Source organism: Prunus avium, chromosome 7, assembly GCF_965620075.1.
Source record: "Prunus avium chromosome 7, drPruAviu1.hap1.1, whole genome shotgun sequence".
Lineage (NCBI taxonomy): Eukaryota > Viridiplantae > Streptophyta > Magnoliopsida > Rosales > Rosaceae > Prunus > Prunus avium.
In genome coordinates this window covers 14,612,278-14,684,366 of record NC_142290.1, presented here as the reverse complement: position 1 = coordinate 14,684,366, position 72,089 = coordinate 14,612,278, and the positions used below count along the sequence as shown (strand labels likewise).

General features: G+C 41.4%; 1 non-coding gene across 1 annotated transcript; it reads right to left on the bottom strand.

Moving 5' to 3' along the window:
- Positions 1–30,644: 30,644 nt before the first annotated feature.
- Positions 30,645–30,751, bottom strand: LOC148293025 (small nucleolar RNA R71). Its single transcript, XR_015825890.1, has one exon. It is a non-coding gene; the product is annotated as a small nucleolar RNA R71 (small nucleolar RNA).
- Positions 30,752–72,089: the final 41,338 nt, after the last annotated feature.

Here is a 72,089-nt window from a genome sequence, read left to right as displayed (position 1 = left end):
GCAGTTCGTTCCTAATTGGAGTGGTTGGTATATTCCATACGTCTAGCTTTTGGATTTCACTCAAACCTCACCAAATGACTCCTCCCACCATATTATGATGTTGCCCAAGTTTTGGGCTCGATCCGAAATCAATAGGTGTGAGAAATTGGACAATTCAAGTTCAACGGCAGTTCGTTCCTAATTGGAGTGGTTGGTGTATTCCATACTTCTAGCGATTGGATTTCACTCAAAACTCCTCCCACCTTATTATGATGTTGCCCATGTTTTGGGCTCTATCTGAAATCAATAGGTGTTGCAAATTCGACAATTCAAGTTCAACGGCAGTTCGTTCCAAATTGGAGTGGTTGGTGTATTCCATACTTCTAGCGATTGGATTTCACTGAAAACTCACCAAATGACTCCTGCCACCATATTATGATGTTGCCCAAGTTTGGCGCTCGATCCGAAATCAATAGGTGTGAGAAATTGGACAATTCAAGTTCAACGGCAGTTCGTTCCAAATTGGAGTGGTTGGTGTATTCCATACTTCTAGCAATTGGATTTCACTCAAAACTCACCAAATGACTCCTCCCACCATATTATGATGTTGCCCAAGTTTTGGTCTCGATCCGAAATCAATAGGTGTTCGAAATTGGACAATTCAAGTTCAACGGCAGTTCGTTCCTAATTGGAGTGGTTGGTGTATTCCATACTTCTAGCGAATGGATTTCACTCAAAACTCACCAACGGACTCCTCCCACCATATTATGATGTTGCCCAAGTTTGGGGCTCGATCCGAAATCAATAGGTGTTCGAAATTGGACAATTCAATTTCAACGGCAGTTCGTTCCTAATTGGAGTGGTTGGTGTATTCCATACTTCTAGCGATTGGATTTCACTCAAAACTCACCAAACGACTCCTCCCACCATATTATGATGTTGCCCAAGTTTGGGGCTCGATCCGAAATCTATAGGTGTGAGAAATTGGACAATTCAAGTTCAACGGCAGTTCGTTCCTAATTGGAGTGGTTGCTGTATTCCATAATTCTAGCGATTGGATGACACTCAAAACTCACAAATGACACCGCCCACCATATTATGATGTTGCCCCAATTTTGGGCTCGATTCGAAATCAATAGGTGTGAGAAATTGGACAATTCAAGTTCAACGGCAGTTCGTTCCTAATTGGAATGGTTGGTGTATTCCACACTTCTAGCGATTGGATTTCACTCAAAACTCACCAAATGACTCCTCCCACCATATTATGATGTTGCCCAAGTTTTGGGCTCGATCCGAAATCAATAGGTGTTAGAAATTGGACAATTCAAATTCAACGGCAGTTCGTTCCTAATTGGAGTGGTTGGTGTATTCCATACTTCTACCGATTGGATTTCACTCAAAACTCCTCCCACCTTATTATGATGTTGCCCATGTTTTGGGCTCGATCTGAAATCAATAGGTGAGGGAAATTGGACAAACCAAGTTCAACGGCAGTTCGTTCCTAATTGGAGTGGTTGGTGTATTCCACACTTCTAGGGATTGGATTTCTCTCAAAACTCACCAAATGACTCCTCCCACCATATTATGATGTTGCCCAAGTTTTGGGCTCGATCCGAAATCAATACGTGTGAGAAATTGGACAATTCAAGTTCAACGGCAGTTCGTTCCTAATCGTAGTGGTTGGTGTATTCTATACTTCTAGCGATTGGATTTCACACAAAACTCACCAAATGACTCCTCCCACCATATAATGATGTTGCCTAGTTTGGGGCTCGATCCGAAATCAATAAGTGTTCCAAATTGGACAATTCAAGTTCAACGGCAGTTCGTTCCTAATTGGAGTGGTTGGTGTATTCTATACTTCTAGCGATTGGATTGCACTTCAAACTAAACAAATGACTCCTCCCACCATATTATGATGTTGCCCAAGTTTTGGGCTCGATCCGAAATCAATAGGTGTGAGAAATTGGACAATTCAAGTTCAACAGCAGTTCGTTCCTAATTGGAGTGGTTGGTGTATTCCACACTTCTAGCGATTGGATTTCACTCAAAACTCACCAAATGACTCCTCCCACCAAATTATGATGTTGCCCAAGTTTTGGGCTCGATCCGAAATCAATAGGTGTCAGAAATTGGACAATTCAAGTTCAACGGCAGTTCGTTCCTAATTGGAGTGGTTGGTGTATTCCATACTTCTAGCGATTGGATTTCCCTCAAAACTCACCACATGAATCCTCCCACCATATTATGATGTTGCCCAAGTTTGGGGCTCGATCCGAAATCAATAGGTGTGAGAAATTGGACAATTCAAGTTCAACGGTAGTTCGTTCCTAATTGGAGTGGTTGGTGTATTCCACACTTCTAGCTATTGGATTTCACTCAAAACTCACCAAATGACTCCTCCCACCATATTATGTTGTTGCCCAAGTTTTGGGCTCGATCCGAAATCAATAGGTGTGAGAAATTGGACAATTCAAGTTCTACGGCAGTTCGTTCCAAATTGGAGTGGTTGGTGTATTCCATACTTCTAGCGATTGGATTTCACTCAAAACTCACCAAATGACTCCTCCCACCATATTATAATGTTGCCCAAGTTTGGGGCTCGATCCGAAATCAATAGGTGTGAGAAATTGGACAATTCAAGTTCAACGGCTGTTCGTTCCTAATTGGAGTGGTTGGTGTATTCCATACTTCTAGCGATTGGATTTCACTCAAAACTCACCAAATGACTCCTCCCACCATATTATGATGTTGCCCAAGTTTTGGGCTCGATCCGAAATCAATAGGTGTTCCAAATTGGACAATTCAAGTTCAACGGCAGTTCGTTCCTAATTGGAGTGGTTGGTGTATTCCATACTTCTACCGATTGGATTTCACTCAAAATTCACCAAATGACTCCTCTCACCATATTATGATGTTGCCCAAGTTTTGGGCTCGATCCGAAATCAATCGGTGTGAGAAATTGGACAATTCAAGTTCAACGGCAGTTCGTTCCTAATTGGAGTGGTTGGTGTATTCCATACTTCTAGCGATTGGATTTCACTCAAAACTCACCAAATGACTCCTCCCACCATATTATGATGTTGCCCAAGTTTTGGGCTTGATCCGAAATCAATAGGTGTGAGAAATTGGACAATTCAAGTTCAATGGCAGTTCGTTCCTAATTGGAGTGGTTGGTGTATTCCACACTTATAGCGATTGGATTTCACTCAAAACTCACCAAATGACTCCTCCCACCATATTATGATGTTGCCCAAGTTTTGGGCTCTATCCGAAACCAATAGGTCTTCCAAATTTGACAGTTAGAGTTCAACGGCAGTTCGTTCCTAATTGGACTGGTTGGTGTATTCCATACTTCTAGCGATTGGATTTCACTCAAAACTAACCAAATGACTCCTCCCACCATATTATGATGATGCCCAAGTTTTGGTCTCGATCCGAAATAATAGGTGTGAGAAATTGGACAATTCAAGTTCAACGGCAGTTCGTTCCAAATTGGAGTGGTTGGTGTATTCCATACTTCTAGCGATTGGATTTCACTGAAAACACACCAAATGACTCCTCCCACCATATTATGATGTTGCCCAAGTTTGGGGCTCGATCCGAAATCAATAGGTGTGAGAAATTGGACAATTCAAGTTCAAAGGCTGTTCGTTCCTAATTGGAGTGGTTGGTGTATTCCATACTTCTAGCGATTGGATTTCACTCAAAACTCACCAAATGACTCCTCCCACCATATTATGATGTTGCCCAAGTTTGGGGGTCGATCCGAAATCAATAGGTGTTCCAAATTGGACAATTCAAGTTCAACGGCAGTTCGTTCCTAATTGGAGTGGTTGGTGTATTCCATACTTCTAGCGAATGGATTTCACTCAAAACTCACCAAAGGACTCCTCCCACCATATTATGATGTTGCCCAAGTTTGGGGCTCGATCCGAAATCAATAGGTGTTCGAAATTGGACAATTCAATTTCAACGGCAGTTCGTTCCTAATTGGAGTGGTTGGTGTATTCCATACTTCTAGCGATTGGATTTCACTCAAAACTCACCAAATGACTCCTCCCACCATATTATGTTGTTCCCCAAGTTTGGGGCTCGATCCGAAATCTATAGGTGTGAGAAATTGGACAATTCAAGTTCAACGGCAGTTCGTTCCTAATTGGAGTGGTTGCTGTATTCCACAATTCTAGCTATTGGATTACACTCAAAACTCACAAATGACACCTCCCACCATATTATGATGTTGCCCAAGTTTTGGGTTCGATTCGAAATCAATAGTTGTGAGAAATTGGACAATTCAAGTTCAACGGCAGTTCGTTCCTAATTGGAGTGGTTGGTGTATTCCATACTTCTAGCGATTGGATTTCACTCAAAACTCACCAAATGACTCCTCCGACCATATTATGATGTTGCCCAAGTTTGGGGTTCGATCCGAAATCAATAGGTGTTCCAAGTTGGACAATTAAAGTTAAACGGCAGTTCATTCCTAATTGGAGTGGTTGGTGTATTCCATACTTCTGGCGATTGGATTTCACTCAAAACAACACTCCCACCATATTATGATGTTGCCCAAGTTTTGGGGTCGATCCAAAATCAATAGGTGTTAGAAATTGGACAATTCAAGTTCAACAGCAGTTCGTTCCTAATTGGAGTGGTTGGTGTATTCCACACTTCTAGCGATTGGATTTCACTCAAAACTCACCCAATGACTCCTCCCAACATATTATGCTGTTGCTAAAGTTTTGGGCTCGATCCGAAATCAATAGGTGTTCCAAATTGGACAATTCAAGTTCAACGGCAGTTCGTTCCTAATTGGAGTGGTTGGTGTATTCCACACTTCTAGCGATTGGATTTCACTCAAAACTAACCAAATGACTCCTCCCACCATATTATGATGTTGCCCAAGTTTTGGGCTGGATCCGAAATCAATAGGTGTGAGAAATTGGACAGTTCAAGTTCAACGACAGTTCGTTCCTAATTGGAGTGGTTGGTGTATTCCACACTTCTAGCGATTGGATTTCTCTCAAAAGTCACCAAATGACTCCTCCCACCATATTATGATGTTGCCCAAGTTTTGGGCTCGATCCGAAATAATAGGTGTGAGAAATTGGACAATTCAAGTTCAACGGCAGTTCGTTCCTAATTGGAGTGGTTGCTGTATTCCATACTTCTAGCTATTGGATTTCACTCAAAACTCACCAATTGACTCCTCCCACCATATTATGATGTTGCCCATGTTTTGGGCTCGATCCGAAATCAATAGGTGTCATAAATTGGACAATTCAAGTTCAACGGCAGTTCGTTCCTAATCGTAGTGGTTGGTGTATTCCATACTTCTAACGATTGGATTTCACTCAAAACTCACCAAATGACTCCTCCCACCATATTATGGTGTTGCCCTAGTTTGGGGCTCGATCCGAAATCAATAGGTGTTCCAAATTGGACAATTCAAGTTCAACGGCAGTTCGTTCCTAATTGGAGTGGTTGGTGTATTCCATACTTCTAGCGATTGGATTTCACTCAAAACTAAACAAATGACTCCTCCCACCATATTATGATGTTGCCCAAGTTTTGGGCTTGATCCGAAATCAATAGGTGTGAGAAATTGGACAATTCAAGTTCAACGGTAGTTTGTTCCTAATTGGAGTGGTTGGTGTATTCCACACTTCTAGCGATTGGATTTCACTCAAAACTCACCAAATGACTCCTCCCACCATGTTATGTTGTTCCCCAAGTTTTGGGCTCGATCCGAAATCAATAGGTGTGAGAAATTGGACAATTCAAGTTCAACGGCAGTTCGTTCCTAATTGGAGTGGTTGGTGTATTCCATACTTCTATCGATTGGATTTCACTCAAAACTCACCAAATGACTCCTCCCACCATATTATGAGGTTTCCCAAGTTTGGGGCTCGATCCGAAATCAATAGGTGTGAGAAATTAGACAGTTCAAGTTCAACGGCTGTTCGTTCCTAATTGGAGTGGTTGGTGTATTCCATACTTCTAGCGATTGGATTTCACTCAAAACTCACCAAACGACTCCTCCCACCATATTATGATGTTGCCCAAGTTTTGGGCTCGATCCGAAATCAATAGGTGTTCCAAATTGGACAATTCAAGTTCAACGGCAGTTAGTTCCTAATTGGAGTGGTTGGTGTATTCCATACTTCTAGCGAATGGATTTCACTCAAAACTTACCAAAGGACTCCTCCCACCATATTATGATGTTGCCCAAGTTTGGGGCTCGATCCGAAATCAATAGGTGTTCGAAATTGGACAATTCAATTTCAACGGCAGATCGTTCCTAATTGGAGTGGTTAGTGTATTCCATACTTCTAGCGATTGGATTTCACTCAAAACTAACCAAATGACTCCTCCCACCATATTATGATGTTGCCCAAGTTTTGGGCTCGATCCGAAATCAATAGGTGTGAGAAATTGGACAATTCAAGTTCAACGGTAGTTTGTTCCTAATTGGAGTGGTTGGTGTATTCCACACTTCTAGCGATTGGATTTCACTCAAAACTCACCAAATGACTCCTCCCACCATGTTATGTTGTTCCCCAAGTTTTGGGCTCGATCCGAAATGAATAGGTGTGAGAAATTGGACAATTCAAGTTCAACGGCAGTTCGTTCCTAATTGGAGTGGTTGCTGTATTCCATACTTCTAGCTATTGGATTTCACTCAAAACTCACCAATTGACTCCTCCCACCATATTATGATGTTGCCCATGTTTTGGGCTCGATTCGAAATCAATAGGTGTCATAAATTGGACAATTCAAGTTCAACGGCAGTTCGTTCCTAATCGTAGTGGCTGGTGTATTCCATACTTCTAACGATTGGATTTCACTCAAAACTCACCAAATGACTCCTCCCACCATATTATGGTGTTGCCCTAGTTTGGGGCTCGATCCGAAATCAATAGGTGTTCCAAATTGGACAATTCAAGTTCAACGGCTGTTCGTTCCTAATTGGAGTGGTTGGTGTATTCCATACTTCTAGCGATTGGATTTCACTCAAAACTAAACAAATGACTCCTCCCACCATATTATGATGTTGCCCAAGTTTTGGGCTCGATCCGAAATCAATAGGTGTGAGAAATTGGACAATTCAAGTTCAACGGTAGTTTGTTCCTAATTGGAGTGGTTGGTGTATTCCACACTTCTAGCGATTGGATTTCACTCAAAACTCACCAAATGACTCCTCCCACCATGTTATGTTGTTCCCCAAGTTTTGGGCTCGATCCGAAATGAATAGGTGTGAGAAATTGGACAATTCAAGTTCAACGGCAGTTCGTTCCTAATTGGAGTGGTTGGTGTATTCCATACTTCTAGCGATTGGATTTCACTCAAAACTCACCAAATGACTCCTCCCACCATATTATGAGGTTTCCCAAGTTTGGGGCTCGATCCGAAATCAATAGGTGTGAGAAATTAGACAATTCAAGTTCAACGGCTGTTCGTTCCTAATTGGAGTGGTTGGTGTATTCCATACTTCTAGCGATTGGATTTCACTCAAAACTCACCAAATGACTCCTCCCACCATATTATGATGTTGCCCAAGTTTTGGGCTCGATCCGAAATCAATAGGTGTTCCAAATTGGACAATTCAAGTTCAACGGCAGTTAGTTCCTAATTGGAGTGGTTGGTGTATTCCATACTTCTAGCGAATGGATTTCACTCAAAACTTACCAAAGGACTCCTCCCACCATATTATGATGTTGCCCAAGTTTGGGGCTCGATCCGAAATCAATAGGTGTTCGAAATTGGACAATTCAATTTCAACGGCAGATCGTTCCTAATTGGAGTGGTTAGTGTATTCCATACTTCTAGCGATTGGATTTCACTCAAAACTAACCAAATGATTCCTCCCACCATATTATGATGTTGCCCAAGTTTTGGGCTCGATCCGAAATCAATAGGTGTGAGAAATTGGACAATTCAAGTTCAACGGTAGTTTGTTCCTAATTGGAGTGGTTGGTGTATTCCACACTTCTAGCGATTGGATTTCACTCAAAACTCATCAAATGACTCCTCCCACCATGTTATGTTGTTCCCCAAGTTTTGGGCTCGATCCGAAATCAATAGGTGTGAGAAATTGGACAATTCAAGTTCAACGGCAGTTCGTTCCTAATTGGAGTGGTTGGTGTATTCCATACGTCTAGCGATTGGATTTCACTCAAAACTCACCAAATGACTCCTCCCACCATATTATGATGTTGCCCAAGTTTTGGGCTCGATCCGAAATCAATAGGTGTGAGAAATTGGACAATTCAAGTTCAACGGCAGTTCGTTCCTAATTGGAGTGGTTGGTGTATTCCATACGTCTAGCGATTGGATTTCACTCAAAACTCACCAAATCACTCCTCCCACCATATTATGATGTTGCCCAAGTTTTGGGCTCGATCCGAAATCAATAGGTGTTCCAAATTGGACAATTCAAGTTCAACGGCAATTCGTTCCAAATTGGAGTGGTTGGTGTATTCCATACTTCTAGCGATTGGATTTCACTCAAAACTAACCAAATGACTCCTCCCACCATGTTATGATGTTCCCAAGTTTTGGGCTCGATCCGAAATCAATAGGTGTGAGAAATTGGGCAATTCAAGTTCAACGGCAGTTCGTTCCTAATTGGAGTGGTTGCTGTATTCCATACTTCTAGCGATTGGATTTCACTCAAAACTCACCAAATGACTCCTCCCACCATATTATGATGTTGCCCAAGTTTGGGGCTCGATCCGAAATCAATAGGTGTTTCAAATTGGACAATTCAAGTTCAACGGCAATACGTTCCAAATTGGAGTGGTTGGTGTATTCCATACTTCTAGCGATTGGATTTCACTCAAAACTAACCAAATGACTCCTCCCACCATGTTATGATGTTGCCCAAGTTTTGGGCTCGATCCGAAATCAATAGGTGTGAGAAATTGGGCAATTCAAGTTCAACGGCAGTTCGTTCCTAATTGGAGTAGTTGCTGTATTCCATACTTCTAGCGATTGGATTTCACTCAAAACTCACCAAATGACTCCTCCCACCATATTATGATGTTGCCCAAGTTTGGGGCTGGATCCGAAATCAGTAGGTGTTCCAAATTGGACAATTAAAGTTCAACGGCAGTTCATTCCTAATTGGAGTGGTTGGTGTATTCCACACTTCTAGCGATTGGATTTCTCTCAAAACTCACCAAATGACTCCTCCCACCATATTATGATGTTGCCCAAGTTTTGGGCTCGATCCGAAATCAATAGGGGTTCTAAATTGGACAATTCAAGTTCAACGGCAGTTTGTTCCTAATTGGAGTGGTTGGTGTATTCCATACTTCTAGCGTTTGGATTTCACTCAAAACTCACCAAATGACTCCTCCCACCGTATTATGATATTGCCCAAGTTTTGGGCTCGATCCGAAATCAATAGGTGTTCCAAATTGGACAATTCAAGTTCAACGGCAGTTCGTTCCTAATTGGAGTGGTTGGTGTATTCCATACTTCTAGCGATTGGATTTCACTCAAAACTAAACAAATGACTCCTCCCACCATATTATGATGTTGCCCAAGTTTTGGGCTCGATCCGAAATCAATAGGTGTTCCAAATTGGACAATTCAATTCAGCGACAGTTCGTTCCTAATTGGAGTGGTTAGTGTATTCCATACTTCTAGCGATTGGATTTCCCTCAAAACTCACCAAATGACTCCTCCCACCATATTATGATAGTTTTGGGCACGATCCGAAATCAATAGGTGTGAGAAATTGGACAATTCAAGTTCAATGGCAGTTCGTTCCTAATTGGAATGGTTGGTTTATTCCATACTTCTAGCGATTGGATTTCACTCAAAACTCACCAAATGACTCCTCCCACCATATTATGATGTTGCCCAAGTTTTGGGCTCGATCCGAAATCAATAGGTGTTCCAAATTGGACAATTCAAGTTCAACGGCAGTTCGTTCCTAATTGCAGTGGTTGGTGTATTCCATACTTCTAGCGATTGGATTTCACTCAAAAGTCACCAAATGACTCCTCCCACCATATTATGATGTTGCCCAAGTTTTGGGCTCGATCCGAAATCAATAGGTCTTCTAAATTTGACAATTAGAGTTCAACGACAGTTCGTTCCTAATTGGAGTGGTTGGTGTATTCCATACTTCTAGCGATTGGATTTCACTCAAAACTAACCAAATGACTCCTCCCACCACATTATGATGTGGCCCAAGTTTTGGGCTCGATCCGAAATAATAGGTGTGAGAAATTGGACAATTCAAGTTCAACGGCAGTTCGTTCCAAATTGGAGTGGTTGCTGTATTCCATACTTCTAGCAATTGGATTTCACTAAAAACTCACCAATTGACTCCTCCCACCATATTAGGATGTTGCCCAAGTTTTGGGCTCGACGCGAAATCAATAGGTGTCAGAAATTGGACAATTCACGTTCAACGGCAGTTCATTCCTAATTGGAGTGGTTGGTGTATTCCATACTTCTAGCGATTGGATTTCACTCAAAACTCACCAAATGATTCCTCCCACCATATTACGATGTTGCCCAAGTTTGGGGCTCGATCCGAAATCAATAGGTGTTTCAAATTGGACAATTCAAGTTCAATGGCAGTTCGTTCCTAGTTGGAGTGGTTGGTGTATTCCATACTTCTAGCGATTGGATTTCACTCAAAACTCACCAAATGACTCCTCCCACCATATTATGATGTTGCCCAAGTTTTTGGCTCGATCCGAAATCAATAGGTGTTCCAAATTGGACAATTCAAGTTCAATGGCAGTTCTTTCCTAATTGGAGTGGTTGGTGTATTCCACACTTCTAGCGATTGGATTTCACTCAAAACTCACCAAATGACTCCTCCCACCATATTATGATGTTGCCCAAGTTTTGGGCTCGATCCGAAATCAATAGGTGTTCCAAATTGGATAATTCAAGTTCAACGGCCGTTCATTCCTAATTGGAGTGGTTGGTGTATTCCATACTTCTAGCGATTGGATTTCACTCAAAACTCACCAAATGACTCCCCCAACCATATTATGATGTTGCCCAAGTTTTGGGCTCGATCCGAAAGCAATAGGTCTTCCAAATTGGACAATTCAAGTTCAACGGCAGTTCGTTCCTAATTGCAGTGGTTGGTGTATTCCATACTTCTAGCGATTGGATTTCACTCAAAACTCACCAAATGACTCCTCCCACCATATTATGATGTTGCCCAAGTTTTGGGCTCGATCCGAAATCAATAGGTCTTCTAAATTTGACAACTAGAGTTCAACGGCAGTTCGTTCCTAATTGGACTGGTTGGTGTATTCCATACTTCTAGCGATTGGATTTCACTCAAAACTCACCAATTGACTCCTCCCACCGTATTATTATGTTGCCCAAGTTTTGGGCTCGATGCGAAATCAATAGGTGTGAGAAATTGCACAATTGATGTTCAACGGCAGTTCGTTCCGAATTGGAGTGGTTGGTGTATTCCATACTTCTAGCGATTGGATTTCACTCAAAACTCACCAAATGACTCCCCCAACCATATTATGATGTTGCCCAAGTTTTGGGCTCGATCCGAAGGCAATAGGTCTTCCAAATTGGACAATTCAAATTCAACAGAAGTTCGTTCCTAATTGGAGTGGTTGGTGTATTCAATACTTCTAGCGATTGGATTTCACTCAAAACTCACCAAATGACTCCTCCCACCATATTATGATGTTGCCCAAGTTTTGGGCTCGATCCGAAATGAATAGGTGTTCCAAATTGGAAAATTCAAGTATAACGGCAGTTCGTTCCTAACTGGAGTGGTTGGTGTATTCCATACTTCTAGCGATTGGATTTCACTCAAAACTCACCAAATGACACCTCCCACCACATTATGATGTTGCCCAAGTTTTAGGCTCGATCCGAAATCAATATGTGTGAGAAATTGGACAATTCAAGTTCAACGGCAGTTCGTCCCTAATTGGAGTGGTTGGTGTATTCCATACTTCTAGCGAATGGATTTCACTCAAAACTCACCAAATGACTCCTCCCACCAAATTATGATGTTGCCCATGTTTTAGGCTCGATCCGAAATCAATAGGTGTGATAAATTGGACAATTCAAGTTCAATGGCAGTTCGTCCCTAATTGGAGTGGTTGGTGTATTCCATACTTCTTGCGAATGGATTTCACTCAAAACTCACCAAATGACTCCTCCCACCATATTATGAAGTTGCCCAAGTTTTGGGATCGATCCGAAATCAATAGGTGTGAGAAATTGGACAATTCAAGTTCAACGGCAGATCGTTCCTAATTGGTGTGGTTGGTGTATTCCACACTTCCAGCGACTGGATTTCACTCAAAACTCACCAAATGACTCCTCCCACCATATTATGATATTGCCCAAGTTTTGGGCTTGATCTGAAAACAATCGGGGTTTCAAATTGGACAATTCAAGTTCAACGGCAGTTCGTTCCTAATTGGAGTGGTTGGTGTATTCCGTACTTCTAGGGATTGGATTTCACTCAAAACTTACCAAATGACTCCTCCCACAATATTATGATGTATCCCAAGTTTGGGGCTCGTTCCGAAATCAATAGGTGTTCCAAATTGGACAATTCAAGTTCAACGGCAGTTCGTTCCTAATTGGAGTGGTTGGTGTATTCCACACTTCTAGCGATTGGATTTCACTCAAAACTCACCAAATGACTCCTCCCACCATATTATGATGTTGCCCAAGTTTGGGGCTCGGTCCGAAATCAATAGGTGTGAGAAATTGGACAGTTCGAGTTCAACGGCAGTTCGTTCCTAATTGGAGTGGTTGGTGTATTCCATACTTCTAGCGATTGGATTTCACTCAAAACTCACCAAATGACTCCTCCCACAATATTATGATGTAGCCCAAGTTTGGGGCTCGGTCACAAAAATCAATAGGTGTTCCAAATTGGACAATTCAAGTTCAACGGCAGTTCATTCCTAATTGGAGTGGTTGGTGTATTACACACTTCTAGCGATTGGATTTCACTCAAAACTCACCAAATGACTCCTCCCACCATATTATGATGTTGCCCAAGTTTGGGGCTCGGTCCGAAATCAATATTTGTTCCAAATTGGACAATTCAAGTTCAACGGCAGTTCGTTCCTAATTGGAGTGGTTGGTGTATTCCATACTTCTAGCGATTGGATTTCACTCAAAACTCACCAAATGACTCCTGCCACAGTATTATGATGTAGCCCAAGTTTGGGGCTCGGTCCGAAATCAATAGGTGTGAGAAATTGGACAATTCAAGTTCAACGGCAGTTCGTTCCTAATTGGAGTGGTTGGTGTACTCCATACTTCTAGCGATTGGATTTCACTCAAAACTCACCAAATGACTCCTCCCACCATATTATGATGTTGCCCAAGTTTTGGGCTCGATCCGAAATCAATAGGTGTTCCAAATTGGACAATCCAAGTTCAACGGCAGTTCGTTCCTAATTGGAGTGGTTGGTGTATTACATACTTCTAGCGATTGGATTTCCCTCAAAACTCACCAAATGACTCCTCCCACCATATTATGATAGTTTTGGGCACGATCTGAAATCAATAGGTGTGAGAAAGTGGACAATTCAAGTTCAATGGCAGTTCGTTACTAATTGGAGTGGTTGGTGTATTCCATACTTCTAGCGATTGGATTTCACTCAAAACTCACCAAATGACTCCTCCCACCATATTATGACGTTGCCCAAGTTTTGGGCTCGATCCGAAATCAATAGGTGTTCCAAATTGGACAATTCAAGTTCAACGGCAGTTCGTTCCTAATTGGAGTGGTTGGTGTATTCCACACTTCTGGCGATTGGATTTCACTCAAAACTCACCAAATGACTCCTCCCACCATGTTATGATGTTGCCCAAGTTTGGGGCTCGGTCCGAAATCAATAGGTGTTCCAAATGGGACAATTCAAGTTCAACGGCAGTTCGTTCCTAATTGGAGTGGTTGGTGTATTCCACACTTCTAGCGATTGGATTTCACTCAAAACTCACCAAATGACTCCTCCCACCATATTATGACGTTGCCCAAGTTTTGGGCTCGATCCGAAATCAATAGGTGTTCCAAATTGGACAATTCAAGTTCAACGGCAGTTCGTTCCTAATTGGAGTGGTTGGTGTATTCCACACTTCTGGCGATTGGATTTCACTCAAAACTTACCAAATGACTCCTCCCACAATATTATGATGTATCCCAAGTTTGGGGCTCGTTCCGAAATCAATAGGTGTTCCAAATTGGACAATTCAAGTTCAACGGCAGTTCATTCCTAATTGGAGTGGTTGGTGTATTACACACTTCTAGCGATTGGATTTCACTCAAAACTCACCAAATGACTCCTCCCACCATATTATGATGTTGCCCAAGTTTGGGGCTCGGTCCGAAATCAATATTTGTTCCAAATTGGACAATTCAAGTTCAACGGCAGTTCGTTCCTAATTGGAGTGGTTGGTGTATTCCATACTTCTAGCGATTGGATTTCACTCAAAACTCACCAAATGACTCCTGCCACAGTATTATGATGTAGCCCAAGTTTGGGGCTCGGTCCGAAATCAATACGTGTGAGAAATTGGTCAATTCAATTTCAACGGCAGTTCGTTCCAAATTGGAGTGGTTGGTGTATTCCATACTTCTAGCGATTGGATTTAACTCAAAACTCACCAAATGACTCATCGCACCATATTACGATGTTGCCCAAGTTTTGGGCCCAATCCGAAATCAATAGGTGTTCCAAATTGGACAATTCAAGTTCAACGACAGTTCGTACCTAATTGGAGTGGTTGGTGTATTCCATACTTCTAACGATTGGATTTCACTCAAAACTCACCAAATGACTCCTCCCACCATATTATGGTGTTGCCCAAGTTTTGGGCTCGATCCGAAATCAATAGGTGTGAGAAATTGGACAATTCAAGTTCAACGGCACTTCATTCCTAATTGGAGTGGTTGGTGTATTCCATACTTCTAGCGATTGGATTTCACTCAAAACTCACCAAAGGACTCCTCCCACCATATTATGATGTTGCCCAAGTTTTGGGCTCGATTCGAAATGAATAGGTGTTAGAAATTGGACAATTCAAGTTCAACGGCAGTTCGTTCCTAATTGGAGTGGTTGGTGTATTCCATACTTCTAGCGATTGGATTTCACTCAAAACTCACCAAATGACTCCTCTCACGATATTATGATCTTGCCCAAGTTTTGGGCTCGATCCAAAATCAATAGGTGTTCCAAATTGGAAAACTCAAGTATAACGGCAATTCGTTCCTAATTGGAGTGGTCGGTGTATTCCATACTTCTAGCGATTGGATTACACTCAAAACTCACCAAATGACTCCTCCCACCATATTATGACGTTGCCCAAGTTTTGGGCTCGATCCGAAATCAATAGGTGTTCCAAATTGGACAATTCAAGTTCAACGGCAGTTCGTTCCTAATTGGAGTGGTTGGTGTATTCCATACTTCTAGCGATTGGATTTCACTCAAAACTAACCAAATGACTCCTCCCACCATATTATGATGTTGCCCAAGTTTTGGGCTCAATCCGAAATCAATAGGTGTCAGAAATTGGACAATTCAAGTTCAACGGCAGTTCGTTCCTAATGGGAGTGGTTGGTGTATTCCACACTTTTAGCGATTGGATTTCACTCAAAACTCACCAAATGACTCCTCCCACCATTTTATGATGTTGCCCAAGTTTTGGGCTCGATCCGAAATCAATAGGTGTGAGAAATTGGACAATTCAAGTTCAACGGCAGTTCGTTCCTAATTGGAGTGGTTGGTGTATTCCATACTTCTAGGGATTGGATTTCACTCAAAACTCACCAAATGACTCCTCCCACCATATTATGATGTTGCCCAAGTTTTGGGCTCGATCCGAAATCAATAGGTGTGAGAAATTGGACAATTCAAGTTCAACGGCAGTTCGTTCCTAATGGGAGTGGTTGGTGTATTCCATACTTCTAGCGATTGGATTTCACTCAAACCTCACCAAATGACTCATCCCACCATATTATGATGTTGCCCAAGTTTTGGGCTCGATCCGAAATCACTAGGTGTTCCAAATCGGACAATTCAAGTTCGACGGCAGTTCGTTCCTAATTGGAGTGGTTGGTGTATTCCATACTTCTAGCCATTGGATTTCACTCAAAACTCACCAAATGGCTCCTCCCACCATATTATGATGTTGCCCAAGTTTTGGGCTCGATCCGAAACCAATAGGTGTCCGAAATTGGACAATTCAAGTTCAACGGCATTTCGTTCCTCATTGGAGTGGTTGGTGTATTCCATACTTCTAGCGATTGGATTTCACTCAAAACTCACCAAATGACTCCTCCCACCATATTATGATGTTGCCCAAGTTTGGGGCTCGGTCCGAAATCAATAGGTGTGAGAAATTGGATAATTCAAGTTCAACGGCAGTTCGTTCCTAATTGGAGTGGTTGGGGTATTCCATACTTCTAGCGATTGGATTTCACTCCAAACTAACCAAATTACTCCTCCCACCATATTATGATGTTGCCCAAGTTTGGGGCTCGGTCCGAAATCAATAGGTGTGAGAAATTGGACAATTCAAGTTCAACGGCTGTTCGTTCCTAATTGTAGTGGTTGGTGTATTCCATACTTCTAGCGATTGGATTTCACTCAAACCTCACCAAATGACTCCTCCCACCATATTATGATGTTGCCCAGGTTTTGGGCTCGATCCGAAATCAATAGGTGTTCCAAATTGGACAATTCAAGTTCGACGGCATTTCGTTCCTAATTGGAGTGGTTGGTGTATTCCATACTTCTAGCCATTGGATTTCACTCAAAACTCACCAAATGTCTCCTCCCACCATATTATGATGTTGCCCAAGTTTTGGGCTCGATCCGAAATCAATAGGTGTTCGAAATTGGACAATTCAAGTTCAACAGCAGTTCGTTCCTCATTGGAGTGGTTGGTGTATTCCATACTTTTAGCGATTGGATATCACTGAAAACTCACAAAAGGACTCCTCCCACCATATTATGACGTTGCCCAAGTTTTGGGCTTGATCCGAAATCAATAGGTGTTCCAAATTGGACAATTCAAGTTCAACGGCAGTTCGTTCCTAATTGGAGTGGTTGGTGTATTCCACACTTCTAGGGATTGGATTTCACTCAAAACTCACCAAATGACTCCTCCCACCATATTATGATGTTGCCCAAGTTTGGGGCTCGATCCGAAATCAATAGGTGTGAGAAATTGGACAATTCAAGTTCAACGGCAGTTCGTTCCTAATTGGAGTGGTTGGTGTATTCCATACTTCTAGCGATTGGATTTCACTCAAAACTCACAAATGAATCCTCTCACCATATTAGGATGTTGCCCAAGTTTTGGGCTCGATCCGAAATCAATAGGTGTTCCAAATTGGACAATTCAAGTTCAACGACAATTCGTTCCTGATTGGAGTGGTTGGTGTATTCCATATTTCTAGCGATTGGATTTCACTCAAAACTCACCAAACGACTCCTCCCACCGTATTATGACGTTGCCCAAATTTTGGGCTCGATCCGAAATCAATAGGTGTTCCAAATTGGACAATTCAAGTTCAACGGCAGTTCGTTCCTAATTGGAGTGGTTGGTGTATTCCATACTTCTAGCGATTGGATTTCACTCAAAAGTCACCAAATGACTCCTCCCACCATATTTTGATGTTGCCAAAGTTTTGGGCTCGATCCGAAATCAGTTGGTGTTCGAAATTGGACAATTCAAGTTCAACGGAAGTTCGTTCCTAATTGGAGTGGTCGGTGTATTCCATACTTCTAGCGATTGGATTTCACTCAAAACTCACCAAATGACTCCTCGCACCATATTATGACGTTGCAAAAGTTTTGGGCTCGAGGCGAAGTCAATAGGTGTGGGAAATTGGACAATTCAAGTTCAACGGCAGTTCGTTCCTAATTGGAGTGGTTGGTGTATTCCATACTTCTAGCGATTGGATTTCACTCAAAACCCCCCAAATGACTCCTCCCACCATATTATGACATTGCAAAAGTTTTTGGCTCGAGCCGAAATCAAAAGGTGTGAGAAATTGGACAATTCAAGTTCAACGGAAGTTCGTTCCTAATTGGAGTGGTTGGTGTATTCCATACTTCTAGCGATTGGATTTCACTCAAAACACACCAAATGACTCCTCCCACCATATTATGACGTTGCCCAAGTTTTGGGCTCTATTCGAAATCAATAGGTGTTCCAAATTGGACAATTCAAGTTCAACGGCAGTTCGTTCCTAATTCTAGTGGTTGGTGTATTCAATACTTCTAGCGATTGGATTTCACTCAAAACTCACCAAATGACTCCTCCCACCATATTATGATGTTGCCCAAGTTTTGGGCTCAATCCGAAATCAATAGGTGTTCCAAATTGGACAATTCAAGTTCAACGGCAGTTCGTTCCTAATTGGAGTGGTTGGTGTATTCCATACTTCTTCCGATTGGATTTCACTCAAAACACACCAAATGACTCCTCCCACCATATTATGATGTTGCCCAAGTTTGGGGCTCGATCCGAAATCAATAGGTGTGAGAAATTGGACAATTCAAGTTCAACGGCAGTTCGTACCTAATTGGAGTGGTTTGTGTATTGCATACTTCTAGCGATTGGATTTCACTCAAAACTCACCAAATGACTCCTCCCACCATATTATGATGTTGCCCAAGTTTTGGGCTCGATCCGAAATCGATAGGTGTTCCAAATTGGAAAATTCAAGTATAACGGCAGTTCGTTCCTAACTGGAGTGGTTCGTGTATTCCATACTTCTAGCGATTGGATTTCACTCAAAACTCACCAAATGACTCCTCCCACCATAACATGATGTTGCCGAAATGTTTTGGGCTCGATCCGACATCAATAGGTGTTCCAAATTGGACAATTCAAGTTCAACGGCACTTCGTTCCTAAGTGGAGTGGTTGGTGTATCCCATACTTCTAGCGATTGGATTTCACTCAAAACTCACCAAATGACTACCCCCACCATATTATGATGTTGCCCAAGTTTTGGGCTCGATCAGAAATCAATACGTGTGAGAAATTGGACAATTCAATTTCAACAGCAGTTCGTACCTAATTGGAGTGGTTGGTGTATTCCATACTTCTAGCGATTGGATTTCACTCAAAACTCACCAAATGACTCCTCCCACCATATTATGATGTTGCCCAAGTTTTGGGCTCGATCCGAAATCAATAGGTGTTCCAAATTTGAAAATTCAAGTATAACGGCAGTTCGTTCCTAACTGGAGTGGTTCGTGTATTCCACACTTCTAGCGACTGGATTTCACTCAAAACTCACCAAATGACTACTCCCATCATATTATGATGTTGCCCAAGGTTTGGGCTCGATCCGAAATCAATAGTTGTGAGAAATTGGTCAATTCAATTTCAACGAAAGTTCGTTCCTAATTGGAGTGGTTGGTGTATTACGTCGTTCTAGCGATTGGATTTCACTCAAGACTCACCAAATGACTCCTCCCACCATATTATGATGTTGCCCAAGTTTTGGGCTCGATGCGAAATCAATAGGTGTGAGAAATTGGACAATTCAAGTTCAACGGCAGTTCGTTCCTAATTGGAGTGGTTTGTGTATTCCATACTTCTAGCGATTGGATTTCACTCAAAACTCACCAAATGACTCCTCCCACCATAACATGATGTTGCAGAAATGTTTTGGGCTCGATCCGAAATCAATAGGTGTTCCAAATTGGACAATTCAAGTTCAACGGCACTTCGTTCCTAAGTGGAGTGGTTGGTGTATCCCATACTTCTAGCGATTGGATTTCACTCAAAACTCACCAAATGACTACCCCCACCATATTATGATGTTGCCCAAGTTTTGGGCTCGATCAGAAATCAATACGTGTGAGAAATTGGACAATTCAATTTCAACAGCAGTTCGTACCTAATTGGAGTGGTTGGTGTATTCCATACTTCTAGCGATTGGATTTCACTCAAAACTCACCAAATGACTCCTCCCACCATATTATGATGTTGCCCAAGTTTTGGGCTCGATCCGAAATCAATAGGTGTTCCAAATGTGAAAATTCAAGTATAACGGCAGTTCGTTCCTAACTGGAGTGGTTCGTGTATTCCACACTTCTAGCGACTGGATTTCACTCAAAACTCACCAAATGACTACTCCCATCATATTATGATGTTGCCCAAGGTTTGGGCTCGATCCGAAATCAATAGTTGTGAGAAATTGGTCAATTCAATTTCAACGAAAGTTCGTTCCTAATTGGAGTGGTTGGTGTATTACGTCGTTCTAGCGATTGGATTTCACTCAAGACTCACCAAATGACTCCTCCCACCATATTATGATGTTGCCCAAGTTTTGGGCTCGATCCGAAATCAATAGGTGTGAGAAATTGGACAATTCAAGTTCAACGGCAGTTCGTTCCTAATTGGAGTGGTTTGTGTATTCCATACTTCTAGCGATTGGATTTCACTCAAAACCCGCGAAATGACTCCTCCCACCATATTATGTTGTTGCCCAAGTTTTGGGCTCGATCCGAAATCAATAGGTGTTCCAAATTGGACAATTCAAGTTCAACGGCAGTTCGTTCCTAATTGGAGTGGTTGGTGTATTCCATACTTCTAGCGATTGGATTTCACTCAAAACTCACCAAATGACACCTCCCACCATATTATGATGTTGCCCAAGTTTTGGGCTCGATCCGAAATCAGTAGGTCTGAGAAATTGGTCAATTCAATTTGAACGACAGTTCGTTCCTAATTGGAGTGGTTGGTGTATTCCATACGTCCAGCGATTGGATTTCACTCAAAACTCACCAAATGACTCCTCCCACCATGTTATGATGTTGCCCAAGTTTTGGGCTCGATCCGAAATCAGTAGGTGTTCCAAATTGGACAATTCAAGTCCAACGGCAGCTCGTTCCAAATTGGAGTGGTTGGTGTATTCCATACTTCTAGCGATTGGATTTCACTCAAAACTCACCAAATGACTCCGCCCACCATGTTATGATGTTGTCCAAGTTTTGGGCTCGATCCGAAGTCAATAGGTGTGATAACTTGGACAATTCAATTCCAACGGCAGCTCGTTCCTAATTGGAGTGGTTGGTGTATTCCATACTTCTAGCGATTAGATTTCACTCAAAACTCACCAAATGACTCCTCCCACCATATTATGATGTTGCCCAAGTTTTGGGCTCGATCCGAAGTCAATAGGTGTGATAAATTGGACAATTCAAGTTCGACGGCAGTTCGTTCCTAATTCGAGTGGTTGGTGTATTCCATACTTCTAGCGATTGGATTTCACTCAAAACACACCAAATGACTCCTCCCATCATATTACGATGTTGGCCAAGTTTTTGGCTCGATCCGAAATCAATAGGTGTTCCAAATTGGACAATTCAAGTTCAACGGCAGTTCGTTCCTAATTGGAGTGGTTGGTGTATTCCATACTGTTGCGTCGATTCAGCTGCACCAAAATGGATTCAGCTGCATCCTCAACTTGTGATACTCGCAAGTGCACGAGCCGTTCGGTAGTATAGCATATGTAAGTGCGAGGTCGATCCCTCGAGGATTGGTGATTGAATGATCCAATTTGTTTCCCCTACACAAAATAGATTTGAAAAAGAAAATATATAAAACAAGAAAAAAAAGAAATAACTCAAGCAAATAAGTTCCCAAGTTCAATTAGATTAACGGATTGATTCTAGCTAAAGTATGATTAAGCCATGGTGTTTGGTCATAACCTTGTGTTCCTAATTCCCTAATTTGATCATTTGTTGTCTAACCTAAAACTAAGCATTAGGAACCCATTAAGTATAGAAGAACAATGTAAACAACCAAGCATGTATCTAATCTCTGTTGTCGAATGTCCATACATACTCTTCCTATTCATAGTTCAATTCGAATTAAAGCATGGTGTCTACTCTTAATTCAAACCAAGATAGCTAACATGCAAGCCTAAATGGTGATCAATCATTCAAACTAGCATATTAACTTATAAGCATAATGAATAAGAACAAAAATCATAATTGAAACTTGGAAACTAATTAAACTTGAATACTTAAGAAAGAATGTACATTACAAATAAAAGTAAAGTGGAACTAAGAAAACTTGAAGGAAAATTTAGTAAACTCATTTTGTTACAACAATTGACAACTTGAAAGGAAACTAAGAGAATTTGAGGGAGAGAAGGGAAGGGAGCTCTAGAGAAGTGTTTGAGAGCTCCCCCCCTTGGGGTGTGTTTTGAAGCTTGAAGGCTTCTCTATTTATAGGGCTAAGAGGGAGGAACAACATGATGAATTCCCACACCATCCTTCATCTTTTGCTGCACCTCAAGCTTTCATCACATGGGTTCAAAGGTGGTCAGATGTGGCTGCCCTTTGCTGCCAACCCATGTGGTTGCCTTTTGGTTGCTGAAAAACGAGTTTTCTGAACCAGTCTTGGTGTAGGAAGGCCAGAGGTTTCCAAACGTATCCAATGGGGCTCAAATTTGGGTATGTTATACTAGACACCCATTGGAACAACTTCTATGAAGAAAGTATTTCTATCCGACCAGTAGAAGTGTGTGTGTTTTGGCCCTTGCAAGTTGGCAGCCGAACAGAGACTGGAATTGACTTCATTTCATCTTTTGTTTCCTTTTTGATTCACATGCATGCACATGCTTCCTCTTTCAATTAAAACCTGATTTCCAGCTCCAAAGTGATCTGCCAATTCAATTCCCATGTTCAAAGACTGAAGCAAAATGCCTCTCATCATTCCTCATTCTTCCCTCTCTCCTTTCTCTTTGCTTCCCATGCATGCACATGCTTTCTCAATAATAGCTCCAGCATGTACCAACTTGCTCCTTTAGAATTTCATAGCTGGAATGCCTCCCCACTTCACTCATTATGCTGGGTGCAAAGTCAGTTATAGCTGGGGTGAGGCACATGGCTAAAAGGAGGCACATGGAGGCACATGACAAAGCTGGCAGCTGCAAATCCTCCTGAGCAGGGTTCAGTGTTGGATGGGCTGAGGACTCCAGTTATGTTCAATTTAGATATGTTGTAGTAGACACCCATTGGAACAAGTTTCATGAAGATCTTCACCTCATCCGAGCCCCAGAGAATGCTGATCCAAGGCCAAGAAGTTGACCTACAAAACTGGGCTGGAAATGGGCTGTAGCCAAAATTAGTTTGTCTTTAAGACCTTCTTCCATTCACCCAAATCAGGCCCTATCATGCATGGATTGCATCATTTCCTATCCAAAGCCATCATTGTTACCTAAAACTCAATGAACTGAAAGATAAACACAAGAAAGATTAAAAGCAAAAGTTTAACTAAAAAACATAACCAATTCATAAGCTAGAAGGGTACAAAATGATATACAATTATGAACCGATCACATACTTCTAGCGATTGGATTTCACTCAAAACTCACCAAATGACTCCTCCCACCATATTATGATGTTGCACAAGTTTGGGGTTTGATCCGAAATCAATAGGTGTGAGAAATTGGACAATTCAAGTTCAACGGCAATTCGTTCCTAATGGGAGTGGTTGGTGTATTCCATACTTCTAGCGATTGGATCTCAGTCAAAACTCACCAAATGACTCCTCCCACCATATTATGATTTTGCCCAAGTTTTGGGTTTGATCCGAAATCAATAGGTGTGAGAAATTGGACAATTCAAATTCAACGGCAGTTCGTTCCTAATGGGAGTGGTTGGTGTATTCCATACTTCTAGCGATTGGATTTCACTCAAAACTCACCAAATGACTCCTCCCACCATATTATGATATTGCCCCAAGTTTGGGGCTCGGTCCGAAATCAATAGGTGTGAGAAATTGGACAATTCAAGTTCAACGGCAGTTCGTTCCTAATGGGAGTGGTTGGTGTATTCCATTCTTCTAGCGATTGGATTTCACTCAAAACTCACCAAATGACTCCTCCCACCATATTATGATGTTGCCCAAGTTTGGGACTCGGTCCGAAATCAATAGGTGTGAGAAATAGGACAATTCAAGTTCAACGGCAGTTCGTTCCTAATGGGAGTGGTTGGTGTATTCCATACTTCTAGCGATTGGATTTCACTCAAAACTCACCAAATGACTCCTCCCACCATATAATAATGTTGCCCAAGTTTGGGGCTCGATCCGAAATCAATAGGTGTGAGAAATTGGACAATTCAAGTTCAATGGCAGTTCGTTCCTAATTGGAGTGGTTTCTGTATTCCATACTTCTAGCGATTGGATTTCACTCAAAACTCACCAAATGACTCCTCCCACCATATTATGATGTTGCCCAAGTTTTGGGCTCGATCCGAAATCAATAGGTGTTCCAAATTGGACAATTCAAGTTCAACGGCAGTTCGTTCCTAATTGGAGTGGTTGGTGTATTCCATACTTCTAGCGATTGGATTTCACTAAAAACTCACCAAATGACTCCTCCCACCATATTATGATGTTGCCCAAGTTTTGGGCTTGATCCGAAATCAATAGGTGTGAGAAATTGGTCAATTCAATTTCAATGACAGTTCGTTCCTAATCGGAGTAGTTGTTGTATTCCACACTTCTAGCGATTGGATTTCACTCAAAACACACCAAATGACTCCTCCCACCATATTATGATGTTGCCCAAGTTTTGGGCTCGATCCGAAATCAATAGGTGTTCGAAATTGGACAATTCAAGTTCAACGACAGTTCGTTCCTAATGGGAGTGGTTGGTGTATTCCATACTTCTAGCGATTGGATTCCACTCAAAACTAACCAAATGACTCCTCCCACCATATTATGATGTTGCCCAAGTTTGGGGCTCGGTCCGAAATCAATAGGTGTGAGAAATTGGACAATTCAAGTTCAACGGCAGTTCGTTCCTAATGGGAGTGGTTGGTGTATTCCATACTTCTAGCCATTGGATTTCACTCAAAACTCACCAAATGACTCCTCCCACCATATTATAATGTTGCCCAAGTTTGGGGCTCGATCCGAAATCGATAGGTGTGAGAAATTGGACAATTCAAGTTCAACGACAGTTCGTTCCTAATTGGAGTGGTTGCTCTATTCCATACTTCTAGCGATTGGATTTCACTCAAAACTCCCCAAATGACTCCTGCCACCATATTATGATGTTTCCCCAAGTTTGCGGCCCGGTCCTAAATCCATAGGTGTGAGAAATTGGACAATTCAAGTTCAACGGCAGTTCGTTCCTAATTGGAGTGGTTGGTGTATTCCATACTTCTAGCGATTGGATTTCACTCAAAACTCACCAAATGACTCCTCCCACCATATTATGATGTTGCCCAAGTTTTGGGTTTGATCCGAAATCGATAGGTGTGAGAAATTGGACAATTCAAGTTCGACGGCAGTTCGTTCCTAATTGGAGTGGTTGGTGTATTCCATACTTCTAGCGATTTGATTTCACTCAAAACACACCAAATGACTCCTCCCACCATATTATGATGTTGCCCAAGTTTTGGGCTCGATCCGAAATCAATAGGTGTGAGAAATTGGTCAATTCAATTTCAATGACAGTTCGTTCCTAATCGGAGTAGTTGTTGTATTCCATACTTCTAGCGATTGGATTTCACTCAAAGCTCACCAAATGACTCCTCCCACCATATTATGATGTTGCCCAAGTTTTGGGCTCGATCCGAAATCAATAGGTGTTCCAAATTGGACAATTCAAGTTCAACGGCAGTTCGTTCCTAATTGGAGTGGTTGGGGTATTCCATACTTCTAGCGATTGGATTTCACTCAAAACTCCCCAAATGACTCCTGCCACCATATTATGATGTTTCCCCAAGTTTGCGGCCCGGTCCTAAATCCATAGGTGTGAGAAATTGGACAATTCAAGTTCAACGGCAGTTCGTTCCTAATTGGAGTGGTTGGTGTATTCCATACTTCTAGCGATTGGATTTCACTCAAAACTCACCAAATGACTCCTCCCACCATATTATGATGTTGCCCAAGTTTTGGGTTTGATCCGAAATCGATAGGTGTGAGAAATTGGACAATTCAAGTTCAACGGCAGTTCGTTCCTAATGGGAGTGGTTGGTGTATTCCATACTTCTAGCCATTGGATTTCACTCAAAACTCACCAAATGACTCCTCCCACCATATTATAATGTTGCCCAAGTTTGGGGCTCGATCCGAAATCGATAGGTGTGAGAAATTGGACAATTCAAGTTCAACGACAGTTCGTTCCTAATTGGAGTGGTTGCTCTATTCCATACTTCTAGCGATTGGATTTCACTCAAAACTCCCCAAATGACTCCTGCCACCATATTATGATGTTTCCCCAAGTTTGCGGCCCGGTCCTAAATCCATAGGTGTGAGAAATTGGACAATTCAAGTTCAACGGCAGTTCGTTCCTAATTGGAGTGGTTGGTGTATTCCATACTTCTAGCGATTGGATTTCACTCAAAACTCACCAAATGACTCCTCCCACCATATAATAATGTTGCCCAAGTTTGGGGCTCGATCCGAAATCAATAGGTGTGAGAAATTGGACAATTCAAGTTCGACGGCAGTTCGTTCCTAATTGGAGTGGTTGGTGTATTCCATACTTCTAGCGATTTGATTTCACTCAAAACACACCAAATGACTCCTCCCACCATATTATGATGTTGCCCAAGTTTTGGGCTCGATCCGAAATCAATAGGTGTGAGAAATTGGTCAATTCAATTTCAATGACAGTTCGTTCCTAATCGGAGTAGTTGTTGTATTCCATACTTCTAGCGATTGGATTTCACTCAAAGCTCACCAAATGACTCCTCCCACCATATTATGATGTTGCCCAAGTTTTGCGCTCGATCCGAAATCAGTAGGTGTTCCAAATTGGACAATTCAAGTTCGACGGCAATTCGTTCCTAATGGGAGTGGTTGGTGTATTCCATACTTCTAGCGATTGGATTTCACTCAAAACTCACCAAATGACTCCTCCCACCATATTATGAGGTTGCCCCAAGTTTGGGGCTCGGTCCGAAATCAATAGGTGTGAGAAATTGGAAAATTCAAGTTCAACGGCAGTTCGTTCCTAATGGGAGTGGTTGGTGTATTCCATACTTCTAGCGATTGGATTTCACTCAAAACACACCAAATGACTCCTCCCACCATATTATGATGTTGACCAAATTTGGGGCACGATCCAAAATCAATAGGAGTGAGAAATTGGCCAATTCAAGTTCAACGACAGTTCGTTCCTAATTGGAGTGGTTGGTGTATTCCATACTTCTAGCTATTGGATTTCACTCAAAACTCACCAAAAGACTCCTCCCACCATATTATGATGTTGCCCAAGTTTTGGGCTCAATCCGAAATCAATAGGTGTGAGAAATTGGTCAATTCAATTTCAATGACAGTTCGTTCCTAATCGGAGTAGTTGTTGTATTCCATACTTCTAGTGATTGGATTTCACTCAAAACACACCAACTGACTCCTCCCACCATATTATGATGTTGCCCAAGTTTTGGGCTCGATCCGAAAACAATAGGTGTTCCAAATTGTACAATTTAAGTTCAACGGCAGTTCGTTCCTAATGGGAGTGGTTGGTGTATTCCATACTTCTAGCGATTGGATTTCACTCAAAACTAACCAAATGACTCCTCCCACCATATTATGATGTTGCCCAAGTTTTGGGTTCGATCCGAAATCAATAGGTGTTCCAAATTGGACAATTCAAGTTCAACGGCAGATTGTTCCTAATGGGAGTGGTTGGTATATTCCATACTTCTAGCGATTGGATTTCACTCAAAACTCACCAAATGACTCCTCCCACCATATTATGTTGTTGCCTAAGTTTTGGGCTCGATCCGAAATCAATAGGTCTGAGAAATTGGACTATTCAAGTTCAACGGCAGTTCGTTCCTAATTGGAGTGGTTGGTGTATTCCATACTTCAAGCGATTGGATTTCACTCAAAACTCACCAAATGACTCCTGCCACCATATTATGATGTTGCCCCAAGTTTGGGGCTCGGTCCGAAATCAATAGGTGTGAGAAATTGGACAATTCAAGTTCAACGTCAGTTCGTTCCTAGTTGGAGTGGTTGGTGTATTCTACACTTCTAGCGATTGGATTTCACTCAAAACTCACCAAATGACTCCTCCCACCATATTATGATGTTGCCCCAAGTTTGGGGCTCGGTCCGAATTCAATAGGTGTGAGAAATTGGACAATTCAAGTTCAACGGCAGTTCGTTCCTAATTGGAGTGGTTGATGTATTCCATACTTCTAGCGAGTGGATTTCACTCAAAAGTCACCAAATGACTCCTCCCACCATATTATGATGTTGCACAAGTTTGGGGCTCGGTCCGAAATCAATAGGTGTGAGAAATTGGACAATTCAAGTTCAACGGCAGTTCGTTCCTAATGGGAGTGGTTGCTGTATTCCATACTTCTAGCGATCGGATTTCACACAAAACTCACCAAATGACTCCTCCCACAATATTATGATGTTGCACAAGTTTGGGGTTCGATCCGAAATCAATAGGTGTGAGAAATTGGACAATTCAAGTTCAACGACAGTTCGTTCCTAATGGGAGTGGTTGGTGTATTCTGTTAAGCTCATAATTTCATACATATACATGCCCAATTTACTTACTTCTTTTGCTTAGTTCCTATAATTCTAAGTTATTTCCCTCCCTTTGTGTGTTTTGTAGGCCAATAGAGCAAGAGAGCATAATTCATGCAATTCAAGCATGTTAAGGCCTAATTTGGATGAATGGAAGAAGAGCTTAAAAGACAAACTCATTTTGGCTACAGCCCCCTGCCAGTCCAGTTCCGTAGGTCATATTGCAAGCTTTGTTTCAGCAACCTACACAGCTCGGATGAGGCAGCATTCTTCATGAAAGTTGTTCCAATGGGTATGTACTACAACAAATCCTGATATTCACAACCCCCACAATTCACTCCAACCATCCTCAAACACTCTCAAAATCCCAAACACTCCAACAATCACCAAAACAACTCCAGCAAACCTCTCTTCCATTTCCCTACGAATTTCATCTTCCTTAGCCATCACCACTCACTCAAACTCATCCCAAATCACCTCCATATCCTTCATACATCTTTCTAGAAGTGGGGAAGCTCTTGGAGAAGCATTAGAAGTGGAGAAGCACTTGGAGAAGCCTTGGACACCACAAGAACTTCAGAAAAAGGGTTTTTCTACTCTTATTGTATTCATTATGTTTTCTCATTTCTGTTCAAGTCTCTTTTCCTTTATGAGTAGCTAAATCCATAACTAGGGCTTCGATGTAACCTAACATGAATATTCTGGGTTTATAAGTTTGGAGTTTCAAGTTTGATTCATGATTCATGTTCTTATTCATTATGCTTATAAGTTAACATGCTTGTTTGAATGATTGATCACCATTAGAACTTGTTTGTTAACTATCTTGGTTTGAATTAAGAGTATACACCATGCTTTAATTCGAATTGAACTATGAATAGGAAGAGTATGTATGGACATTCGACAACAGGGATTAGATACATACTTGGTTGTTTAAAATGTTCTTCTATGCTTAATGGGTTCCTAATGCTTAATTTTAGGTTAGACAACAAATGATCAAATTAGGGAATTAGGAACACAAGGTTAGGACCAAACACCATGGCCTAATCATACTTTAGCTAGAATCAATCTTTGAATCTGAATTAGACTTGTTACTTGAATCTTTATAACCCAGAATTGAATTGTTATGGTGATTCGAATGCCCTAGTCTCAAAATCTGTTTTCCAACTCTTAAAACCACACTTTGTTACATTTGTTTACTTGTTTTTGTTTGCAATTTCATTTTGCTTCTTTTGTTCAACAATCACAACCACTCTTGTTTTAAATTCTGTTTTAGACATAACCTCCTACTTTCTTGAATTTGGTAATCTAAGTACATAACTAGTTTTAACTTCTCAGTCTTCGTGGGTACGACCTCGTACTTGTCTTGCTATACTACTAATTGCCCCGTACAATTGCGAGTTAACATAATATTAACAACAAATTTTGGCGCCGTTGCCGGGGACTGAACGAAAGTTCTTCCCTGGTTATGTGCCCAAGGTTACCCTATTCTTTTTAGTGTTTCTAATTAATCTAATTTTCTGTTTCAGGTAGTTTATGTCTAAAAATCCATTACTTGAACAAGTGAGGTCTTCGTTCCAACGTTCTAGATCTTTGAACGCAGGACCATCATTGCAACCCAGACGAGTGACCTCTGAAATTCAGAATCGTCTAGAAAGGGAGTTGTCAACTGCAAAAGAGCAAGCTCTTGCTACATTTACAAGTCTTGCTCTCCACACTGAACTTCCCGGTTCTTCACTTTCAAATTCGGAAGCAAGTTCAGACCAAGAAGAAGAAGAAATGATGGCTGCCATTGAGTTCATGGGAGAACTTGATATCCCAACAATTCCAGCATCTCCTTCAAGCATTTTGCTGCCCACTGTAGCTCGAAATTATGAGCTTAAATCTTCTCATCTTAATATGCTGCCTTCCTTTTATGGTTTACCTAATGAAGATCCATTGACTCATATAAAGGATATTTTTAATGTTGTGAGTTCTTTTCCCTTGACAGGTGTGACAGAAGATCAACTTCGAATGAGAGTGTTTCCATACACTTTAAAGGATAAGGCGAAGTATTGGTTGAATTCTTTGAAGCCTGGTTCACTCACTACATGGTCTGCCATTCAAAAGAAGTTCCTGGAAAAATACTTCTCCACGCAAAAGACCGACATGCTTAGGGACAAGATCTTGTTATTTGCACAGCAAGATGATGAATCGTTTTGTGAAGCATGGGAGAAATTCAATGGGTTGCTCAACCAATGTCCTCATCATGGGATTCCATTGAAGCTTCAAATGCGTATGTTTTATAAAGGACTAACCCCTTCTAGTCATAATATAGTCACCAATTTTGCAGGTGGTTCTTTTAAAACCAAAACTCCAGAAGAAACGTACGAACTCTTTGAGGAGATAGCAATGGAGACCCAACATACGGATACAAGAGGTAAACGTGTTATTAGTGGTTCTAATGATGCTTCTAGTGTGCAGATTTCAAAACTGGAACAAAAGCTAGATGCTCTTCTTGCATTAAACTCAAGAAGCCCTCCGAAGGAAGTGTGTAGCATTTGTGAATCTCATGACCATGCTACCACAGCTTGTCCACTTGGGGCTGGATATCCAGAATTTGTGCAAGAGCAAGCTAAGTTGGTAAATTCCTACAACCAAGGTCCAAGAAATGATCCATACTCTCAAAGTTATAATCCAGGTTGGAGGAATCATCCAAACTTTTCATGGAGAAATACCCAGAATCAAGCAAATCCCCCTTCATTCCAAAGGCCACAACAATCATCATCATCATTGGAAGATATAGTGAAGCAGATGGCAATCAACCAATCCAATTTTCAGCAAACTACACAAGCTGCCATCTCCAAATTGGAAGTCCAATTAGGCCAAATAGCTGCTGAAATAACTCAAAGAGTGCCTGGGAAATGGCCAAGCCAAACTGAGATCAATCCAAAGAACCCAGAAGCCAAGGCCATTCATGTGCTCAGATCAGGTAAGATCATTGATAATAAAGATGATTCTAATCTTTCAAATGATGTTGTGATTGTAGAAAATGAAGAGGAGGAGACCATGGCCACGGAAGGAGAACAACTCAAAACTTCTCAATCTGCTCCTAAGGCCAAATCAGATTCTCAGAAATCCGATCAATTCCAATTGCATAAAAGGGATGACAAATTTGTGCCACCACATCTTCAAGAAGATAGATACGTGCCACCCGCTCCATATGTTCCACAGATTCCATTTCCAGGCCGTCTTAAGAAAGCAAAGCAAGATAAGGCTTTTAAAGAGATTTATGATATTTTGAGTAAAGTTAATATCAATTTGCCTTTGCTTGATCTTATTGAACAGATTCCTGCATATGGAAAATTCATCAAGGACTTGAAAACTCACAAGCTCAATTTCGCTCCAAATGAAGGAGTAAAGCTCGACCAGAATGTAAGTGCTGTATTGCAAAGGAAGCTTCCACCAAAACTAGATGATCCTGGCAGCTTTGACATTCCCATTAACATTGGAGGCAAGAAGGTTGGAAGAGCCATGTTGGACTTGGGAGCAAGCATCAATGTTTTGCCATATTCAGTTTATCAAGAGCTTGGCTTAGAAGGGATGAAGAAGACTTCAATGCGACTTGAACTAGCTGATCATTCTATAAAATATCCAAAAGGTATTGTAGAAGATATTCTAGTTCAAGTTAATACACTAATTCTCCCTGCTGATTTTGTAGTGATGGACATGGAAGACAATCCAAATGGAGATCGTGTTGATCCCATTCTCCTAGGCAGGCCATTCATGGCCACTGCAGACACAATCATCAAAGTGAAAGATAGCACTCTCTCCATGACTGTTTTGGGTGAAACTGTTGAATTTAAAATGCTTAATGCTCTATCTCAACCTTCTATCTCTCTTGATTCTTGCTTTTCAATTGATGTTGTGGATCATGAGGTTTCTTCCAAAATTTTGCAGAGAAAGTCTAATGATGCTCTAGAAGCTGTCTTAACACAAGAAGAGGAAGATCTTTGTGAACCGGAGTTCCAAGAAGTGGTGGCTGCCTTAGAAGTGTTTCCGCCATACCCACCATCCTTTAGGCCACCAATCGAGCCTCTTGGACCATCATCCACGAAATTGGAGCCATCCATTGTCATCCCACCAAAGCTAGAACTTAAACCTCTTCCCAATAATCTTAAATATACATATTTGGGTGCTAACGAAACTCTCCCTGTTATAATTGCTGCAGGTCTCTCCTCACATGAAGAAGAGAGCTTAATTAAAGTTCTAAAAGAGCATAAAACAGCCATTGGGTGGACCATAGCAGACATCAAAGGAATTAGTCCAAGCATGTGCATGCACCGGATTTTAATGGAAGAAGACAGCAAACCATCTCGTGATGCCCAAAGGAGGCTAAATCCCAACATGAAAGAGGTGGTTAGAGCTGAAGTTTTAAAGCTACTCGATGTAGGAATCATCTACCCAATTTCAGATTCTAAGTGGGTGAGCCCTGTGCAAGTTGTTCCAAAGAAGTCCGGAATCACCGTTGTGAAGAATGAGAAGAATGAGCTAGTTCCTACACGAACTGTCACTGGTTGGAGAGTTTGCATTGATTACAGGAAGTTGAACACATCCACTAGAAAAGATCATTTCCCCTTACCTTTTATTGATCAAATGCTTGAACGTTTATCTGGCCATGCTTACTATTGTTTTCTTGATGGTTTTTCAGGTTATAATCAAATTCCCATTGCTCCGGAAGACCAAGAGAAAACCACATTCACATGCCCATTTGGTACGTTTGCTTATAGAAGGATGCCATTCGGTTTATGCAATGCCCCAGCAACTTTCCAAAGATGCATGATGTCAATCTTTTCAGATATGGTGGAACGATTCATTGAGGTATTTATGGATGATTTTTCAGTTTTTGGTTCCTCTTTTGATAATTGTCTTCACCACTTGTCTCTAGTGCTTAAAAGATGCCAGGAAACAAATCTGATTTTGAATTGGGAGAAGTGTCACTTCATGGTGAGACAAGGCATTGTACTAGGCCATGTGATTTCAAGCAAGGGAATCGAAGTGGATAAAGCCAAGATCGACCTCATCTCAAATCTTCCACCCCCTACCTCTGTTAAAGGAATTAGAAGCTTTCTAGGTCATGCTGGATTCTATAGAAGGTTCATCAAAAATTTCTCAAGCATTACAAGGCCATTGTGTAATCTCCTTGCTAAGGATGCTGTTTTTGAGTTTAATGAAGCTTGCATGGAAGCTTTTTCTACCTTGAAGAGGGAGCTAACTTCAGCCCCTATTATCATAGCTCCGGATTGGTCTTTACCATTTGAAATAATGTGTGATGCCTCTGACTTTGCTATTGGTGCAGTTTTAGGTCAAAAGAAGAACAAGCTGCCCCATGTGATTCATTATGCTAGCCGGACCTTGAATGATGCTCAAATCAACTACTCCACAACAGAGAAGGAGTTGCTTGCTGTGGTTTTTGCTTTAGAAAAATTTCGTTCTTACCTTGTTGGTTCTAAAGTAATTGTTTATTCTGACCATGCAGCCCTTAGATACTTGCTCACTAAGAAGGATGCCAAACCACGCTTGATTAGATGGATTCTCTTGCTGCAAGAATTCGATTTGGAGATTCGAGATAAGAAGGGATGTGAGAATGTGGTAGCTGATCATTTGAGCAGAATTGTGGTTGAAGAAAAAGGAGGAGCTGTGCTACCCTTGAATGAGACTTTCCCTGATGAACAACTATATGCTGCCCAAGTCAAAGAGCCATGGTATGCTGATTTTGTTAATTATCTTGCTTGTGGTGTTCTTAGAAATGATCTAACTTCTCAGGATAAGAAGAAGTTCTTTTCCATGGTGAAACATTATGTATGGGATGAACCTTTCTTATTCAAGCATTGCCCGGATCAACTCATCAGAAGATGTGTTCCAGAAGAAGAGCAAGAAAGCATACTTAGGCATAGCCACGAATTGGCCTGTGGAGGTCACTTTGGAGCTAAGAAAACAGCACTTAAAATTCTGCAATCTGGTTTCTTTTGGCCCACTCTATTTAAAGATGCATTTAATTTTTGTGTTAAGTGTGATAGGTGCCAAAGGATGGGGAACATAAGTCGCAGGAATGAAATGCCATTGAATAACATACTTGTTGTGGAGCTCTTCGATGTGTGGGGTATTGATTTCATGGGACCATTCCCATCTTCCTTTGGTTATACTTACATACTTGTTGCTGTTGATTATGTGTCTAAATGGGTGGAAGCCATAGCCACCAAAACCAATGATTATAAGGTGGTGCTGAAGTTCTTGAAGGATAATATTTTCACAAGGTTTGGTACTCCAAGGGCTGTCATTAGTGATGGAGGCAGCCACTTCTGTAACAAGCCATTCGAAGCACTCATGAAGAAGTACAACATCACCCATCGAGTCTCTACACCATATCATCCGCAAACTTCTGGTCAAGTGGAAATAAGCAATAGAGAAATTAAGCACATCCTGGAGAAGGTGGTGAACAATACAAGGAAAGATTGGGCAGCCAAGCTCAATGATGCATTATGGGCTTATAGGACAGCATATAAGACTCCCATTGGAATGAGCCCTTATCGTCTTGTGTTTGGGAAAGCTTGTCACCTGCCAATGGAGCTTGAACACAATGCTTTTTGGGCCATCAAGAAGTTAAATTTTGATCTAGACAAGGCAGGCCATGCAAGAAAGTTTCAGCTGAATGAATTGGAAGAAATTAGACATGAGTCTTATGAGAATGCAAAGCTTTACAAAGAACGAACCAAGAGTTACCATGACAGAAACATTCAACGGAAAGAGTTCTCCAAAGGTATGTCAGTTCTTTTGTTTAACTCACGTTTGCGTCTCTTTCCAGGAAAATTGAAGTCTAGATGGCAAGGCCCATTCACCGTGGTCAATGTTTCTCCCTATGGAGCTGTGGAGATTCAAAACCCTAAAGATGGCTCGACTTTCAAAGTAAATGGACAACGTTTAAAGCCATTCTATGAGGGAGTTTCAGCTGGCATCCAAACTGGCCATGTGGTAGATCAACTTCCCTTCGTACCATCAACTTAGCTGATTGCACAATGTCTTGCCAAGACAGTAACTAAGGCGCTTCTTGGGAGGCAACCCATGTGTTCAAGAAGAAGGTGCTTGGTAGCAATCGACCTAATCGCATCAAGGGGGAGCATTTCAATCCTTTCTCTTTACTTGTTATTATTTTAAATTTCTGTTTTTTTTTTTATAAAAATTTAAAAAAAATAAAAAAATTTAAAAATTTAAAAAGATTTTTCATATGAGCTAACTTATGGTAACTCCAGTGAGCACTTCCGTCAATACAGTGTCTAGGAGTTCTTTAGGCGACACCTTCGGTGTCTAAGAAGTTTGGGTTTTAAGCGGGACCATTGTGACCCCTCCAACCTTCCCGGATCCCCTGGCTGTGTTTTCTGAGGCCCTTAACTGGTCATCCATGAGTTGCTTATATATTCATTTTTTTTATTTTTTATTTTTCCTAAACCTTCTTCTAAACTTTTCCCTTTATCATTTGTTTGTTCTCAATCATCTTTTGTATGCTTTCACATTGAGGACAATGTTCAATTCAGGTCTGGGGGGAAGGTTTTCAATTTCAATTTTCTTATCCATTTGTGTTTTCAATTTTCGTTCTCTTGTCACAATTTTTTATTTTTATTTTTTTATTTTTTTTATTTTTTATTTTTATTTTTTTTAAAGAATGTCATACAATCAATGCTATGGAGCTGCTATTTGAGGTTTTCATATCAGAATTTTGCACTTCACAAAGCTTTTGCTCTTAGAATTCTGGTGGCTAAAGTACCACGCTCAAATTCTTGAAGGAAAATAGTGGAGACTACCCTAGTGAGCTATATCGAGCCTAATTGCTTTCTTGAGAGGGTTTAAAGTGTTCTATTTCTCATCCATACTTATTTTCTTCAATTCACTCTAATTGATCTCATTATTCCATTTTGATTGAATACTAAGGATGATTCTCTTTTGCAGATATCATGTGCTTGCTCTCATTCATGAATGACCTCATTGAAGTGATGCTAGGCTATGTGTGCATAACCATTCTATGTGCTTTCTTTTCACCCTACCTATATGTGTGTTCCATCAACCCTCTTGAAGCCAAACACTTAAAGCCTTTTCTTCTATCACCCTCATCATTTCCCTACCTTTGTATCTCAATCTGAGATACTTGACCTATTGTAGCCATACCCTATAGCTTAGAAATATACCAAGGTGTGCCAAGATAAAGTTTGAAGCAAGGAAGTTGCAGCCATGTACCTAAATAAAGATGATGTGAATCTGTGCAATGAAGTTAATGAAGATGCAGATCAAATCAACGAAGATGAAAGTGTTTCGATTTGATCTAAGTGTGAAAAATAAAGTCTATGCCAGGAGATACCATGAAGTTTGCTGCCATGCCAATCTAAATCAATGATGCCTTGCAGATTAATGAAGCATGCAACCTTGGTATGTTCTTAAGTTATTTGTTTTTCCTTCCAATTCTTCCATTTCCCCTAAACCTTAGCCTTTCATTACAACATTGTGAAAGACCTAGCTGATCTTTGAGGATGTATTCATGGGTGCTGGTAAGTATGTGTGTATCTCTATTCTTAGTATTTAATTCCTTTCATGAGATCTAACCAAATTTGTGCTTCTATTTCATACACTCACTTATGCTTTCTTGAGAGAATTAAAACATAGGTTCTGAGTGATTGAGTGTTATCTGTGAGAATTAGAGTCGAAGCATGTTCTCTATTCAAGGTTTGAGTGTGCTTGCTTTGAAACTGTGTGCCTTTGAGCTATAGCTTCCACTTGTACACACTGATTGATGACCTATCTTGGCAACTCTATGGTGTTGGAGGTATGACTAAAACTTTCTTTCATTTTCATTAGTTGATTTCAAAGTTGTTTTTCTAACCATTTTGTTTTGTAGAGTTAGAAAAACGTTTGTGGGTATCGTATCTGTTAAACCCTCAGGAGACACAACTCCTCCTACTAGGGATGCCTAGAGGTTTAAAGGCTTGTTGCATACGCTCAATGCAATCGAGTTACCTACGAAAGTGGTCTAGTTAACTTCTTGTTTTGTTTTTATCTTTGTTTCTCTTTTGTTTTGCTCGAGGACTAGCAAAATCTAAGTTTGGGGGTGTGTTAAGCTCATAATTTCATACATATACATGCCCAATTTACTTACTTCTTTTGCTTAGTTCCTATAATTCTAAGTTATTTCCCTCCCTTTGTGTGTTTTGTAGGCCAATAGAGCAAGAGAGCATAATTCATGCAATTCAAGCATGTTAAGGCCTAATTTGGATGAATGGAAGAAGAGCTTAAAAGACAAACTCATTTTGGCTACAGCCCCCTGCCAGTCCAGTTCCGTAGGTCATATTGCAAGCTTTGTTTCAGCAACCTACACAGCTCGGATGAGGCAGCATTCTTCATGAAAGTTGTTCCAATGGGTATGTACTACAACAAATCCTGATATTCACAACCCCCACAATTCACTCCAACCATCCTCAAACACTCTCAAAATCCCAAACACTCCAACAATCACCAAAACAACTCCAGCAAACCTCTCTTCCATTTCCCTACGAATTTCATCTTCCTTAGCCATCACCACTCACTCAAACTCATCCCAAATCACCTCCATATCCTTCATACATCTTTCTAGAAGTGGGGAAGCTCTTGGAGAAGCATTAGAAGTGGAGAAGCACTTGGAGAAGCCTTGGACACCACAAGAACTTCAGAAAAAGGGTTTTTCTACTCTTATTGTATTCATTATGTTTTCTCATTTCTGTTCAAGTCTCTTTTCCTTTATGAGTAGCTAAATCCATAACTAGGGCTTCGATGTAACCTAACATGAATATTCTGGGTTTATAAGTTTGGAGTTTCAAGTTTGATTCATGATTCATGTTCTTATTCATTATGCTTATAAGTTAACATGCTTGTTTGAATGATTGATCACCATTAGAACTTGTTTGTTAACTATCTTGGTTTGAATTAAGAGTATACACCATGCTTTAATTCGAATTGAACTATGAATAGGAAGAGTATGTATGGACATTCGACAACAGGGATTAGATACATACTTGGTTGTTTAAAATGTTCTTCTATGCTTAATGGGTTCCTAATGCTTAATTTTAGGTTAGACAACAAATGATCAAATTAGGGAATTAGGAACACAAGGTTAGGACCAAACACCATGGCCTAATCATACTTTAGCTAGAATCAATCTTTGAATCTGAATTAGACTTGTTACTTGAATCTTTATAACCCAGAATTGAATTGTTATGGTGATTCGAATGCCCTAGTCTCAAAATCTGTTTTCCAACTCTTAAAACCACACTTTGTTACATTTGTTTACTTGTTTTTGTTTGCAATTTCATTTTGCTTCTTTTGTTCAACAATCACAACCACTCTTGTTTTAAATTCTGTTTTAGACATAACCTCCTACTTTCTTGAATTTGGTAATCTAAGTACATAACTAGTTTTAACTTCTCAGTCTTCGTGGGTACGACCTCGTACTTGTCTTGCTATACTACTAATTGCCCCGTACAATTGCGAGTTAACATAATATTAACAACATATTCCATACTTCTAGCGATTGGATTTCACTCAAAACTCACTAAATGACTCGTCCCACCATATTATGATGTAGCCCAAGTTTTGGGTTTGATCCGAAATCAATAGGTGTGAGAAATTGGACAATTCAAGTTCAACGGCAGTTCGTTCCTAATGGGAGTGGTTGGTGTATTCCATACTTCTAGCGATTGGATTTCACTCAAAACACACCAAATGACTCCTCCCACCACATTATGATGTTGCGCCATGTTTGGGGCTCGGTCCGAATACAATAGGTGTGAGAAATTGGACAATTCAAGTTCAACGGCAGTTCGTTCCTAATTGGAGTGGTTGATGTATTCCATACTTCTAGCGATTGGATTTCACTCAAAACTCACCAAATGACTCATCCCACCATATTATGATGTTGCCCAAGTTTTGGGCTCGATCCGAAATCAATAGGTGTGAGTAATTGGTCAATTCAATTTCAACGACAGTTCGTTCCTAATCGGAGTAGTTGTTGTATTCCATACTTCTAGTGATTGGATTTCACTCAAAACCCACCAACTGACTCCTCCCACCATATTATGATGTTGCCCAAGTTTGGGGCTCGATCCGAAATCAATAGGAGTGAGAAATTTTACAAATCAAGTTCAACGGCAGTTCGTTCCTAATTGGAGTGGTTGGTGTATTCCATACTTCTAGCGATTGGATTTCACTCAAAACAAACCAAATGACTCCTCCCACCATATTATGATGTTGCCCAAGTTTTGTGCTCGATCCGAAAACAATAGGTGTTCCAAATTGTACAATTTAAGTTCAACGGCAGTTCGTTCCTAATGGGAGTGGTTGGTGTATTCCATACTTCTAGCGATTGGATTTCACTCAAAACTAACCAAATGACTCCTCCCACCATATTATGATGTTGCCCAAGTTTTGGGTTCGATCCGAAATCAATAGGTGTTCCAAATTGGACAATTCAAGTTCAACGGCAGATTGTTCCTAATGGGAGTGGTTGGTATATTCCATACTTCTAGCGATTGGATTTCACTCAAAACTCACCAAATGACTCCTCCCACCATATTATGTTGTTGCCTAAGTTTTGGGCTCGATCCAAAATCAATAGGTCTGAGAAATTGGACTATTCAAGTTCAACGGCAGTTCGTTCCTAATTGGAGTGGTTGGTGTATTCCATACTTCAAGCGATTGGATTTCACTCAAAACCCACCAAATGACTCCTGCCACCATATTATGATGTTGCCCCAAGTTTGGGGCTCGGTCCGAAATCAATAGGTGTGAGAAATTGGACAATTCAAGTTCAACGTCAGTTCGTTCCTAGTTGGAGTGGTTGGTGTATTCTACACTTCTAGCGATTGTATTTCACTCAAAACTCACCAAATGACTCCTCCCACCATATTATGATGTTGCCCCAAGTTTGGGGCTCGGTCCGAATTCAATAGGTGTGAGAAATTGGACAATTCAAGTTCAACGGCAGTTCGTTCCTAATTGGAGTGGTTGATGTATTCCATACTTCTAGCGAGTGGATTTCACTCAAAAGTCACCAAATGACTCCTCCCACCATATTATGATGTTGCACAAGTTTGGGGTTCGATCCGAAATCAATAGGTGTGAGAAATTGGACAATTCAAGTTCAACGGCAGTTCGTTCCTAATGGGAGTGGTTGGTGTATTCCATACTTCTAGCGATCGGATTTCACACAAAACTCACCAAATGACTCCTCCCACAGTATTATGATGTTGCACAAGTTTGGGGTTCGATCCGAATTCAATAGGTGTGAGAAATTGGACAATTCAAGTTCAACGGCAGTTCGTTCCTAATGGGAGTGGTTGGTGTATTCCATACTTCTAGCGATTGGATTTCACTCAAAACTCACCAAATGACTCCTCCCACCACATTATGATGTTGCGCCATGTTTGGGGCTCGGTCCGAATTCAATAGGTGTGAGAAATTGGAGAATTCAAGTTCAACGGCAGTTCGTTCCTAATTGGAGTGGTTGATGTATTCCATACTTCTAGCGATTGGATTTCACTCAAAACTCACCAAATGACTCATCCCACCATATTATGATGTTGCCCAAGTTTTGGGCTCGATCCGAAATCAATAGGTGTGAGTAATTGGTCAATTCAATTTCAACGACAGTTCGTTCCTAATCGGAGTAGTTGTTGTATTCCATACTTCTAGTGATTGGATTTCACTCAAAACCCACCAACTGACTCCTCCCACCATATTATGATGTTGCCCAAGTTTGGGGCTCGATCCGAAATCAATAGGAGTGAGAAATTTTACAAATCAAGTTCAACGGCAGTTCGTTCCTAATTGGAGTGGTTGGTGTATTCCATACTTCTAGCGATTGGATTTCACTCAAAACAAACCAAATGACTCCTCCCACCATATTATGATGTTGCCCAAGTTTTGTGCTCGATCCGAAAACAATAGGTGTTCCAAATTGTACAATTTAAGTTCAACGGCAGTTCGTTCCTAATGGGAGTGGTTGGTGTATTCCATACTTCTAGCGATTGGATTTCACTCAAAACTAACCAAATGACTCCTCCCACCATATTATGATGTTGCCCAAGTTTTGGGTTCGATCCGAAATCAATAGGTGTTCCAAATTGGACAATTCAAGTTCAACGGCAGTTCATTCCTAATTGGAGTGGTTGGTGTATTCCATACTTCTAGCGATTGTATTTCACTCAAAACTCACCAAATGACTCCTCCCACCATATTATGATGTTGCCCCAAGTTTGGGGCTCGGTCCGAATTCAATAGGTGTGAGAAATTGGACAAGTCAAGTTCAACGGCAGTTCGTTCCTAATTGGAGTGGTTGATGTATTCCATACTTCTAGCGAGTGGATTTCACTCAAAAGTCACCAAATGACTCCTCCCACCATATTATGATGTTGCACAAGTTTGGGGTTCGATCCGAAATCAATAGGTGTGAGAAATTGGACAATTCAAGTTCAACGGCAGTTCGTTCCTAATGGGAGTGGTTGGTGTATTCCATACTTCTAGCGATCGGATTTCACACAAAACTCACCAAATGACTCCTCCCACCATATTATGATGTTGCACAAGTTTGGGGTTCGATCCGAATTCAATAGGTGTGAGAAATTGGACAAGTCAAGTTCAACGGCAGTTCGTTCCTAATTGGAGTGGTTGATGTATTCCATACTTCTAGCGAGTGGATTTCACTCAAAAGTCACCAAATGACTCCTCCCACCATATTATGATGTTGCACAAGTTTGGGGTTCGATCCGAAATCAATAGGTGTGAGAAATTGGACAATTCAAGTTCAACGGCAGTTCGTTCCTAATGGGAGTGGTTGGTGTATTCCATACTTCTAGCGATCGGATTTCACACAAAACTCACCAAATGACTCCTCCCACAATATTATGATGTTGCACAAGTTTGGGGTTCGATCCGAAATCAATAGGTGTGAGAAATTGGACAATTCAAGTTCAACGGCAGTTCGTTCCTAATGGGAGTGGTTGGTGTATTCCATACTTCTAGCGATTGGATTTCACTCAAAACTCACCAAATGAGTCCTCCCACCATATTATGATGTTGCGCCAAGTTTGGGGCTCGGTCCGAATTCAATAGGTGTGAGAAATTGGACATTTCAAGTTCAACGGCAGTTCGTTCCTAATTGGAGTGGTTCATGTATTCCATACTTCTAGGGATTGGATTTCACTCAAAACTCACCAAATGACTCCTCCCACCATATTATGATGTTGCCCAAGTTTTGGGCTCGATCCGAAGTCAATAGGTGTGAGTAATTGGTCAATTCAATTTCAACGACAGTTCGTTCCTAATCGGAGTAGTTGTTGTATTCCATACTTCTGGCGATTGGATTTCACTCAAAACCCACCAAATGACTCCTCCCACCATATTATGATGTTGCCCAAGTTTGGGGCTCGATCCGAAATCAATAGGAGTGAGAAATTGGACAATTCAAGTTCAACGGCAGTTCGTTCCTAATTGGAGTGGTTGGTGTATTCCATATTTCTAGCGATTGGATTTCACTCAAAACTCACCAAATGACTCCTCCCACCATATTATGATGTTGCCCAAGTTTTGGGCTCGATCCGAAATCAATAGGAGTGAGAAATTGGACTATTCAAGTTCAACGGCAGTTCGTTCCTAATTGGAGTGGTTGGTGTATTCCATACTTCAAGCGATTGGATTTCACTCAAAACTCACCAAATGACTCCTGCCACCATATTATGATGTTGCCCCAAGTTTGGGGCTCGGTCCGAAATCAATAGGTGTGAGAAATTGGATAATTCAAGTTCAACGGCAGTTCGTTCCTAATTGGAGTGGTTGATGTATTCCATACTTCTAGCGATTGGATTTCAGTCAAAACTCACCAAATGACTCCTCCCACCATATTATGATGTTGCCCAAGTTTGGGGCTCGTTCCGAAATCAATAGGTGTGAGAAATTGGACAATTCAAGTTCAACGGCAGTTCGTCCCTAATTGGAGTGGTTGGTGTATTCCATACTTCTAGCGATTGGATTTCACTCAAAACTCACCAAATGACTCCTCCCACCATATTATGATGTTGCCCAAGTTTGGGGATCGATCCGAAATCAATAAGAGTGAGAAATTGCACAATTCAAGTTCAACGGCAGTTCGTTCCAAATTCGAGTGGTTGGTGTATTCCGTACTTTTAGCGATTGGATTTCACTCAAAACTCACCAAATGACTCCTCCCACCATATTATGATGTTGCCCAAGTTTTGGGCTCGATCCAAAATCAGTAGGTGTGAGAAATTGGTCAATTCAATTTCAACGACAGTTCGTTCCTAATCGGAGTAGTTGTTGTATTCCATACTTCTAGCGATTCGATTTCACTCAAAACACACCAAATGACTCCTCCCACCATATTATGATGTTGCCCAAGTTTTGGCCTCGATCCGAAATCAATAGGTGTTCCAAATTAGACAATTCAAGTTCAACGGCAGTTCGTTCCTAATGAGAGTGGTTGGTGTATTTCATACTTCTAGGGATTGAATTCCACTCAAAAATAACCAAATGACACCTCCCACCATATTATGATGTTGCCCAAGTTTTGGGCTCGATCCGAAATCAATAGGTGTTCCAAATTGGACAATTCAAGTTCAACGGCAGTTCGTTCCTAATTGGAGTGGTTGGTGTATTCCATACTTCTAGCGATTGAATTTCACTCAAAAATAACAAAATGACTCCTCCCACCATATTATGATGTTGCCCAAGTTTTGGTCTCGATCCGAAATCAATAGGTGTTCCAAATTGGACAATTCAAGTTCAACGGCAGTTCGTTCCTAATTGGAGTTGTTGGTGTATTCCATACTTCTAGCGATTGGATTTCAGTCAAAACTCACCAAATGACTCCTCCCACCATATTATGATGTTGCCCAAGTTTGGGGCTCGATCCGAAATCAATAGGTGTGTGAAATTGGACAATTCAAGTTCAACGGCAGTTCGTTCCTAATTGGAGTGGTTGGTGTATTCCATACTTCTAGCGATTGGATTTCACTCAAAACTCTCCAAATGACTCCTCCCACCATATTATGAGGTTGCCCAAGTTTTGGGCTCGATCCGAAATCAATAGGTGTGAGAAATTGGACAATTCAAGTTCAACGGCAGTTTGTTCCTAATTGGAGTGGTTGGGGTATTCCATACTTCTAGCGATTGGATTTCACTCAAAACTCTCCAAATGACTCCTCCCACCATATTATGAGGTTGCCCAAGTTTTGGGCTCGATCCGAAATCAATAGGTGTGAGAAATTGGACAATTCAAGTTCAACGGACGTTCGTTCCTAATTTGAGTGGTTGGTGTATTCCATACTTCTAGCAATTGGATTTCACTCAAAACTCACCAGATGAGTCCTCCCACCATATTATGATGTTGCCCAAGTTTTGGGCTCGATCCGAAATCAATAGGTGTTCCAAATTGGACAATTCAAGTTCAACGGCAGTTCGTTCCTAATTGGAGTGGTTGGGGTATTCCATACTTCTTGCGATTGGATTTCACTCAAAACTCACCAAATGACTCCTCCCACCATATTATGAGGTTGCCCATGTTTTGGGCACGATCCGAAATCAATAGGTGTGAGAAATAGGACAATTCAAGTTCAACGGCAGTTCGTTCCTAATTGGAGTGGTTGGTGTATTCCATACTTCTAGCGATTGGATTTCACTCAAAACTCACCAAATGACTCCTCCCACCATATTATGTTGTTGCCTAAGTTTTGGGCTCGATCCAAAATCAATAGGTCTGAGAAATTGGACTATTCAAGTTCAACGGCAGTTCGTTCCTAATTGGAGTGGTTGGTGTATTCCATACTTCTAGCGATTGGATTTCACTCAAAACTCACCAAATGACTCCTCCGACCATATTATGATGTTGCCCAAGTTTTGGGCTCGATCCAAAATCAATAGGTGTTCCAAATTGGACAATTCAAGTACAACGGCACTTCGTTCCTAATTGGAGTGGTTGGTGTATTCCATACGTCTAGCGATTGGATTTCACTCAAAACTCACCAAATGACTCCTCCCACCATATTGTGTTGTTGCCCAAGTTTTGGGCTCGATATGAAATCAATAGGTCTGAGAAATTGGACTATTCAAGTTCAACGGCAGTTCGTTCCTAAATGGAGTGGTTGGTGTATTCCATACTTCTAGCAATTGGATTTCGCTCAAAACTCACCAAATGACTCCTCCCACCATATTATGTTGTTGCCCAAGTTTGGGGCTCGATCCGAAATCAATAGGTGTGAGAAATTGGAGAATTCAAGTTCAACGGCAGTTCGTTCCTAATTGGAGTGGTTGGTGTATTCCATACTTCTAGCGATTGGATTTCACTCAAAACTCAACAAATGACTCATCCCACCATATTATGGTGTTGCCCAAGTTTTGGGCTCGATCCGAAATCCATAGGTGTGAGAAATTTGTCAATTCAATTTCGACGGCAGTTCGTTCCTAATGGGAGTGGTTTGTGTATTCCATACTTCTAGCGATTGGATTTCACTCAAAACACACCAAATGACTCCACCCACCATATTATAATGTTGCCCAAGTTTTGGGCTCGATCCGAAATCAATAGGTGTTCCAAATTGGACAATTCAAGTTCAACGGCAGTTCGTTCCTAATGGGAGTGGTTTGTGTATTCCATACTTCTAGCGATTGGATTTCACTCAAAACTTACCAAATGACTCCTCCCACCATATTATGTTGTTGCCTAAGTTTTGGGCTCGATCCAAAATCAATAGGTCTGAGAAATTGGACTATTCAAGTTCAACGGCAGTTCGTTCCTAATTGGAGTGGTTGGTGTATTCCATACTTCTAGCGATTCGATTTCACTCAAAACTCACCAAATGACTCCTCCGACCATATTATGATGTTGCCCAAGTTTTGGGCTCGATCCAAAATCAATAGGTGTTCCAAATTGGACAATTCAAGTACAACGGCACTTCGTTCCTAATTGGAGTGGTTGGTGTATTCCATACGTCTAGCGATTGGATTTCACTCAAAACTCACCAAATGACTCCTCCCACCATATTGTGTTGTTGCCCAAGTTTTGGGCTCGATATGAAATCAATAGGTCTGAGAAATTGGACTATTCAAGTTCAACGGCAGTTCGTTCCTAAATGGAGTGGTTGGTGTATTCCATACTTCTAGCAATTGGATTTCACTCAAAACTCACCAAATGACTCCTCCCACCATATTATGAGGTTGCCCAAGTTTTGGGCTCGATCCGAAATCAATAGGTGTGCGAAATTGGACAATTCAAGTTCAACGGCAGTTCGTTCCTAATTGGACTGGTTGGTGTATTCCATACTTCTAGCGATTGGATTTCACTCAAAAATCACCAAATCACTCCTCCCACCATATTATGATGTTGCCCAAGTTTTGGCCTTGATCCGAAATGATTAGGTGTTCCAAATTGGACAATTCAAGTTCAATGCCAGTTCGTTCCAAACTGGAGTGGTTGGGGTATTCTATACTTCTAGCGATTGGATTTCACTCAAAACTCACCAAATGACTCCTCCCACCATATTATGATGTTGCCCACGTTTTGGGCTCGATCCGAAATCAATAGGTGTTCCAAATTGGACAATTCAAGTTCAACGACAGTTCGTTCCTAATTGGAGTGGTTGGTGTATTCCATACTTCTAGCGATTTAATTTCACACAAAACTCACCAAATGACTCCTCCCACCATATTATGATGTTGCACAAGTTTGGGGTTCGATCCGAAATCAATAGGTGTGAGAAATTGGACAATTCAAGTTCAACGGCAGTTCGTTCCTAATGGGAGTGGTTTGTGTATTCCATACTTCCAGCGATTGGATTTCACTCAAAACTCACCAAATGACTCCTCCCACCATATTTTGATGTTGCCCAAGTTTTGGGCTTGATCCGAAATCAATAGGTGTTCCAAATTGGACAATTCAAGTTCAACGGCAGTTCGTTCCTAGTTGGAGTGGTTGGTTTATTCCATTCTTCTAGCAATTGGATTTCACTCAAAACTCACCAAATGACTCCTCCCACCATATTATGATGTTGCCCAAGTTTTGGGCTCGATCCGAAATCAATAGGTGTTCCAAATTGGACAATTCAAGTTCAACGGCAGTTCGTTCCTAATTGGAGTGGTTGGTGTATTCCATACGTCTAGCGATTGGATTTCACTCAAAACTCACCAAATGACTCCTCCCACCATATTATGTTGTTGCCCAAGTTTTGGGCTCGATCCGAAATCAATGGGTCTGAGAAATTGGACTATTCAAGTTCAACGGCAGTTCGTTCCTAATTGGAGTGGTTGGTGTATTCCATACTTCTAGCGATTGGATTTCACTCAAAACTCACCAAATGACTCCTCCCACCATATTATGTTGTTGCCCAAGTTTGGGGCTCGATCAGAAATCAATAGGTGTGAGAAATTGGAGAATTCAAATTCAACGGCAGTTCGTTCCTAATTGGAGTGGTTGGTGTATTCCATACTTCTAGCGATTGGATTTCACTCAAAACTCACCAAATGACTCCTCCCCCATATTATGTTGTTGCCCAAGTTTGGGGCTCGATCCGAAATCAATAGGTGTGAGAAATTGGAGAATTCAAATTCAACGGCAGTTCGTTCCTAATTGGAGTGGTTGGTGAATTCCATACTTCTAGCGATTGGATTTCACTCAAAACTCACCAAATGACTCCTCCCACCATATTTTGATGTTGCCCATGTTTTGGGCTCGATCCGAAATCAATAGGTGTTCCAAATTGGACAATTCAAGTTCAACGGCAGTACGTTCCTAGTTGGAGTGGTTGGTGTATTCCATACTTCTAGCGACTGCATTTCACTCAAAACTCGCCAAATGACTCCTCCCACCATATTATGTTGTTGCCCAAGTTTGGGGCTCGATCCGAAATCAATACGTGTTCCAAATTGGACAATTAATGTTCAACGGCAGTTCATTCCTAATTGGAGTGCTTGGTGTATTCCATACTTCTGGCGATTGGATTCCACTCAAAACAAACCAAATGAGTACTCCCACCATATTATGATGTTGCCCAAGTTTTGGGCTCGATCCAAAATCAATAGGTGTTAGAAATTGGACAATTCAAGTTCAACGGCACTTCGTTCCTAATTGGAGTGGTTGGTGTATTCCACACTTCTAGCGATTGGATTTCAATCAAAACTCACCAAATGACTCTTCCCACCATATTATGATGTTGCCCAAGTTTTGGGCTTGGTCCGAAATCAATAGGTGTTCCAAATTGGACAATTCAAGTTCAACGGCAGTTCGTTCCTAATTGGAGTGGTTGGTGTATTACATACTTCTAGCGATTGGATTTCGCTCAAAACTAACCAAATGACTCCTCCCACCATATTACGATGTTGCCCATGTTTTGGGCTCGATCCGAAATCAATAGGTGTTCCAAATTGGATAATTCAAGTTCAACGGCAGTTCGTTCCTAATTGCAGTGGTTGGTGTATTCCGTACTTCTAGCGATTGGATTTCACTCAAAACTCACCAAATGACTCCTCCCACCATATTATAATGTTGCCCAAGTTTTGGGCTCGGTCCGAAATCAATAGGTCTTCCAAATTTGACAGTTAGAGTTCAACGGCAGTTCGTTCCTAATTGGAGTGGTTAATTCCATACTTCTAGCGATTGGATTTCACTAAAAACTCACCGAATGACTCCTCCCACCATATTATGATGTTGCCCAAGTTTTGGGGTCGATCCGAAATCAATAGGTGTTCCAAATTGGACAATTCAAGTTCAACGGCAGTTCGTTCCCAATTGGAGTGGTTGCTGTATTCCATAATTCTAGCGATTGGATTTCACTCAAAACTCACCAAATGACTCCTCCCACCATATTATGATGTTGCCCATGTTTTGGGCTCGATCCGAAATCAATAGGTGTTCCAAATTGAACAATTCAAGTTCAACGGCAGTTCGTTCCTAAATGGAGTGGTTGGTGTATTCCATACTTCTAGCGATTGGATTTCACTCAAAACTCCTCCCACCATATTATGATGTTGCCCAAGTTTTGGGCTCGATCTGAAATCAATAGGTGTGGGAAATTGGACAATCCAAGTCCAACGGCAGTTCGTTCCTAATTGGACTGGTTGGTGTATTACATACTTCTAGCGATTGGTTTCACTCAAAATTAACCAAATGACTCCTCCCACCATATTATGATGTTGCCCAAGTTTTGGGCTCGATCCGAAAACAATAGGTGTTCCATATTGGATAATTCAAGTTCAATGGCAGTTCGTTCCTAATTGCAGTGGTTGGTGTATTCCATACTTCTAGCGATTGGATTTCACTCAAAACTCACCAAATGACTCCTCCCACCATATTATGATGTTGCCCAAGTTTTGGGCTCGATCCGAAATCAATAGGTCTTCCAAATTTGACAGTTAGAGTTCAACGGCAGTTCGTTCCTAATTGGACTGGTTGGTGTATTACATACTTCTAGCGATTGGATTTCACTCAAAACTAACCAAATGACTCCTCCCACCATATTATGATGTTGCCCAAGTTTTGGGCTAGATCCAAAATAATAGGTGTGAGAAATTGGCCAATTCAAGTTCAACAGTAGTTCGTTCCTAATTGGAGTGGTTCTGTATTCCATAATTCTAGCGATTGGATTTCACTCAAAACTCACCAAATGACTCCTCCCACCATATTATGATGTTGCCCAAGTTTGGGGCTCGATCCGAAATCAATAGGTGTGAGAAATTGGACAATTCAAGTTCAACGGCAGTTCGTTCCTAATTGGAGTGGTTGGTGTATTCCATACTTCTAGCGATTGGATTTCACTCAAAACTCACCAAATGACTCCCCCCACCATATTATGATGTTGCCCAAGTTTTGGGCTCGATCCGAAATCAATAGGTCTTCCAAATTGGACAATTCAAGTTCAACGGCAGTTCGTTCCTAATTGGAGTGGTTGGTGTATTCCATACTTCTAGCGATTGTATTTCACTCAAAACTCACCAAATGACTCCTCACACCATATTATGATGGTGCCCAAGTTTTGGGCTCGATCCGAAATCAATAGGTGTGAGAAATTGGACAATTCAAGTTCAACGGCAGTTCGTTCCTAATTGGAGTGGTTGGTGTATTCCGTACTTCTAGCGATTGGATTTCACTCAAAACTCACCAAATGACTCCTCCCACCATATTATGATGTTGCCCAAGTTTTGGGCTCGATCCGAAATCAATAGGTGTTCCAAATTGGACAATTCAAGTTCAACGGCAGTTCGTTCCTAATTGCAGTGGTTGGTGTATTCCATACTTCTAGCGATTGGATTTCAATAAAAACTCACCAACTGACTCCTCACACCATATTATGCTGGTGCCCAAGTTTTGGGCTCGATCCGAAATAATAGGTGTGAGAAATTGGACAATTCAAGTTCAACGGCAGTTCGTTCCTAATTGGACTGGTTGGTGTATTATATACTTCTAGCGATTGGATTTCACTCAAAACTAACCAAATGACTCCTCCCACCATATTATGATGTTGCCCAAGTTTTGGGCTCGATCCGAAATCAATAGGTGTGAGAAATTGGGCAATTCAAGTTCAACGGCAGTTCGTTCCTAATTGGGGTGGTTGGTGTATTCCATACTTCTAGCGATTGGATTTCACTCAAAAATCCCCAAATGACTCCTCCCACCATATTATGGTGTTGCCCATGTTTTGGGCTCGATCCGAAATCAATAGGTGTTCGAAATTGGATAATTCAAGTTCAACGGCAATTCGTTCCTAATTGGAGTGGTTGGCGTATTCCATACTTCTAGTGATTCGATTTCACTCAAAACTCACCAAATGACTCCTCACACCATATTATGATGTTGCCCAAGTTTTGGGCTCGATGCGAAACCAATAGGTGTGAGAAATTGGACAATTCACGTTCAACGGCAGTTCGTTCCTAATTGGAGTGGTTGGTGTATTCCATACTTCTAGCGATTGGATTTCACTCAAAACTCACCAAATGACTCCTCCCACCATATTATGATGTTGCCCAAGTTTGGGGCTCGTTCCGAAATCAATAGGTGTGAGAAATTGGACAATCCAAGTCCAACGGCAGTTCGTTCCTAATTGGAGTGGTTGGTGTATTACATACTTCTAGCGATTGGTTTCACTCAAAATTAACCAAATGACTCCTCCCACCATATTATGATGTTGCCCAAGTTTTGGGCTCGATCCGAAATCAATAGGTGTTCCAAATTGGACAATTCAAGTTCAACGGCAGTTCGTTCCTAATTGGAGTGGTTAGGGTATTCCATACTTCTAGCGATTGGATTTCACTCAAAACTCACCAAATGACTCCTCCCACCATATTATGATATTGCCCAAGTTTTGGGCTCGATCCAAAATCAATAGGTGTTCCAAATTGGACAATTCAGGTTCAACGGCAGTTCGTTCCTAATTGGTGTGGTTGGTGTATTCCATACTTCTAACGATTGGATTTCACCCAAAACTCACCAAATGACTCCTCCCACCATATTATGGTGTTGCACAAGTTTGGGGTTCGATCCAAAATCAATAGGTGTGAGAAATTGGACAATTCAAGTTCATCGGCAGTTCGTTCCTAATGGGAGTGGTTGGTGTATTCCATACTTCTAGCGATCGGATTTCACACAAAACTCACCAAATGACTCCTCCCACAATATTGTGATGTTGCACAAGTTTGGGGTTCGATCCGAAATCAATAGGTGTGAGAAATTGGACAATTCAAGTTCATCGGCAGTTCGTTCCCACTGGGAGTGGTTGGTGTATTCCATACTTCTAGCCATTGGATTTCACTCAAAACACACCAAATGACTCCTCCCACCATGTTATAATGTTGCCCAAGTTTCGGGCTCGATCCGAAATCAATAGGTGTTCCAAATTGGACAATTCAAGTTCAACGGCAGTTCGTTCCTAATTGGAGTGGTTAGGGTATTCCATACTTCTAGCGATTGGATTTCCCTCAAAACTCACCAAATGACTCCTCCCACCATATTATGATGTTGCCCAAGTTTTGGGCTCGATCCGAAATCAATAGGTGTGAGAAATTCGACAATTCAAGTTCAACGGCAGTTCGTTCCTAATTGGAGTGGTTGGTGTATTCCATACTTCTAGCGATTGGATTTCACTCAAAACTCACCAAATGACTCCTCCAACCATATTATGATGTAGCCCAAGTTTTGGGCTCGAACCGAAATCAATAGGTGTTCCAAATTGGACAATTCAAGTTCAACGGCAGTTCGTTCCTAATTGCAGTGGTTGGTGTATTCCATACTTCTTGCGATTGGATTTCACTCAAAACTCACCAAATGACTCCTCCCACCATATTATGATGTTGCCCAAGTTTTGGGCTCGATCCGAAATCAATAGGTCTTCCAAATTTGACAATTAGAGTTCAACGGCAGTTCGTTCCTAATTGGACTGGTTGGTGTATTCCATACTTCCAGCGATTGGATTTCACTCAAAACTAACCAAATGACTCCTCCCACCATATTATGACGTGGCCCAAGTTTTGGGCTCGATCCGAAATAATAGGTGTGAGAAATTTTACAATTCAAGTTAAACGGCAGTTCGTTCCTAATTGGAGTGGTTGTTGTATTCCATACTTCTAGCAATTGGATTTCACTCAAAACTCACCAATTGACTCCTCCCACCATATTATGATGTTGCCCAAGTTTTGGGCTCGATGCGAAATCAATAGGTGTGAGAAATTGGACAATTCACGTTCAAGGGCAGTTCGTTCCTAATTGGAGTGGTTGGTGTATTCCATACTTCTAGCGATTGGATTTCACTCAAAACTCACCAAATGACTCCTCCCACCATATTATGATGTTGCCCAAGTTTGGGGATCGTTCCGAAATCAATAGGTCTTCCAAATTGGACAATTCAAGTTCAACGGCAGTTCGTTCCTAATTGGAGTGGTTGGTGTATTCCATATATCTAGCGATTGGATTCCACTCAAAACTCACCAAATGACTCCTCCCACCGTATTATGATGTTGCCCAAGTTTTGGGCTCGATCCGAAATCAATAGGTGTGAGAAATTGGACAATTCAAGTTCAACGGCAGTTCGTTCCTAATTGAAGTGGTTGGTGTATTCCGTACTTCTAACGATTGGATTTCACTCAAAACTCACCAATTGACTCCTCCCACCATATTATGATGTTGCCCAAGTTTTGGGCACGATGCGAAATCAATAGGTGTGAGAAATTGGACAATTCACGTTCAACGGCAGTTCGTTCCTAATTGGAGTGGTTGGTGTATTCCACACTTCTAGCGATTGGATTTCACTCAAAACTCACCAAATGACTCCTCCCACCATATTATGATGTTGCCCAAGTTTGGGGATCGTTCCGAAATCAATAGGTCTTCGAAATTGGACAATTCAAGTTCAACGGCAGTTCGTTCCTAATTGGAGTGGTTGGTGTATTCCATATATCTAGCGATTGGATTCCACTCAAAACTCACCAAATGACTCCTCCCACCATATTATGATAGGTTTGGGCACGATACGAAATCAATAGGTGTGAGAAATTGGACAATTCAAGTTCAACGGCAGTTCGTTCCTAATTGGAGTGGTTGGTGTATTCCGTACTTCTAGCGATTGGATTTCACTCAAAACTCACCAAATGACTCCCCTAACCATATTATGATGTTGCCCAAGTTTTGGGCTCGATCCGAAATCAATAGGTGTGAGAAATTGGACAACTCAAGTTCAACGGCAGTTCGTTCCAAATGGGAGTGGTTGGTGTATTCCATATATCTAGCGATTGGATTCCACTCAAAACTCACCAAATGACTCCTCCCACCGTATTATGATGTTGCCCAAGTTTTGGGCTCGATCCGAAATCAATAGGTGTGAGAAATTGGACAATTCAAGTTCAACGGCAGTTCGTTCCTAATTGAAGTGCTTGGTGTATTCCGTACTTCTAACGATTGGATTTCACTCAAAACTCACCAAATGACTCCTCCCACCATTTTATTTTGTGGCCCAGGTTTGGGGCTCGATCCGAAATCAATAGGTGTTCCAAATTGGACAATTCAAGTTCAACGGCAGTTCGTTCCTAATTGGAGTGGTTGGTGTATTCCATACTTCTAGTGATTGGATTTCACTCAAAACTCACCAAATGACTCCTCCCACCATATTTTGTTGTTCCCCAAGTTTTTTGCTCGATCCAAAATCAATAGGTGTTCCAAATTGGACAATTCAAGTTCAACGACAGTTCGTTCCTAATTGGAGTGGTTGGTGTATTCCATACTTCTAGCGATTGGATTTCACTCAAAACTCTCCAAATGACTCTTCCCACCATATTATGATGTTGCCCAAGTTTGGGGCTCGATCCGAAATCAATAGGTGTGAGAAATTGGACAATTCAAGTTCAACGGCAGTTCGTTCCTAATTGGAGTGGTTGGTGTATTCCACACTTCTTGCGATTGGATTTCACTCAAAACTAACCAAATGACTCCTCCCACCATATTATGACGTTGCCCAAGTTTTGGGCACGATCCGAAATCAGTAGGTGTTCCAAATTGGATAATTCAAGTTCAACGGCAGTTCGTTCCTAATTGGGGTGGTTGGTGTATTCCATACTTCTAGCGATTGGATTTCACTCAAAACTCTCCAAATGACTCCTCCCACCATATTATGATGTTGCCCAAGTTTTGGGCTCGTTCCGAAATCAATAGGTGTTCCAAATTGGACAATTCAAGTTTCACGGCAGTTCGTCCCTAATTGGAGTGGTTGGTGTATTCCATACTTCTAGAGATTGGATTTCACTCAAAACTCACCAATTCACTCCTCCCACCATATTATGATGTTGCCCAAGTTTTGGGCTCGATCCGAAATCAATAGGTGTGAGAAATTGGACAATTCAAGTTCAACGGCAGTTCGTTCCTAATTGGAGTGGTTGCTGTATTACATACTTCTATGGATTCGATTTCACTCAAAACTCACCAAATGACTCCTCCCACCATATTATGATGTTGCCCAAGTTTGGGGATCGTTCCGAAATCAATAGGTCTTCCAAATTGGACAATTCAAGTTCAACGGCAGTTCGTTCCTAATTGGAGTAGTTGGTGTATTCCGTATATCTAGCGATTGGATTCCACTCAAAACTCACCAAATGACTCCTCCCACCGTATTATGATGTTGCCCAAGTTTTGGGCTCGATCCGAAATCAATAGGTGTGAGAAATTGGACAATTCAAGTTCAACGGCAGTTCGTTCCTAATTGAAGTGGTTGGTGTATTCCGTACTTCTAACGATTGGATTTCACTCAAAACTCACCAATTGACTCCTCCCACCATATTATGATGTTGCCCAAGTTTTGGGCACGATGCGAAATCAATAGGTGTGAGAAATTGGACAATTCACGTTCAACGGCAGTTCGTTCCTAATTGGAGTGGTTGGTGTATTCCACACTTCTAGCGATTGGATTTCACTCAAAACTCACCAAATGACTCCTCCCACCATATTATGATGTTGCCCAAGTTTGGGGATCGTTCCGAAATCAATAGGTCTTCGAAATTGGACAATTCAAGTTCAACGGCAGTTCGTTCCTAATTGGAGTGGTTGGTGTATTCCATATATCTAGCGATTGGATTCCACTCAAAACTCACCAAATGACTCCTCCCACCATATTATGATAGGTTTGGGCACGATCCGAAATCAATAGGTGTGAGAAATTGGACAATTCAAGTTCAACGGCAGTTCGTTCCTAATTGGAGTGGTTGGTGTATTCCGTACTTCTAGCGATTGGATTTCACTCAAAACTCACCAAATGACTCCCCTAACCATATTATGATGTTGCCCAAGTTTTGGGCTCGATCCGAAATCAATAGGTGTGAGAAATTGGACAACTCAAGTTCAACGGCAGTTCGTTCCAAATGGGAGTGGTTGGTGTATTCCATATATCTAGCGATTGGATTCCACTCAAAACTCACCAAATGACTCCTCCCACCGTATTATGATGTTGCCCAAGTTTTGGGCTCGATCCGAAATCAATAGGTGTGAGAAATTGGACAATTCAAGTTCAACGGCAGTTCGTTCCTAATTGAAGTGCTTGGTGTATTCCGTACTTCTAACGATTGGATTTCACTCAAAACTCACCAAATGACTCCTCCCACCATTTTATTTTGTGGCCCAGGTTTGGGGCTCGATCCGAAATCAATAGGTGTTCCAAATTGGACAATTCAAGTTCAACGGCAGTTCGTTCCTAATTGGAGTGGTTGGTGTATTCCATACTTCTAGTGATTGGATTTCACTCAAAACTCACCAAATGACTCCTCCCACCATATTTTGTTGTTCCCCAAGTTTTTTGCTCGATCCAAAATCAATAGGTGTTCCAAATTGGACAATTCAAGTTCAACGACAGTTCGTTCCTAATTGGAGTGGTTGGTGTATTCCATACTTCTAGCGATTGGATTTCACTCAAAACTCTCCAAATGACTCTTCCCACCATATTATGATGTTGCCCAAGTTTGGGGCTCGATCCGAAATCAATAGGTGTGAGAAATTGGACAATTCAAGTTCAACGGCAGTTCGTTCCTAATTGGAGTGGTTGGTGTATTCCACACTTCTTGCGATTGGATTTCACTCAAAACTAACCAAATGACTCCTCCCACCATATTATGACGTTGCCCAAGTTTTGGGCACGATCCGAAATCAGTAGGTGTTCCAAATTGAATAATTCAAGTTCAACGGCAGTTCGTTCCTAATTGGGGTGGTTGGTGTATTCCATACTTCTAGCGATTGGATTTCACTCAAAACTCTCCAAATGACTCCTCCCACCATATTATGATGTTGCCCAAGTTTTGGGCTCGTTCCGAAATCAATAGGTGTTCCAAATTGGACAATTCAAGTTTCACGGCAGTTCGTCCCTAATTGGAGTGGTTGGTGTATTCCATACTTCTAGAGATTGGATTTCACTCAAAACTCACCAATTCACTCCTCCCACCATATTATGATGTTGCCCAAGTTTTGGGCTCGATCCGAAATCAATAGGTGTGAGAAATTGGACAATTCAAGTTCAACGGCAGTTCGTTCCTAATTGGAGTGGTTGCTGTATTACATACTTCTATGGATTCGATTTCACTCAAAACTCACCAAATGACTCCTCCCACCATATTATGATGTTACCCAAGTTTTGGGCTCGATCCGAAATCAATAGGTGTTAGAAATTGGACAATTCAAGTTCAACGGCAGTTCGTTCCTAAGGGGAGTGGTTGGTGTATTCCATACTTCTAGCGATTGGATTTCACTCAAAACTCTCCAAATGACTCCTCCCACCATATTATGATGTTGTCCAAGTTTTGGGCTCGATCCGAAATCAATAGGTGTTCCAAATTGGACAATTCAAGTTTCACGGCAGTTCGTCCCTAATTGGAGTGGTTGGTGTATTCCATACTTCTAGAGATTGGATTTCACTCAAAACTCACCAATTCACTCCTCCCACCATATTATGATGTTGCCCAAGTTTTGGGCTCGATCCGAAATCAATAGGTGTGAGAAATTGGACAATTCAAGTTCAACGGCAGTTCATTCCTAATTGGAGTGGTTGGTGTATTCCATACTTCTAGGGATTGGATTTCACTCAAAACTCACCAAATGACTCCTCCCACCATATTATGATGTTGCCCAAGTTTTGGGCTCGATTCGAATTCAATAGGTGTGAGAAATTGGACAATTAAAGTTCAACGGCAGTTCGTTCCTAATTGGAGTGGTTGGTGTATTCCATACTTCTAGCGATTGGATTTCACTCAAAACTAACCAAATGACTCCTCCCACCATATTAGGATGTTGCCCAAGTTTTGGGCTCGATCCGAAATCAATAGGTGTTCCAAATTGGACAATTAGAGTTCAGCGGTAGTTCGTTCCTAATTGGAGTGGTTGGTGTATTCCATACTTCTAGCGATTGGATTTCACTCAAAACTAACCAAATGACTCCTCCCACCATATTATGATGTTGCCCAAGTTTTGGGCTCGATCCGAAATCAATAGGTGTTCCAAATTGGACAAGTCAAGTTTCCCGGCAGTTCGTTCCTAATTGGAGTGGTTGGTGTATTCCATACTTCTAGAGATTGGATTTCACTCAAAACTCACCAATTGACTCCTCCCACCATATTATGATGTTGCCCAAGTTTGGGGCTCGATCCGAAATCAATAGGTGTTCCAAATTGGACAATTCAAGTTCAACGACAGTTCGTTCCTAATTGGAGTGGTTGGTGTATTCCATACTTCTAGCGATTGGATTTCACTCAAAACTCACCAAATGACTCCTCCCACCATATTATGATGTTGCCCAAGTTTTGGGCTCGATCCGAAATCAATAGGTGTGAGAAATTGGACAATTCAAGTTCAACGGCAGTTCGTTCCTAATTGGAGTGGTTGGTGTATTCCATACTTCTAGCGATTGGATTTCACTCAAAACTCACCAAATGACTCCGCCCACCATGTTATGATGTTGCCCAAGTTTTGGGCTCGATCCGAAATCAATAGGTGTGAGAAATTGGACAATTCAAGTTCAACGACAGTTCGTTCCTAATTGGAGTGGTTGGTGTATTCCATACTCCTAGCGATTGGATTTTACTCAAAACTCACCATATTACTCCGCCCACCATATTATGATGTTGCCCAAGTTTTGGGCTCGATCCGAAATCAATAGGTGTGAGAAATTGGACAATTCAAGTTCAACGGCAGTTCGTTCCTAATTGGAGTGGTTGGTGTATTCCATACTTCTAGCGATTGGATTTCACTCAAAACTCACCAAATGACTCCGCCCACCATATTATGATGTTGCCCAAGGGTTGGGCTCGATCCGAAATCAATAGGTGTGAGAAATTGGACAATTCAAGTTCAACGGCAGTTCGTTCCTAATTGCAGTGGTTGGTGTATTCCATATGACTCCTCCCACCATATTATGATGTTGCCCAAGTTTTGGGCTCGTTCCGAAATCAATAGGTCTTCCAAATTGGACAATTAGAGTTCAACGGCAGTTCGTTCCTAATTGGAGTGGTTGGTGTATTCCATACTTCTAGCGATTGGATTTCACTCAAAACTCACCAAATGACTCCTCCCACCATATTATGATGTTGCCCAAGTTTGGGGCTCGATCCGAAATCAATAGGTGTTAGAAATCGGACAATTCAAGTTCAACGGCGGTTCGTTCCTAATTGGAGTGGTTGCTGTATTCCATACTTCTAGGGATTGGAATTCACTCAAAACTCACCAAATGACTCCTCCCACCATATTATGATGTTGCCCAAGTTTTGGGCTCGATCCAAAATCAATAGGTGTTAGAAATCGGACAATTCAAGTTCAACGGCAGTTCGTTCCTAATGGGAGTGGTTGGTGTATTCCATACTTCTAGCGATTGGATTTCACTCAAAACTCACCAATTGACTCCTCCCACCATATTATGATGTTGCCCAAGTTTGGGGCTCGATCCGAAATCAATAGGTGTTCCAAATTTGACAATACAAGTTCAACGGCAGTTCGTTCCTAATTGGAGTGGTTGGTGTATTCCATACTTCTAGCGATTGGATTTCACTCAAAACTCACCAAATGACTCCTCCCACCATATTATGATGTTGCCCAAGTTTGGGGCTCGATCCGAAATCAGTAGGTGTTCCAAATTTGACAATTCAAGTTCAACGGCAGTTCGTTCCTAATTGGAGTGGTTGGTGTATTCCATACTTCTAGCGATTGGATTTCACTCAAAACTCACCAAATGACTCCTCCCACCATATTATGATGTTGCCCAAGTTTTGGGCTCGATCCGAAATCAATAGGTGTTCCAAATTGGACAATTCAAGTTCAACGGCAGTTCGTTCCTGATTGGAGTGGTTGGTGTATTCCATACTTCTAGCGATTGGATTTCACTCAAAACTCACCAAATGACTCCTCCCACCATATTATGATGTTGCACAAGTTTGGGGTTCGATCCGAAATCAATAGGTGTTAGAAATTGGACAATTCAAGTTCAACGGCAGTTCGTTCCAAATGGGAGTGGTTGGTGTATTCCATACTTCTAGCGATTGCATTTCACTCAAAACTCACCAAATGACTCCTCCCACCATATTATGATGTTGCCCAAGTTTTGGGCTCGATCCGAAATCAATAGGTCTTCCAAATTGGACAATTAGAGTTCAACGGCAGTTTGTTCCTAATTGGAGTGGTTGGTGTATTCCAAACTTCTAGCGATTGGATTTCACTCAAAACTAACCAAATGACTCCTCCCACCATATTATGATGTTGCCCATGTTTTGGGCTTGTTCCGAAATCAATAGGTGTGAGAAATTAGACAATTCAAGTTCAACGGCAGATCGTTCCTAATTGGAGTGATTGGTGTATTCCATACTTCTAGAGATTGGATTTCACTCAAAACTCACCAAATGACTCCTCCCACCATATTATGATGTTGCCCAAGTTTTGGGCTCGATCCGAAATAAATAGGTGTGAAAAATTGGACAATTCAAGTTCAACGGCAGTTCCTTCCTAATTGGAGTGGTTGGTGTATTCCATACTTCTAGCGATTGGATTTCACTCAAAACTCAGAAAATGACTCCTCCCACCATATTATGATGTTGCCCAAGTTTTGGGCTCGATCCGAAATCCATAGGTGTGAGAAATTTGACAATTCAAGTTCAACGGCAGTTCGTTCCTAATTGTAGTGGTTGGTGTATTCCATATTTCTAGCGATTGGATTTCACTCAAAACTCACCAATTGAGTCCTCCCACCATATTATGATGTTGCCCAACTTTTGGGCTCGATCCGAAATCAATAGGTGTTCCAAATTGGACAATTCAAGTTCAACGACAGTTCGTTCCTAATTGGAGTGGTTGGTGTATTCCATACTTCTAGCGATTGGATTTCACTCAAAACTCACCAAATGACTCCTCCCACCATATTATGATGTTGCCCAAGTTTTGGGCTTGATCCGAAATCAATTGGTCTTTCAAATTTGACAATTAGAGTTCAACCGCAGTTCGTTCCTAATTGGAGTGGTTGGTGTATTCCAAACTTCTAGCGATTGGATTTCTCTCAAAACTCACCAAATGACTCCTCCCACCATATTATGATGTTGCCCAAGTTTTGGGATCGATCCGAATTCAATATGTGTGAGAAATTGGACAATTCAAGTTCAACGGCAGTTCGTTCCTAATTGGAGTGGTTGGTGTATTCCATAGTTCTAGCGATTGGATTTCACTCAAAACTCACCAAATGACTCCGCCCACCATATTATGATGTTGCCCAAGTTTTGGGCTCGATCCGAAATCAATAGGTGTTCCAAATTGGACAATTCAAGTTCAACGGCAGTTCGTTCCTAATTGGAGTGGTTGGTGTATTCCATACTTCTAGCGATTGGATATCACTCAAAACTGACCAGATGACTCCTCCCACCATATTATGCTGTTGCCCAAGTTTTGGGCTCGATCCGAAGTTAATAGGCATGAGAAATTGGACAATTCAATTTCAACGGCAGTTCGTTCCTAACTGGAGTGGTTGGTGTATTCCATACTTCTAGCGATTGGATTTCGCTCAAAACTCACCAAAGGACTCCCCCAACCATATCATGATGTTGCCCAAGTTTTGGGTTCGATCCGAAATCAATAGGTGAAAGAAATTGGACTATTCAAGTTCAACGGCAGTTCGTTCCTAATTGGAGTGGTTGGTGTATTCCATACTTCTAGCGATTGGATTTCACTCAAAACTCACCAAATGACTCCTCCCACCATATTATGATGTTGCCCAAGTTTGGGGCTCGATCCGAAATCAATAGGTGTGAGAAATTGGACAATTCAAGTTCAACGGCAGTTCGTTCCTAATTGGATTGGTTGGTGTCTTCCATACTTCTAGCGATTGGATTTCACTCAAAACTCACCAAATGACTCCTCCCACCATATTATGATGTTGCCCAAGTTTTCGGCTCGATCCGAAATCAATAGGTGTTCCAAATTGGACAATTCAAGTTCAACGACAGTTCGTTCCTAATTGGAGTGGTTGGTGTATTCCATACTTCTACCGATTGGATTTCACTCAAAACTCACCAAATGACTCCTCCCACCATATTATGATGTTGCCCAAGTTTTGGGCTTGATCCGAAATCAATTGGTCTTTCAAATTTGACAATTAGAGTTCAACCGCAGTTCGTTCCTAATTGGAGTGGTTGGTGTATTCCAAACTTCTAGCGATTGGATTTCACTCAAAACTCAGAAAATGACTCCTCCCACCATATTATGATGTTGCCCAAGTTTTGGGCTCGATCCGAAATCCAAAGGTGTGAGAAATTTGACAATTCAAGTTCAACGGCAGTTCGTTCCTAATTGGAGTGGTTGGTGTATTCCATACTTCTAGCGATTGGATATCACTCAAAACTCACCAGATGACTCCTCCCACCATATTATGCTGTTGCCCAAGTTTTGGGCTCGATCCGAAATCAATAGGTGTTCCAAATTGGACAATTCAAGTTCAACGGCAGTTCGTTCCTAATTGGAGTGGTTGGTGTATTCCATACTTCTAGCGATTGGATATCACTCAAAACTCACCAGATGACTCCTCCCACCATATTATGCTGTTGCCCAAGTTTTGGGCTCGATCCGAAATCAATAGGTGTTCCAAATTGGACAATTCAAGTTCAACGGCAGTTCGTTCCTAATTGGAGTGGTTGGTGTATTCCATACTTCTAGCGATTGGATATCACTCAAAACTGACCAGATGACTCCTCCCACCATAATATGCTGTTGCCCAAGTTTTGGGCTCGATCCGAAGTTAATAGGCGTGAGAAATTGGACAATTCAATTGCAACGGCAGTTCGTTCCTAATTGGAGTGGTTGGTGTATTCCATACTTCTAGCAATTGGATTTCACTCAAAACTCACCAAATGACTCCTCCCACCATATTATGATGTTGCCCAAGTTTGGGGCTCGATCCGAAATCAATAGGTGTTCCAAATTGGACAATTCAAGTTCAACGGCAGTTCGTTCCTAATTGGAGTGGTTGGTGTATTCCATACTTCTAGCGATTGGATATCACTCAAAACTCACCAGATGACTCCTCCCACCATATTATGCTGTTGCCCAAGTTTTGGGCTCGATCCGAAATCAATAGGTGTTCCAAATTGGACAATTCAAGTTCAACGGCAGTTCGTTCCTAATTGGAGTGGTTGGTGTATTCCATACTTCTAGCGATTGGATATCACTCAAAACTGACCAGATGACTCCTCCCACCATATTATGCTGTTGCCCAAGTTTTGGGCTCGATCCGAAGTTAATAGGCGTGAGAAATTGGACAATTCAATTTCAACGGCAGTTCGTTCCTAATTGGAGTGGTTGGTGTATTCCATACTTCTAGCGATTGGATATCACTCAAAACTGACCAGATGACTCCTCCCACCATATTATGCTGTTGCCCAAGTTTTGGGCTCGATCCGAAGTTAATAGGCGTGAGAAATTGGACAATTCAATTTCAACGGCAGTTCGTTCCTAATTGGAGTGGTTGGTGTCTTCCATACTTCTAGCGATTGGATTTCACTCAAAACTCACCAAATGACTCCTCCCACCATATTATGATGTTGCCCAAGTTTGGGGCTCGATCCGAAATCAATAGGTGTTCCAAATTGGACAATTCAAGTTCAACGACAGTTCGTTCCTAATTGGAGTGGTTGGTGTATTCCATACTTCTAGCGATTGGATTTCACTCAAAACTCACCAAATGACTCCTCCCACCGTATTATGATGTTGCCCAAGTTTGGGGCTCGATCCGAAATCAATAGGTGTTCCAAATTGGACAATTCAAGTTCAACGGCAGTTCGTTCCTAATTGGAGTGGTTGGTGTATTCCATACTTCTAGCGATTGGATATCACTCAAAACTGACCAGATGACTCCTCCCACCATATTATGCTGTTGCCCAAGTTTTGGGCTCGATCCGAAGTTAATAGGCGTGAGAAATTGGACAATTCAAGTTCAACGGCAGTTCGTTCCTAATTGGAGTGGTTGGTGTATTCCATATTTCTAGAGATTGGATTTCACTCAAAACTCACCAATTGAGTCCTCCCACCATATTATGATGTTGCCCAACTTTTGGGCTCGATCCGAAATCAATAGGTGTTCCAAATTGGACAATTCAAGTTCAACGACAGTTCGTTCCTAATTGGAGTGGTTGGTGTATTCCATACTTCTACCGATTGGATTTCACTCAAAACTCACCAAATGACTCCTCCCACCATATTATGATGTTGCCCAAGTTTTGGGCTTGATCCGAAATCAATTGGTCTTTCAAATTTGACAATTAGAGTTCAACCGCAGTTCGTTCCTAATTGGAGTGGTTGGTGTATTCCAAACTTCTAGCGATTGGATTTCACTCAAAACTCAGAAAATGACTCCTCCCACCATATTATGACGTTGCCCAAGTTTTGGGCTCGATCCGAAATCCATAGGTGTGAGAAATTTGACAATTCAAGTTCAACGGCAGTTCGTTCCTAATTGGAGTGGTTGGTGTATTCCATATTTCTAGCGATTGGATTTCACTCAAAACTCACCAATTGAGTCCTCCCACCATATTATGATGTTGCCCAACTTTTGGGCTCGATCCGAAATCAATAGGTGTTCCAAATTGGACAATTCAAGTTCAACGACAGTTCGTTCCTAATTGGAGTGGTTGGTGTATTCCATACTTCTACCGATTGGATTTCACTCAAAACTCACCAAATGACTCCTCCCACCATATTATGATGTTGCCCAAGTTTTGGGTTTGATCCGAAATCAATAGGTGTGAGAAATTGGACAATTCAAGTTCAACGGCAGTTCGTTCCTAATTGGAGTGGTTGGTGTATTCCATACTTCTAGCGATTGGATTTCACTCAAAACTCACCAAATGACTCCTCCCACCATATTATGATGTTGCCCAAGTTTGGGGCTCGATCCGAAATCAATAGGTGTTCCAAATTGGACAATTCAAGTTCAACGGCAGTTCGTTCCTAATTGGAGTGGTTGGTGTATTCCATACTTCTAGCGATTGGATATCACTCAAAACTCACCAGATGACTCCTCCCACCATATTATGATGTTGCACAAGTTTTGGGCTCGATCCGAAATCAATAGGTGAAAGAAATTGGACAATTCGAGTTCAACGGCAGTTCGTTCCTAATTGGAGTGGTTGGTGTATTCCGTACTTCAAGCGATTGGATTTCACTCAAAACTCACCAAATGACTCCTCCCACCATATTATGATGTTGCCCAAGTTTTGGGCTCGATCCGAAATCAATTGGTGTTCAAAATTAGACAATTCAAGTTCAACGGCAGTTCGTTCCTAATTGGAGTGGTTGGTGTATTCCATACTTCTAGCGATTGGATTTCACTCAAAACTCACCAAATGACTCCTCCCACCATATTATGATGTTGCCCAAGTTTGGGGCTCGATCCGAAATCAATAGGTGAAAGAAATTGGACAATTCAAGTTCAACGGCAGTTCGTTCCTAATTGGAGTGGTTGGTGTATTCCATACTTCTAGCGATTGGATTTCACTCAAAACTCACCAAATGACTCCTCCCACCATATTATGATGTTGCCCAAGTTTGGGGCTTGATCCGAAATCAATAGGTGTGAGAAATTGGACAATTCAAGTTCAACGGCAGTTCGTTCCTAATTGGAGTGGTTGGTGTCTTCCATACTTCTAGCGATTGGATTTCACTCAAAACTCAACACATGACTCCTCCCACCATATTATGATGTTGCCCAAGTTTTGGGCTCGATCCGAAATCAATAGGTGTACCAAATTGGACAATTCAAGTTCAACGGCAGTTCGTTCCTAATTGGAGTGGTTGGTGTATTCCATACTTCTAGCGATTTGATTTCACTCAAAACTCACCAAATGACTCCTCCCACCATATTATGATGTTGCCCAAGTTTTGGGCTTGATCCGAAATCAATAGGTGTGAGAAATTGGACAATTCAAGTTCAACGGCAGTTCGTTCCTAATTGGAGTGGTTGGTGTATTCCATACTTCTAGCGATTGGATTTCACTCAAAACTCACCAAATGACTCCTCCCACCATATTATGATGTTGCCCAAGTTTGGGGCTCGATCCGAAATCAATAGGTGTTCCAAATTGGACAATTCAAGTTCAACGACAGTTCGTTCCTAATTGGAGTGGTTGGTGTATTCCATACTTCTACCGATTGGATTTCACTCAAAACTCACCAAATGACTCCTCCCACCATATTATGATGTTGCCCAAGTTTTGGGCTTGATCCGAAATCAATAGGTGTGAGAAATTGGACAATTCAAGTTCAACGGCAGTTCGTTCCTAATTGGAGTGGTTGGTGTATTCTATACTTCTAGCGATTGGATTTCACTCAAAACTCACCAAATGACTCCTCCCACCATATTATGATGTTGCCCAAGTTTGGGGCTCGATCCGAAATCAATAGGTCTTAGAAATTGGACAATTCAAGTTCAACAGAAGTTCGTTCCTAACGGGAGTGGTTGGTGTATCCCATACTTCTAGCGATTGGATTTCACTCAAAACTCACCAAATGACTCCTCCCACCATATTATGATGTTGCCCAAGTTTGGGGCTCGATCCGAAATCAATAGGTGTTCCAAATTGGACACTTCAAGTTCAACGACAATTCGTTCCTAATTGGAGTGGTTGGTGTATTCCATACTTCTAGCGATTGGATTTCACTCAAAACTCACCAGATGACTCCTCCCACCATATTATGCTGTTGCCCAAGTTTTGTGCTCGGTCCGAAGTTAATAGGCGTGAGAAATTGGACAATTGAATTTCAACGGCAGTTCGTTCCTAATTGGAGTGGTTGGTGTATTCCATACTTCTAGCGAGTGGATTTCACTCAAAACTCACCAAAGGACTCCCCCAACCATATCATGATGTTACCCAAGTTTTGGGTTCGATCCGAAATCAATAGGTGAAAGAAATTGGACTATTCAAGTTCAACGGCAGTTCGTTCCTAATTGGAGTGGTTAGTGTATTCCATACTTCTAGCGATTGGATTTCACTCAAAACTCACCAAATGACTCCTCCCACCATATTATGATGTTGCCCAAGTTTTGGGCTTGATCCGGAATCAATAGGTGTGAGAAATTGGACAATTCAAGTTCAACGGCAGTTCGTTCCTAATTGGAGTGGTTGGTGTATTCCATACTTCTAGCGATTGGATTTCACTCAAAACTCACCAAATGACTCCTCCCACCATATTATGATGTTGCACAAGTTTGGGGTTCGATCCGAAATCAATAGGTGTGAGAAATTGGACAATTCAAGTTCAACGGCAGTTCGTTCCTAACGGGAGTGGTTGGTGTATCCCATACTTCTAGCATTGGATTTCACTCAAAACTCACCAAATGACTCCTCCCACCATATTATGATGTTGCCCAAGTTTGGGAATCGATCCGAAATCAATAGGTGTGAGAAATTGGACAATTCAAGTTCAACCGCAGATCGTTCCTAATTGGAGTGGTTGGTGTATTCCATACTTCAAGCGATTGGATTTCCCTCAAAACTCACCAAATGACTCCTCCCACCATATTATGATGTTGCCCAAGTTTTGGGCTCGATCCGAAATCAATAGGTCTTTCAAATTTGACAATTAGAGTTCAACGGTAGTTCGTTCCTAATTGGAGTGGTTGGTGTATTCCGTACTTCTAGCGATTGGATATCACTCAAAACTGACCAGATGACTCCTCCCACCATATTATGCTGTTGCCCAAGTTTTGGGCTCGATCCGAAGTTAATAGGCGTGAGAAATTGGACAATTCAAGTTCAACGGCAGTTCGTTCCTAATTGGAGTGGTTGGTGTATTCCATACTTCTAGCGATTGGATTTCACTCAAAACTCACCAAATGACTCCTCCCACCATATTATGATGTTGCACAAGTTTGGGGTTCAATCCGAAATCAATAGGTGTGAGAAATTGGACAATTCAAGTTCAACGGCAGTTCGTTCCTAACGGGAGTGGTTGGTGTATCCCATACTTCTAGCATTGGATTTCACTCAAAACTCACCAAATGACTCCTCCCACCATATTATGATGTTGCCCAAGTTTGGGGATCGATCCGAAATCAATAGGTGTGAGAAATTGGACAATTCAAGTTCAACCGCAGATCGTTCCTAATTGGAGTGGTTGGTGTATTCCATACTTCAAGCGATTGGATTTCCCTCAAAACTCACCAAATGACTCCTCCCACCATATTATGATGTTGCCCAAGTTTTGGGCTCGATCCGAAATCAATAGGTCTTTCAAATTTGACAATTAGAGTTCAACGGTAGTTCGTTCCTAATTGGAGTGGTTGGTGTATTCCATACTTCAAGCGATTGGATTTCACTCAAAACTCACCAAAGGACTCCTCCCACCATATTATGTTGTTGCCCAAGTTTTGGGCTCGATCCGAAATCAATAGGTGTTCCAAATTGGACAATTCAAGTTCAACGGCAGTTCGTTCCTAATTGGAGTGGTTGGTGTATTCCATACTTCTAGCGATTGGATTTCACTCAAAACAAACCAAATGACTCCTCCCACCACATTATGATGTTGCCCAAGTTTTGGGCTCGATCCGAAATCAAAAGGTGTGAGAAATTGGACAATTCAAGTTCAACGGCAGTTCGTACCTAATTGGAGTGGTTGGTGTATTCCATATTTCTAGCGATGGGATTTCACTCAAAACTCACCAATTGAGTCCTCCCACCATATTATGATGTTGCCCAACTTTTGGGCTCGATCCGAAATCAATTGGTGTTCCAAATAGGACAATTCAAGTTCAACGACAGTTCGTTCCTAATTGGGGTGGTTGGTGTATTCCATACTTCTAGCGATTGGATTTCACTCAAAACAAACCAAATGACTCCTCCCACCACATTATGATGTTGCCCAAGTTTTGGGCTCGAACCGAAATCAATAGGTGTTCCAAATTGGACAATTCAAGTTCAACGGCAGTTCGTTCCTAATTGGGGTGGTTGGTGTATTCCATACTTCTAGCGATTGGATTTCACTCAAAACAAACCAAATGACTCCTCCCACCACATTATGATGTTGCCCAAGTTTTGGGCTCGATACGAAATCAGTAGGTGTTCCAAATTGGACAATTCAAGTTCAACGGCAGTTCGTTCCTAATTGGGGTGGTTGCTGTATTCCATACTTCTAGCGATTGGATTTCACTCAAAACAAACCAAATGACTCCTCCCACCACATTATGATGTTGCCCAAGTTTTGGGCTCGATCCGAAATCAATAGGTGAAAGAAATTGAACAATTCAAGTTCAACGGCAGTTCGTTCCTAATTGGAGTGGTTGGTGTATTCCACACTTCTAGCGATTGGATTTCACTAAAAACTCACCAAAAGACTCCTCCCACCATATTATGATGTTGCCCAAATTTTGGGCTCGATCCGAAATCAATAGGTGTGAGAAATTGGACAATTCAAGTTCAACGGCAGTTCGTTCCTAATTGGAGTGGTTGGTATATTCCATACTTCTAGCGATTGGATTTCACTCAAAACTCACAAAATGACTCCTCCCACCATATTATGATGTTGCCCAAGTTTTTGGCTCGATCCGAAATCAATAGGTGTTCCAAATTGGACAATTCAAGTTCAACGACAGTTCATTCCTAACTGGAGTGGTTGGTGTATTCCATACTTCTAGGGATTGGATTTCACTCAAAATTCACCAGATGACTCCTCACACCATATTATGATGTTGCCCAAGTTTGGGGATCGATCCGAAATCAATAGGTGTGAGAAATTGGACAATTCAAGTTCAACCGCAGATCGTTCCTAATTGGAGTGGTTGGTGTATTCCATACTTCAAGCGATTGGATTTCACTCAAAACTCACCAAATGACTCCTCCCACCATATTATGTTGTTGCCCAAGTTTTGGGCTCGATCCGAAATCAATAGGTCTTTCAAATTTGACAATTAGTGTTCAACGGCAGTTCGTTCCTAATTGGAGTGGTTGGTGTATTCCGTACTTCAAGCGATTGGATTTCACTCAAAACTCACCAAATGACTCCTCCCACCACATTATGATGTTGCCCAAGTTTTGGGCTCGATCCGAAATCAATAGGTGTTCCAAATTGGACAATTCAAGTTGAACGGCAGTTCGTTCCTAATTGGAGTGGTTGGTGTATTCCACACTTCTAGCGATTGGATTTCACTCAAAACTCACCAAATGACTCCTCCCACCATATTATGATGTTGCCCAAGTTTTGGGCTCGATCCGAAATCAATAGGTGTGAGAAATTGGACAATTCAAGTTCAACGGCAGTTCGTTCCTAATTGGAGTGGTTGGTATATTCCATACTTCTAGCGATTGGATTTCACTCAAAACTCTCCAATTCACTCCTCCCACCATATTATGATGTTGCCCAAGTTTTTGGCTCGATCCGAAATCAATAGGTGTTCCAAATTGGACAATTCAAGTTCAACGGCAGTTCATTCCTAACTGGAGTGGTTGGTGTATTCCATACTTCTAGGGATTGGATTTCACTCAAAACTCACCAAATGACTCCTCCCACCATATTATGATGTTGCCCAAGTTTTGGGCTCGATCCGAAACCAATAGGTGTGAGAAATTGGTCAATTCAATTTCAACGAAAGTTCGTTCCTAATCGGAGTGGTTCGTGTATTCCGTACTTCTAGCTATTGGATTTCACTCAAAACTCACCAAATGACTCCTCCCACCATATTATGATGTTGCCCAAGTTTTGGGCTCGATCCGAAATCAATAGGTTTGAGAAATTGGTCAATTCAATTTCAACGAAATTTCGTTCCTAATTGGAGTGGTTCGTGTATTCCGTACTTCTAGCGATTGGATTTCACTCAAAACTCACCAAATGACTCCTCCCACCATATTATGATGTTGCCCAAGTTTTGTGCTCGATTCGAAATCAATAGGTGTGAGAAATTGGACAATTCAAGTTCAACGGCAGTTCGTTCCTAATTGGAGTGGTTGGTGTATTGCATACTTCTAGCGATTGGATTTCACTCAAAACTCACCAAATGACTCCTCCCACCATATTATGATGTTGCCCAAGTTTGGGGCTCTATCAGAAATCAATAGGTGTGAGAAATTGGACAATTCAAGTTCAACGGCAGTTCGTTCCTAATTGGAGTGGTTGGTGTATTCCATACTTCTAGCGATTGGATTTCACTCAAAACTCACCAAATGACTCCTCCCACCATATTATGATGTTGCCCAAGTTTTGGGCTCGATCCAAAATCAATAGGTGTGAGAAATTGGACAATTCAAGTTCAACGGCAGTTCGTTCCTAATTGGAGTGGTAGATGTATTCCATACTTCTAGCGATTGGATTTCACTTAAAACTCACCAAATGACTCCTCCCGCCATATTATTAGGTTTCCCAAGTTTTGGGCTCGATCCGAAATCAATAGGTGTTCCAAATTGGACAATTCAAGTTCAACTGCAGTTCGTTCCTATTTGGAGTGGTTGGTGTATTCCATACTTCTAGCGATTGGATTTCAGTCAAAACTAAACAAATGACTCCACCCACCA